The 72,089-nt window shown below is 39.3% G+C and overlaps 3 protein-coding genes across 5 annotated transcripts; 2 read left to right on the forward strand and 1 right to left on the reverse strand.

The window, feature by feature from the left end:
- The first annotated feature begins 12,479 nt into the window (after window positions 1-12,479).
- LOC114301555 (akuammiline synthase 1-like) lies at window positions 12,480-14,201 on the forward strand. Its single transcript, XM_082898438.1, has one exon. The coding sequence runs from the start codon at window positions 12,584-12,586 to the stop codon at window positions 13,898-13,900; it is 1,317 nt and encodes a 438-aa protein (XP_082754564.1). The 5' UTR covers window positions 12,480-12,583; the 3' UTR covers window positions 13,901-14,201.
- An 845-nt stretch (window positions 14,202-15,046) lies between these two features.
- On the forward strand, window positions 15,047-24,434 carry LOC114301559 (uncharacterized). Of its 3 annotated transcripts, none has more exons than XR_014346243.1 (11): window positions 15,047-15,351; window positions 16,496-16,573; window positions 17,181-19,005; window positions 20,086-20,990; window positions 21,079-21,213; window positions 21,660-22,708; window positions 23,087-23,177; window positions 23,269-23,376; window positions 23,555-23,771; window positions 23,877-23,989; window positions 24,074-24,434. XR_014346243.1 is itself a non-coding variant. In XM_082898439.1 (9 exons), exons 5-8 carry the CDS (start codon window positions 22,017-22,019, stop codon window positions 23,973-23,975), a joined length of 990 nt encoding a protein of 329 aa, XP_082754565.1. In that variant the 5' UTR covers window positions 15,047-15,351; window positions 17,181-19,005; window positions 20,086-20,990; window positions 21,079-21,213; window positions 21,660-22,016; the 3' UTR covers window positions 23,976-23,989; window positions 24,074-24,434. The 3 variants fall into 3 exon arrangements, 1 of the variants encoding a protein (XP_082754565.1); XR_003643075.2 differs by lacking the exon at window positions 16,496-16,573 and having other exon boundaries at window positions 17,181-17,358; window positions 18,863-19,005; XM_082898439.1 differs by lacking the exons at window positions 16,496-16,573; window positions 23,555-23,771.
- Window positions 24,435-39,067: 14,633 nt separating this feature from the next.
- LOC114283302 (uncharacterized) lies at window positions 39,068-45,722 on the reverse strand. The gene is made up of 8 exons (XM_028226125.2): window positions 45,587-45,722; window positions 41,164-41,466; window positions 41,061-41,080; window positions 40,365-40,946; window positions 39,954-40,034; window positions 39,700-39,908; window positions 39,429-39,648; window positions 39,068-39,346 (listed from the first exon to the last, which is right to left on the reverse strand). Exons 1-8 carry the CDS (start codon window positions 45,720-45,722, stop codon window positions 39,068-39,070), a joined length of 1,830 nt encoding a protein of 609 aa, XP_028081926.2.
- Between the last annotated feature and the right edge of the window lie 26,367 nt (window positions 45,723-72,089).

Below are 72,089 nucleotides of genomic sequence, written 5' to 3' on the forward strand. Positions count from 1 at the left end.
AGGGATTGGCAGGATGGAGGTCGACCAGAAGGGGTGATCGAGGGGGCGGCCGACCACGGTGGTTGGCCGAGCGGGAGGGCTGACCACGAGAAGGGGCGACCGCGGTGCTGGCTGACTGGGAGGGCCAACCGCGAGGAGGGCCGACTGCGGCGTTTGGCCGAGTGGGAGGGCGGACCACGAGGAGGGCCGACCGTAGTGTTGGCCGAGTGGGAGGGCCGACCGCGGTGTTTGACGAGTGGGAGGGCTGACCGCGGGGAGGGCCAACCGCAGTGTTTGACCGAGCGGGAGGGCGGACCACGAGAAGGGCCGACCGTGGTGTTGGCCGAGTGGGAGGGCTGACCACGAGGAGGGCTGACCGCGGTGTTTGACCAAGCAGAAGGGTCGACCACGAGGAGGGCCAACCGTGACGTTTGGCCGAGTGAGAGGGCGGACCACGAGGAGGGCCGACCGTGAATGGTGAGGTGGAGGGGCGTGGGGCTCGAGACGCGGCGAGTCACGTGGTGAGTTGAAGTGGAAAAGACAGGGTAAGGGAAGGGGACAGTGGATCGTGGACGTACACGTGGCAACATCCCGTAGGGGGGAGATTAGGCGTTGGATCAGAAATGAAACGGTAAGTCATTATGGGCTCGTTTGTTTTGAAGGATAACTCATGGGATTGGACTATTAATCCGGAGGGATTAATAGTCCGTTGTTTGGTATGGATTTTTTGGTCTGGATAAATAATCCCCCCGGACTATTAATCCGGGATTCATTGGCTTATTGTATCCGAGGGGGGGGCCTGGGATAGAATTTATGGGACAGTGTATCCCATGGGATTAGCTAGGTTTATTACATCTTTGACCCTATCTTTTTGTTTTAGCTTTTCCCATTTTTCTTTCAGAGCTTTTCCCATCTTTGACCATATTTTTTTACTTTCAGGTTATCATTTGATTTTTTATGATAATAAAATTGTGATTTTTTACAAATTAAATTAAAAAAAAAAAATCTATTATAAAAAAATTGAAAGTTCTAGTAAACAAATTAACTAGATGTTTGATAATAAAATTGTGATAATAAATCTCAATTAAAAATTGTGATAAACAAATTGTGATTTTTTATGATAATAAAATTGTGATTTTAATAAAGTAAAAAAAAATTAAAAATCTCAATTACAAATTAAAATAAATTAATGTAATATTTATTAATATTCTATTTATTTAATATTTTAAAAGTTCTAGTAAACAAATTAAATAAAATTTATAATTCAGATTTAATATTCTTATTATTTAGTAAATAATTCAGAAGGGCAAAATAGTCTTTTGAACATTTATCCTTCTCCATAATAGCCCAAACAAACATGGGATTCAATAGAATAGTCCAATTCAGACATCTAATCCCATGACTAAACAAACATAGGATACAAATCCAGTCCGACAAAATAATCCAGGGACAATGTAACCCAGGACTAACAGTCCGATGGATTACAATCCCCCCTTATCCAGTCCGTCCAAAAAAACGCACCCTATGGGTGTTGAGGAGACAGTTTTGGCGGATGATTTTGAAAAGTTTTCAAACTGGCGGAAATTAATTGGGATCCTTGGAATACGGGCAAACCGTGGGCTTTTGGCATTATTCGATTCACCTACCTGTTTACGAAAAATCAAAATATTCAAAGTGTGGATTCCTTTGTTGCTCACAATACACCTCTGCAACATTTTTTTGATTTCCTCGTTCCAGCCGCCGAAGCGATTCGCAAACAAACCACAGAAATGGCCCAAGAAGGGAATGCGATTGTCAGGGTAGACCTGTTTGGAGATGATGATGCTGTGGAGCTAGCGGTGCAGTATAGGACAGAGAGGGTGGGGGAGTCGGTGGTACGATCTCACGGTTCCACCATGATAACAGCTCCAAAGCCAATCAGCTAGGCGGAACCAGATCATTGGCACACGAAGGCTGACGAATCCATGATTACTGAGGCGGAGTTAGAGGCTATCCGCGAAAAATACCAGATCCTTGGGAAAGTGGAGTTATTGCTGCCGACATCAACGGAAAGGCCGTCTGACGCCAGGCCAGGAGAGTTTTCCCTTTATGAGGAAGCTCTGAAGGGTAGACTGAGGTTGCCACTGCAGCAAGTGGTGGTGGATGTGCTTAACCGTCTAGAGATAGCACCGGGGCAACTAATGCCCAACGCATGGAAGATCCTGCTGGCCTGTGCAAGTGCGTGGCCGAAGGCAAATGAAGGGGAGGCCATGACGGTAGACGAATTCTTTGCGTGTTATAAGGCTTCAAGACAGTAGGAGACGTGGATCACTCTGCAAGCAGCAGTGGGGAAGGGATTGGTGGCGGGTCTGCCGTCGTGGATCAAGGGGTGGCGGCCGCGATGGTTCTACGTGTCTGCCAATGGGGGGCTTGGAGCACGCACCATTTGGAAAGTACTCATTAGGTCTGTGGAGCTGAAACTGGGGGCAGCTGCGGAGGGGAGGGTGAAGAGGGTGAAGGAGTGGAGGGAGAGAGAAAAGGCCAAATGGAACGAGCTCGTTCAGCCGTCGGCATTGTTTGAGGCGGGGTTGGGGCCAAAGCCAAGTAGTGGAGACCTCGACCGAGCGGAGTTGGAGGCGAGGAGAAGGGTTCAGGAGGCGGAGGATCAGGCCATTCTTGCTAAAGCCCAACAATTCAAAGAGTCCCAAGCCGACCGACCACCAAAACCAGTTGCGAGGGAGAGGATTCGACATCGCCCCAAACACTTGGGAGAGAAAAACTTGGGCAATTTTGTGCCGCGGCGCCTCCAACAGACCCTTTGAAGGAGAGGTCCTTGAAGGAGATGGAGGCGTTGGGCGTGGGGAAGAAGAAGAAGAGAGTGAGTTGGAGTGAGGAAGTGCCTGCCCAGAAGAGGAGGATGGAGATGAGTGTGAAGGAAGCCAGTGCGGCCGCGAGGTCTGAAGGGGGAGAAGTGGAGGGGGTCCCAGGAAAGGTAGGTGGCCCAGAAGTGGTGGATGTTGCCTCAGAGGTCATGGAGGTGGTGCCAGTGGTGGTGGCGATCGCCGTCGGGCTCGTAAAGGCCGTCCCCGAAAGGCAAGTGGAGGACGAGGCTGCTGGCCCTGGGCCAAGGAGGGAGGAACAGCCCCAGGGGGGGCTTGCACCTCAAGAAGGAGGAATTGGTGCGACCACGACGATCTACCAGACTGTCTTGTAGGGATTGTAGAAGAGGCAGCCCTGCGCTCGGTCTTCAGATTTAACGAGGCTGAACTGCTAAGGGTGTTATACTCCATTCAAATGGAGGTAACCACCTTAGTAGGGGCCCTGCTGAGGAAGGCGGGGGCTGCCAAACTCAAGACAGATGAGGCCAAGGCTCAACTTGCAAAGTTAAAGAAGAAGAGTGCAAGTTGGGAGAGTGCCCACACTGAGCTGCCAGCAGTTAAAGCGGAGCTGGAGGACACACGCCGCCAGGTTGTGTCGCTCGAGTTCCAACTTGCTGGCGAGCAGAAGAAGTTGGATGAGGCCCAAAGAGCCAGCGCCGTCGCGGTCGAGCGACATGAAGAGGCTATAAGTAGTAATGAAGAGCCGGTGAGGCAAAAAGATGAGGCTGATGGCAAAGTGGGCGATCTCCAGAGGGAACTGGAGGGCGAGCGCGCCAAGGCAGTGGAGGAGAAAGGGAGGCTTCAGAGGGAGTTAGAAGCAGAGAGAGTGCAGGCGACGACGGAGAAGGAGAGCCTGAAGAAGGAACTGGAGGCGGAGAAGGCAAAGGCGGCGTCGGAAAGGGCAGCCCTACAGAAAGAGCTGAATGAAGAGAGGGCAAAGGCAGCCTCTGAAAGGGCGACTTATCCCGATTTGTGTGTCGCAGTAGTGGAGCAATTCAAAGGGTCTGCCGAATTTCAGACGGCGGTTGATGCCGCGGTCGCGAGTAGCCTGGCTGGGCAAGAATCTGGGGGGGGGGGCTTACCCATCGAGGACGACCGCTGGAGGTAGAACTGAAGCAGAAGTTATTGAGAGCTTCCAGCAGTCAGACTTTTATAAGCACGAAATGGCTGAGTACTGGGACAGTGGCTGGAAGATGTTCAAACGTAGAGCTGAAGAGCTGTTCCCAGACTTAGACCTTAGTAGTGTAATGATTGGCGAAGACGATGTGGCCCAAACCCCCCTAGATGAGGGCATTGAAAAAGAATACCTCCTCTCCAGTGAGGAGGAGTAACTGGGAAGGAAGGAGAAAAAGATACATTGTTTTTTTTTTTTTTTTGCTGTAATGAACTTTTGTACATGAATTGCTGTAATGAACTTTTGTATAAAGTTGTGAGCGAATAAAATTTCAGTTGTGTTTGTTATTTGATTATTTCTGTTTGTGGATCTTAGATAAATGAGGCGTGGGCGAAGTGTGTGTAGAACTCCTTGTTAATAAGAGTGAAATTGAAGCTTGTAATAAGGACTCAATGTAGAGTGAAGTTAAGAATTCCACAATGCAGAGTGAAATTTAAAATGTAATAAAATAATAGGCCTGAGAAAGTTAAATGTAATAAAATGATAGTGAAATTTAAGAACTTCACAATGCAGAGTAAAATTTGAAATGTAATAAAATGATAGGCCTGAGAAAGTTGAATGTAATAAAATGATAAGAACGTCTTTGGATTTTGACTAAGCAAAGAGTGGTGTGAAGACTTGAACCTGGAATTGTGACTAAGTGTGTTAGTTAATTCCACAAGTATGAAGTTTTGCATTGGTGGTTTTGACCGAGCCCTACATGTTAGGTCTGGACGAGTGCTTCACGCTCAGTCTGGATGGAGCTTTTAGCGCTCGGTCCGGTAGAGGGTGTTAACGGTCGGACTGCCCAAGGCGGCTCATGCTTAGTCTGGATGAGGCTTTAAGTGCTCAGTCTGGCTGAGGCTTTAAGTGCTCAGTCTGGCAAAGGCTTTAAGTGCTCAGTCTAGCAGAGGCTTTTAGTGCTCAGTCTGGCTGAGGCTTTTAGTGCTCAGTTTGGCTGAGGCTTTTAGTGCTCTGTCTGGCTGAGGCTTTAAGTGCTCTGTCTGGCAGAGGCTTTTAGTGCTTAGTCTGGCTGAGGCTTTTAGTGCTTTGTCTGGCAGAGGCTTTAAGTGCTCTGTCTGGCAGAGGCTTTTAGTGCTCAGTCGGGCTGAGGCTTTAAGTGCTCTGTCTGGCAGAGGCTTTTAGTGCTCAGTCTAACTGAGGCTTTTAGTGCTCAGTTTGGTGGAGGCTTTTAGTGCTGCAAATAAGAATGTTACTGAGACAACATATAGATAACTGAGATATATAATCAAGAAGTTACATTGCGTGGTGGAATATCAAGAATGTGTGAATTTCCCGAAAAGAAAATACAATAACTGAGCAATACAAAAATAAGTGCTTATTGAAAGTAACGTTTAAGGTGTTCGGCGTTCCATGGGTGGGGGAGGTCTCGACCTTCCATGTCCTGAAGTCGGTAAGTGCCTGGTCGGGGTCGGGCTTTCACAATGTAAGGTCCATCCCACTTGGCTGCCAATTTACCCTCTGTCGGATTTTTGGTAGCAAGAGTTGCTTCTCTCAAGACAAGATCCCCTACAGCGAACTCCCTCGGTTGGACCTTGCGGTTGTAGTGTGTTCTCATTTTCTGTTGATATGAGGCCAGTCGGACAGCGGTGGTCTCTCTAAGTTCTTCAATTAGGTCGAGGTCAGCCCGACGGAGTTCTTCGGTTAGTGCTAGATCCGGATGTGAAACCCTGGGAGTAAGCAAACCGACTTCTACGGGGATAACCGCCTCAGCGCCATATGTTAAGCGAAAAGGGGTTTCCCCAGTGGAAGTCCGAGCTGTAGTTCGATAAGCCCAGAGTACATTCGGTAGCTCCTCAGCCCAAAGTCCTTTAGCAGCTTCTAGCTTAGTTTTGATGATCTTCAGGAGAGAGCGGTTGGTGACCTCAACTTGGCCATTGGCTAGGGGATGGCTAGGGGATGAGAAACAAGGTTGAATCTGGAGGTCGGCACAGAACTTCTTGTACTTGGCGTTGTCAAATTGTTTATCGTTGTCGGAGATGATGGCCTGAGGAATGCCAAACCTGCAAATGATTGACTGTCAGATGAAATTGGTTGTGTTCCACTCGGTGATGGTGGCAAGGGGTTCTGCCTCTACCCACTTGGTGAAGTAATCAATGGCGACGATCGCGAACTTGGTCTGGCCTCGGCCAGTAGGGAGTGGACCGACCAAGTCGATCCCCCATTTGGCGAATGGATAAGGGCTGCAAAGTGTGATCAACTCTGTAGGGGGTGCATGGGGGATGTTGGCAAAACGTTGACACTTATCACATTTGAGCACGAAATCGGTCACATCGCGATTAAGAGTGGGCCAGAAATAACCAGTACGGAGTATCTTGTGGGCTAGAGACTTGCCGCCCGAGTGATTGCCGCAGATGCTCATGAATTTCTTGCATCACATAAGTTGCTTGAGTCGGATTGAGGCACCGCAGGTAGGGGCGTGAGAAACCACGTTTGTACAAGATGCCGTCGACAAGGATGTAATTAGACGATCATGCCCTGACTTTGGTGGCTTGCTGGTGGTCATCTGGAAGTTCCCCCGCTGTCAGAAATCGAAAGATGTCCGACGCCCAAGGGATGGGCTCATTTTGGAGGAATTGTACTTCATGCTGGTCGGGCGAAATGGCGGGGTGGGATCGGTATTCGAGGCGAACACCACTGCTGAGGGCGGACTGGTCTGCGGAAGCCAGCTGGGCCATCTCATCTGCCTTAAAGTTCTCCGCCCGAGGAACGTGCTTGATGTGGAAGGTGTTGAAGAGGCGAACTAGGGGAAGTGCAAGATCGCTTTAAGTTTGCATTGTGCCCTCCTTGGCTTCAAATTCGCCCGTGATCTGTCCGACTATGAGCTGAGAGTCGCTGAGCACTCGGATGTGGCTGACACCAATGTCTCTGGCTAGGCGAAGGCCTGCTATCAATGCCTCATATTCGGCCTCGTTGTTACTGGCCTCAAACAAGAAGCGGAGCGCACATTTGAAATAACCACCCTCAGGGCTGGTGAGAATAAGGCCAGCCCCACTACCTTGCCTGCGGGATGATCCGTCGACATTGAGAGTCCAAGAGTGAGGGTCTTCTGGCTTGATGGGAGCTGGAAGGGGTGGAGAGGCAGTGGTTGGGGTAGGATTAGTGAATTCCAAGATAAAGTCGGTGATAGCTTGTCCCTTAATTGCTGTTCGAGGCCCGTAAGAGATGTCAAACTGGCTAAGTTCCACAGACCAACGCATAAGTCTGCCGGAAAGTTCTGGTTGCTGCATGACCTTCTTCAAGGGTTGGTCGGTGAGGACCACTATGGAATGGGCTTAGAAGTAAAGACGAAGTCGTCTGGAGGCGGTGACCAAGGCCAAGGATAATTTTTCTAACAAGGGGTAATTTTGCTCAGCTCCCCTGAGAGCCCGACTGATATAGTAGACCGGCCGTTGGACAGAGTCGTCTTCCCTGATAAGAGCTGCACTGACGGCGGTGCTTGAGACGGCTAAATAGAGGAAGAGGGACTCGCCCGTAATCGCTTGTGAAAGGAGGGGTGGATTGGCCATGCACTGCTTTAACTGCTGAAAAGCCTCTTCAGATTCAGTTGTCCATTCAAAAGTTTGTCGAAGAACTTTGAAGAACGGTAGGTACTTATCTGTTGCGCGGGAAATGAAACGGTTGAGGGCTGCAACTCAGCCAGTGAGCCTTTGAACCTTCTTGACCGTCTTGAGTGACTGCATCTCGACCAAGGCCTTGATCTTTTCAGGGTTAGTTTCAATGCCCCGCTAACTGACCATAAAACCCAGGAACTTCCCGGATCCTATGCCGAAGGCGCACTTCTCTGGGTTGAGCTTCATTCGGTATTTGCGTAGGATAGCGAAGGTCTCTCGCAGGTCAGTCAGATGGTCAGTGGAGAGTTTGCTCTTGACTAGCATGTCGTCAATGTATACTTCCATATTCTGGCCTATTTGGTGATGGAAGACGGCATTGACCAACCGTTGGTAGGTGGCCCCAGCGTTCTTCAATCCGAATGGCATTACTCGGTAATGGTAGGTACCTCGGTCGGTGATGAAGGATGTATGTTCCTGATCGGACGGGTGCATCAGGATTTGGTTGTAGCCAAAGAAAGCATCCATGAAGCTAAGCATTTGATGACCGGCCGTGGCGTCGACCAGCAGATCTATGCGGGGCAGAGGATAGCTGTCTTTGGGGCAAGCTCGGTTTAGGTCAGAGTAATCGACACAGAGTCGCCATTTGCCATTGTTCTTGCGGACGAGGACCACGTTTGACAACCATTTAGGGTAGTCAACATTTTTGATGAATTGGCCCTCAAGGAGTTTGTCGACCTTTGCGGCTATAAGAGTATTGCGCTCCAGATGAAAGATGCACTGCTTCTGGCGGTAGGGTCGAAATGAGATTCAATGCTGAGGCGATGAGTTATGAAAGAAGGGTCGATGCCTGGCATATCTGAATGAGTCCAGGCGAATACATCATTGTGCTCGGTCAGAAGGGCAGTAAGGTCGGCCTTAGCTTGGGGGAATAGCTGGCTGCCGATCTTAGCAGTTTTCATTGGGTTAGTGGGATCGATGGGAATCTCAACGAGCTCCTCCACCGGTTTGCCTCTGACCAGCTCGTCCTCATCTCGGGCGTTAAGTCCTTCAATGATCATGGCCTCCTTCAGCTTGACTTTCTTGAGTGAGGCGACATAACATTCCCTGGCAATGGTCTGCTCTCCCCGTACTGTCCCGACCCCCTGGTCGGTGGGAAACTTTATGGCGAGGTGGTAGGTTGAAGTGATAGCTTGGAAAGCGTTGAGGGCGGTGCGACCGAGAATGATGTTGTAAGTAGAGGGACAGTCGACCACAAGGAAGGTGAGTAACTTAGAGAGAAGGGTAGAAATGACGAGGGGGTCATCATGAGGATAACGAATGCCTGTACAATCGCCGTCCGTGAAGGTGATGGGCTCTGTCCACTGCTTGGGCTGCTTGAAAGGTCGGTCTACCGTGTCCACTGCTTTGTCCGAGCCTTGCCTTATTTTCCTGAGCTCTGCCTTTTGAGCGGAGCGGGATGGTCCGCCACAAGCAAGGCCACCAGAGATGACTCGGATTTCACCAACTGGCGGAGGGGGATTACCTGGGGGCCGAGGCTGTTGTGGGAGGCGGTCATAGCCTTGGTTAGGTTGGGCTAGCTGCCAAGGTGGGGTACGTCGGCGGTTGTTCCTGAGGGGCTCGGTTATTTGTCTCTGTTATGGGCGGGTGTCCGTGAACCGGCTGAGACGCCCTTGACGAATGAAGGTCTCGACCTGATCCTTGAGGTTGATACAGTCATCAATGTTGTGGCCGTGGTCCTGGTGGAAGCGACAATATTTGGACTAGTCTTTCCGGTTGGAAAGGGTCCATGAAGGCAGGGGCCATTTGAGGGGGTAATCCTGTTGGATTTGGTGGAGGACTTGTTCCATTGGAGAATTGAGGAGCGTGTACCGCTCGAACTGACCGGGCGGTCGGGTCGGTGCCGACTGGTCAGTGTGAGGAGGTCGGTCGGGATATTGGGGCGTTTGGCTGTTATACTGGGTGTTTCTGGGTTCCAAGTCTTTTCTCTTTTCTCTAGGGGGTGGATTTTGGGATATTGGATCTTAGCGAGCGGCTAGTGAATCCTCGGCATTCATATATTTCTGGGCTTTGGATAATAGGGCTGCCATGGTGGTCGGGGGGTTTTTGAAAAGAGAGAAGAGGAAATCGGACGATCGCAGCCCGGCCATGAAAGCCGTAAGGATGACCTTATTGTCATTCTCCGCTACTTGTAGGGCTTCGGTGTTGAAGCGGGTAACGAAGCTACGTAGTGACTCCCCCTCGGTCTGACGGATGTTGAGGAGTTGGGTTGCAGGGCGGCGTTGGCGTTGGGCTCCAATGAAATGGCTGAGGAAGGAGTCGCTGAGATGCTGGAAAGTGGAGGCAGAGTCCGCTGGTAACTGACTAAACCACAGTCGGGCTGACCCCTTCAGTGTCACGCGGAAACCCGACACATGATCTCGTCAGGGAAGGCATGGGGGATCATGAGGGTACGGTAGGTCTCCAGATGGTCGACTGGGTCTGTCGTACTGTCAAAGGAGTCAATGGTGGGCATCTTGAACTTGGCGGGCAAAGGTTTGTCCCGGATGGAGGCAATAAATGGTGAATTTGCCGTAGTAGAGGGTTTATGCTGAATGTTCTGCATGACCCCTTGGAGTTGGAGCTTCATTGCTCGGAGCTCAGCGTCCCAGAGTGGAACGTGGTCCCCATGGTCAGTCAATAGAGGTTGGACGCTGCTGGCCTCCCCTTTAGGGGCTGGTGCTACGACCGACGGGTGTGGAGGTAGTGGTGGTGGATTTATGTGTGGGTGGGGAGGTTGCAAACCTTCCAGGTTGGGGTGGATGGAGTTGTGGAGCAGTATGGCTCGGGGTTCTTTCTTGGTTGGGGGGAATATCTGGAGGTGGTGGAGGAAGAATCGGAAGGTTCCTTTGGAGTAAAGCATTTATCAAGGCCTGGTTTTGCTTGGCCATGCGGTTGATGCTGTTGGTAAGCTCGATAAAGTACTGTGGTGGGTTGTTTGGATTGGGGGGGTCGACTTGATGGTCGGCAGCATTATTGTGAGAAGCCATGGATCTAGTCGTGACCATGCACTTTGACGGGTAGGAGAGAAAGGCTGTTGGAACGGGGCCTCCGGCGACAGTGAACACAACTGGCGCGGGGAGCAAAGCGTTCCCACAGACGGCGCCAACTGTTAATGTTGTTCGTCCCAGTGAATGGATCAAGCAGGTCCAAGCTCCTCCAGCCCGCGTCCAAATGATCAAGCCCACCAGATAACCTGCAGGCAAGTTCAACGGGGAACGGGGTATTCCCCCAGTGAACTCTCCAACGAGCAAGTTAGGAAGAGAAGTAGAGTATATGGGAGAAGATAAGAGATAGAAAACTTAACCTTTTTCTTGTCTACAACGTTCGCTTATATCCTTTGGTAATCATTTCGCTGTCCCTTCCGACCTGCTCTCATTGCCGAAAGCCTATGCTGTAGTTTACCTTACTCAGGGTAAGGGGGTCTTGTTCCGGCGGAGAGGTGTTGTCGTAATAAATGCTGTGATGGGCTGCATTAATGGTGATGTGCAGTGGCAATAACTTTGCAGATCTTTGTTTGCTGATGTGGTTCGTCATTCTCTTGCCGTGTGTCTGAATGTCATTGGCTCTTTATGCCATGTTGGACTCTAGCTGTCTTGGACCTCGTCAGTTGGGTTATGCACTGGGCTTCAAGTGATGGGCCATAGGTGATTCATGACCTTTATAGGCTTATACATGTCAAAATACATAAACAAGAAATTAAAGTCATGATTCACGTGCAATGTATCTACATGATAATGTGGGTGTTTGAGAAGTGAATTTTTTTGTAAGTTTTTTTAGTTATCGGATATTATTGGAGAAATTTTTTTTTGTGTTTGGAAAGATAGTTATGTTTTTTTGTTATTGGATGTGATATTTGTGAAAGAAAAAGTGAAATGATTATGAGATTTGATGTGATATTTTGTTTGAATTTATTTTTTTTTAATTTTGTAACCAATTTGTTTTTTAGTAAAAAAAAACAAAAAAAATAAAAAAAATTTGTTCCCAAACAGCACCAATGTATCTACCTAATCTACACGAGTAGAAGGGACCATCCCCATGAGCTAGTTTTAAGGCTGGTTTGGTATAGTTTACAAAAGACAAAACGTCAAAAAATTATTAAAAAAATAAAAAAATTATTACTATTTATAAATTAAAAATATAAAAAATATAAATTTATTGTCCGAAAAGTACAAGCCAACTTGCACAAGTGATGGTATTGAAGTGATGGTACAAATTACAGACATACACATAAGTGATGGCACAAATTACAAATTAGATATATGTTTATTAAGTTGGAGGGTACTGTTGGGCCCATGGAGACCCACCACGGGTCTCATTTTGCTACTCTGAACCATTGAATATGTAGAACTCGTCGGCTACTATATGTTTGTAAAAAATCACATTGATTGGATAAGGATATCTATGTGGTCAAATCAGATTTTTGTTAACCGTTTATTTTTCACTGTCTATTTTTTTCATACAAAACTGTTTCGATTGCAGAGCTATCAATATTCGATCAACGTAATTTTTTATAAATATATAATACTTGATGAGTCTTATATACTCAATGATCCGAATTATCGAAATAGTATTCGTAATGGCCCCACGGACCCAATAATTCCCGTGAAGCCTCATGCAATATATATATATATATATATATGTATATTCGGAAGTCATCACGATTACATTGCAATCTTTACTGTCCTTCACACATCAATGTCACTGCGCATAGACACAGGAGTAATAAGGTAATTTTATTATTTTATACAATAATTTATTACATATTTTTTTATATAAAAATTCAAAAATTAATTTCAAATAATCATATTTTTTTCTCTATTTTTTAATTCAAAAAATCAAAAAATATACTTATTTAAAACACCCCAATAATCCCTTCCTCTATATATTCTCCAATTCTTTTAGACAATCTTTGTAGAAACGAAACTTCAAAACCTAATTAAGAAGCAGAAAAGATTGGAGGAGTTGAGGTGACCAAAACCATGGAGATGGAGATTAAGGTTGAGGTCATTGCTAGAGAAACCATCAAGCCATCTTCTCCCACTCCTCATCACCTCAGAAACTACAAGCTCTCATTTAAAGATCAGGGCTGTACACTTCAATACATACCAGTGGCTTTCTACTACTCCACCCCCACTACTATTGGTGGTGGTGAATCTGAAGAGATGGTCGGTCTAAAATCGCAACGCTTGAAGGTCTCCCTCTCTGAAACCCTCACTCGCTTCTACCCACTTGCCGGAAGATTGAGAGACAATCTCTCAGTCGATTGCAACGATGATGGTGTTGATTTTGTTGAAGCTCGAGTCATCAACAACGTCCATCTTTCAAACTTTCTTGATCGACCCAAACTTAAAGTCATCGAACATTTGGCTCCACCCGAACCAACAGATTACTACAAATCCCCTTTTTTACTTGTTCAAGTTAACTTTTTTCCATGCAACGGAGTTGTCATTACTGTGAAAATGTCCCACAAAATTGCTGATGGATTCTCCTTTGGCACATTTATGAAGGGTTGGTCAGACATCGCTTTTGGATCTCCTGACGCCATAGTCCCAGATTTTAACGCTGCCTCCTCGCGCTTCCCTCCAAGAGACGATATCCCGATACTTTCTTTTACCTTCAAGGACAAAACCCAAAAGGTTGTTAAAAAGAGGTTTGTGGTCGATGCCTCGAAAATCGCTTCTCTCAAGGCCAAAACAGCCAGCGAGAGCGTGCAGCAACCCACGCGTGTCGAGGTTATTACAGCACTTGTTTGGAAATGCGCGGTGGCCGCATCCAGGGCAAGATTTGGGGGGTCTCCAAGGCCTTATGCATTGGTGGGAGGCATGAATATGCGGTCAAGGCTTGTGCCACCCTTGCCAAAATACTCATTTGGGAATATAGTGGGAATGTTGTGGGCAATGCTTGACAACGATGATCAAGACTACGAGAGTCAAGCAACAAACCTGGCCAACTTGGTGTGTCAGTTGAGGAAAGGGTCTCAAGAGTCAAACGATAATAATAAGGAAAACAAGATTGCATATTTCAGGCAGGTTAAGGGAGATGATATGGAGATGTATACGCATAGCAGTTGGTGTAGGTTTCCCATGTATGAAATTGATTTTGGATGGGGGAAGCCGACATGGGTGAGTCCAACTGATGATGGTGGCCCAGTTGGAATTGCACTAATAGATGCAAGAGGTGGTGAAGGAGTTGAGATTTGGGTGAATCTGATTGAAGAGGACATGGCATTGTTTGAAGCTGATCAAGAGTTGCTAGCTTATGCCACACCCAACCCAAGTGCTGTGTTAAACAACTAGTCTTTTTTTTTTTGAACTATAACAACTAGTCTCTTATATTGCTTTCTATAAATTTGCAAGTTTATATATAATGTTATATTAGTCGTCTGTATTATTTCATATGTTAGTATTATGTTAAAGCAAAATTAATGTGAAATGATGTGGCAGTGGGTCCCATCTACTGCCACAGCATGTGTTGTGTCTTTTTTTTTTTTTTTACTTTTCCACCTCATTAGTGGTGAGTTTAGAGCCACCAAATTAGTGGTCTCTAGCATGATTGTATATTAAAAACGAATATTAATAACAAGATCTATTATATTAAGGTGTTAGTTGTCATAACTTAAAAAAGTCACACTGTCACTATCCTATTTAAGGTCTTGTTTGACACATTAAAAAAGTCAAAAAGCTAAAAAGTCACTATCCTATTTAAGTCATATCATCGTATTTAAGTCACATCACCTCTCTACAACGTCAATTCAAACCCAACTCATATTTCATAAAAAGTTAAAAAGTGTACTTATTTAAAATATCCCAAACAACCCTTAAGTCACATAATCTTATTTAAGTCACATCACCTCTCTACCACATCACATCAAACCTAACACATACTCAACCCATATTTCATAAAAAATCAAAAAGTACACTTATTTAAATCATCTCAATCACCCCTAAATTACTAATAATATACTCATACATAACAGTAAGAATTAAAGTTTTAAAGTCTCTAGATTATGTTTATGTTGTTATTAGCCCATTATATTTCTTTCCATATAAATATTTTTAAGTTTATATTTTAAGATGAGCATAAAAATGTTGGAGTTCAGTACATTTTGTATGACAGTTCATCTATCTTCTTTTTATTTTACGAACACACAACTTTTATATATAATTATTTAAGAAAGATGGCCCCTACTTTTGCTTTTGTTATTGTCAAGTAGTATGTGCCTCGTCTATTCATTAGATGGCCCAAGTCTCTTGTTTCCAACCAACAAAATAAGTGTTGTATGGGTCCATGTATTAATTAGATGGCCCAAGTCTCTTTAGATGGCCAAGTCTCTTCTTTCCAACCAAAAAAAATAAGGGGGCCTTACCAGTTGGTCCCATGCAAACAAATTAATACCCACCAAGTCTTGCCTTATTTCAGTTTTCAATTTTACCCCTCAAAGTCACACCACACGCGTGAAGTAAAGAACATATCACGAGGTCTCCCCTATGCGCATGAAACACACGCTCTTTCTCAATTGTTCTGATTTGGAAAGTATTTTGAGGCGATTTGGAAACCATTTTGAGGCGATTTGCGATTTGGAAATCGAAACAAACGAAGAGATTTTCCTTGAATCTCCCATCATTTCCAAAGAAATCACATCTGTTTCGATCTATATTCTGATTCCGAACAGATCCCCAACAAATCCTTCACCGTTTCGATCTATATTCCCTGTTTAGTTCATCTTCAACAAACATGCGAATCAAACGTGAGTCGTATTCATTTTCCGTTCTTCTTTTATAACTATAATTAAGTGATATTCCATTTCATAATAATCACATATTCATGTTCATTTTCTATACAATAACAGATTTGCTTATTTTGCCCAATTCAGTGAGAAAATTTGCTATAAGAGTTTGCTTAATTTTCTTAATTGAGTGATAAAATTTGTTATAATGATAGATTTGCTTCCCTTCTTCTTTCATAACTATAATTGAGTTATAAAATTAAACTTGAAACTATTTTCAATGTGTATCATACAGTACTAATTTATGATTGATATTCAACTTCATAATCACATCTTCATGTTCATTTGCTATACAATTATGGATTTGCTTACTTTTGCTAATTCAGTGATAAAATTTGATATACAATAACAGATTTGCTTACTTTGTCCAATTTAGTGAGAAAAATTGCTATAAGAATGATAGGTTTGCTTAATTTTCCTAATTGAGTGATGAAATTTGTTATAATGATGGATTTGCTTCTCTTCTTATTTCATAACTATAGATTTGCTTCGCTTCTTCTTTCATAACTATAATTGAGTTATAAAATTCGACTTGAAGCTATTTTCAATGTGTATCATATAGTATTAATTTATGAGTGATATTTAACTTCATAATAATCACATCTTCATGTTCATTTGCTATACAATGATGGATTTGCTTACTTTTGCTAATTCAGTGATAAAATTTGATATACAATAATAGTGTAATAACCCGACCCTTGTTTATGATTCTGGTATACTTTCAGTCCCTGAATCTGTGCCTTTATATGCTTATTGTGAAACTCCATGTAGAATTAAGTGTAATTAAGTAAACTTTATGATTATAGATTTATATCTATTTAATAAGAAAACATATCTGTCACAATTAAAATGGTTGGATCAGGAATTGAAAGCCTTAGGAGATCAATAATTCGAAATTAATTTTATATTTGAGATCAGCATGATTTTTAAGCCATGATAAGCATTTTTGTGAAATTCCAATTCGGAGTGATTAAACTGAATCAGTTTTGTCCTATTCAATTGTTATATATATAATGAATTCTTTAGCCATTTGACATAATATATATGCATGCTTAAGTCATTTGACTTTGAACCTAAAAACTAAAATATCTCCTGAGAGGGTTAGGAGAGGAGAATGAGGGAGAAAGAAGAGAAGTCATCTAAGGAAGAGATTGAGAAGGTTTGAGGGATTTAAAAGCTCAAGGTATGTTGATTATACTTTAATTAACTCCTCTCTTGAATATGGGTAAGAATTTCTTGGGTATTTACATAAGTTGGGGTTTGAATAGGTGTTTTCATCATTTGATTAATGGTGTTAATTGAAACCATGTAAAGGAAATTGCATTCTATTCTTAGTTCTACATATTTGCATCCATTTATGTGTGTAATGGATCTATGTGTGTGTTTAGATGTTACAGAAAATGAATAATAGTGTAGTAGTGAAGATCAAGACCCAAGTTATGTTGAGATTGTCATGTGTTATGATGTCTATGTACATGATTTTTGAACCATACTTCATCAATTAAAGGACCTATTTGAGCCTTAAGAATACTCACCAAAAAATAGGATTTTGTCTGAATTTCGAATTGCATTCTGTCCAGATCGCCGCACGTGCGGGGCTCACTGCCGCACGTGCGGCCCAAGCTGAAAAAAATGTTCAGCTCTGTTTCACGTGCTCGACCCTCTGATATTTTTAAAATATTTTTCTGATGATCTTAAGATGGCGGTAAATTCATTCGAAACGTAATGAGTCAGGAAGTAATTTAACAAGGAAAGAGGGAAGTTAATTTGTGAACTTTGTATGTGTGTAGGACACGCTTCAGTGGGAAGTAGCGCTCCGCCTCAACACTGTGAGTAGTAGTACTGTAATTGTACGTTTACTTACCGTTAACCATTTTATTCTTAACGTTCTGTTTTACATAAGCAATTACGTTAACGTTTACGTTGTTTGAAGATCGGTGAGAACATTGAAAGATGATGTGTACCTCGGTATGACTCTGGAATTCCTCTGCATTTTGTTTATGGTTAATGGTTATTATTAATGTGCTATAGCCTGTAAATTACCTAAGACTCCGTACAAGAAGTATTAATACTATGCAAGTAGATAACGGGAAGAAATTATGACTATAAACTCCGCTTAATGGAGATATGATATTTGAACGTCCTATCAGGGACCCTTATAATCTTATTTGGTTCGACACATGTTTCATGACATAGACATTTGCTTAGAAAGGAACGAAATAAAAATCGGATAGAACCATGGGTTGCCTTAAATGTCAAGAATTGAGTAGCAATGATATTGATTCACCTTACGGTATGAATATGATAGCATACTATTTTGCTACTAAGAGACTTGAAGTCGTTTAGTATCTACGACATGAATGTAAAGGTTTATCATCATTATGTAAACCACGTTAGAAAGTATATTGCTCTGTCTCTGTTAAACGTACTGTGATGACAATGATAACGATATAACAAGAAATGCTTTATTTTTTTGATATGTATGTTTTGAACCAGCAAATGACTGTCCTTATATATATCAAAGTATTCAGGACATCTTTAGTACAAGGCCCTTGCCCGGGGGTAATAATCCCATGGTTCAGGTATTACTGGAAGTCCCTTTACGGAACTAAAAGGTATGCTCTATATTGATTTATTAGCGCTATTCAATGTACCATGTATAGTCAAACATGAATTCTGATTTCTGTTATGATTCAAGCATAATTAAGAACATGTATGACCTTGTTTCTGTTTATCCGTTCTGTTTATGTTATGCACTGACATAATATGAATTATTCGGTCTTCACGACCTAATTCGGATATGGAACAAAGTGCTGTGCGGAACTAAGTGCGGCAATGCGAGTCACCTCTAGAATCCGTGCGAGCCACCTCTTGAGTCCATACATACATGAACCAGGCTTAAAGCCAGTCTGGGCCAGAGGCCATTATGTATTTTTAATATGGAACAAAGTGCTGTACGAAACTAAGTGCTGCAAGGCGAGCCACCTCTAGAATTCGTATGAGCCACCTCTTGAATCCATACACATGTGAAAGTTATAAGGCCTATGGCCATTCTGTATAAGTTGTTATGATATGAAGCAAAGTGCTACGCGGAACTAAGTGCTACGTTGTGAGTCACCTCTAGAATCCGCGTGAGACACCTCTTGAATTCATACTAGTATGTTCAAGGGCTTAACGCCAAATTATCCAAGGGTTTGATGCCACAATGTTTAAGGGCTTCACGCCACAATGTTCAAGGGCTTTACGCCACTCTATTCAAGGGCTTACAGCCATTATGCTTCAAGATGTTATGTTTCAAGCCATTATGTTTAAAGTTTAAGCCTAAGACCATTCTGAAAATAATTACAATATTAAGTTAACTATGTGTTCTCTGCACTTATGTTTGTACATTATAATTCAAGTTAATCATTAAATTGTTTACGTATCACTATTCACTGAGCTTGACTCACCCTGTGTTTTGTTTATTCTGTAGGCACTCCATCTGGAGGCCAGTCAAAACCCGTGGCATCCGTTCCTCTTTTGTCAACCTCGGAGTGTCCAGGCACTTAAGTGAAGGCAACTATTTTATGGAGTTTTGCTAAGCTTTTGGTTTTGTACCCTGATTGTTTGTCTGAGGTTGTAGTGTATATAATCCTTTTTCTTCTTATTGTTTTTGTTACGCCCAATTATAAGGGCTAGGTCTGTATATGTATATGTCCATAGATAAATTCTCAGATGCATGCCACTGTATGTTTGTTTGCGTTATGTTCCGTTTTTTATCCTGGCATGATAGTGGTCGCTCAATGGATATAGTTCTTTTATTTATGTTAATTTATATTGTTAAATGCTTCCGTTCAAGCCCCATATGTTATGTATACCAGGTTAAGTGTCCATTTCTGCTTAAGTCATGCCCGAACTTTTAGGGGCGAGTTTGGGGCGTGACAAATAGATTGCTTACTTTGCCCAATTCAGTGGTAAAATTTGTTACAAGAATAATAGATTTGCTTAATTTTCCTAATTGAGTGATAAAATTTGTTATAATGATAGATTTGCCGCCCTTCTTCTCTCATAACTATAATTGAGTGATACAATTCAACTTGAAGTTATTTCCAATCTGTACCATACAATATTAATTTATGAGCGATATTCAACTTTATAATAATCACATCTTTATGTTCATTTCCTATACAATGATGGATTTGCTTACTTTTGCTAATCTAGTGATAAAATTTGCTATACAATACCAGATTTGCTTACTTTGCCCAAATCAGTGAGAAAATTTGCTATAAGAATGATAGATTTGCTTAATTTTGCTAATTGAGTGATAAAATTTGTTATAACGATGGATTTGATTCCCTTCTTCTTTCATCACTATAATTGAGTGATAAAATTTGACTTGAAGCTATTTTGAATCTGTACCATACAACATTAATTTATGAGTGATATTCAACGTCAGAATAATCATACATTTATGTTCATTTGCTATACAATGATGCATTTGCTTACTTTTGCTATTTCAGTGATAAAATTTGCTATACAATTATTTTCATCTTCATCATGATACTTCATGTTCTTTTGCAATTTAGAATCTAAACTTTGCTATACAGTTATATATTTACTTAATTTGCATAATAGAGTGATAAATTCTTCTTAGTTTGCCTAGTTCAGTGATAAAATTCTTCTTAATTTTCATTCATGCTCAATGTTTTTGTACAGATGTTCCCAGTCATCGTAAAAGATTATGTCGTCGAGAAACAAGTTTCTCAAAGAAGAAAAAGATTGAAAGTTGAGTTTGTTATAGAGCCAACAACACATGAAAGTGAAAATCAACTAGAAGTTAAACCTGAATCTAACATTGACAATGAGGAGCCCAAATAGGAACAACTGAAACAAGCTACAGAGCTCCACAAAGCAAGAGGGAAGAAAAAGATTGATGGAAGAAAAACTAGGACTGAACAAATACATGATAATGAAGCAAAGTATGTCTACCGTTCTAACATTCAATCTCTTATCAAATTTTTCAAGAGAACAAAACTCAGAGAGGAGCATTTGACACTATTGAGAAAGACACATTTTTCACTTCTGGTTGATACATTGAGTGAAAACAAGGTTAAAAGAAGAGATTCAATTAAATATGATGATGTGGTTGCAAAAATTTTGCAAACTTACCAAATAGATGGAACCACATTTGAAATTGCTGGAAAGAAGCTGAAGTTGAAAAGAAATGACTTCAAGTTAATTTTTGGGATTGCATGTGGACAAAAGAAGATGAATCTTGCATACGGAAGAAAAAATGAGGTAGCTATGGTGCAAAGAAGGAAATAACCGAGAGCAGAATGACAAGTGCTTCAATCCAAAAGTTGATAACGAAACTTTTGAGAAGCAACAACAATGAAGATGTAGAAGATGTCGTTAGGCTTGTGTGCCTTCTGGTTTGTTTGCTTTTGTTGTATTCGGGTACTAGGATAACAATTGGTTGGGGGTTCATGAAATACCTCGAGAATATTGATGAAATAAAGTCTTATGATTGGTGTGGCGCAGCAAAACAACATCTTACAAGATCAATAGCACGCAACATCAACCAAATTGATAGAGTGTGCGGATGTGTGATCATCTTATTAGTAAGTAAATACCTTACTTACAACTTATAAACTATAATATTTACATTTACTAAATACTAATTTATAACATTTTTTTTGTCCTCAACAGTATTGGATATGTGAGCATGCAAAGATCATCAAACCAAATGATAAGAACCCAATCCCAAGATTTGCAAAATGGAACATTACACATCTGGGAGAACAATTGGCAAAGTCATCCTTGCATGATCTGAAACATATTGAGGTATCCATTGATATCCTTTGTTTTGTTTAAACAAATATTAGATTTTGTTATGCAGTGATAAATTTTAGCAAGACTGATAAATTCTTCTTAATCTTCATGGTGTCACATTTGTGGTAGAATAATTATTTAGGCATTTCATCTGTGCTAGGAAATTATTCAATAAACAAGTTTTATCAGTGTATAACCTTTATTTCTTTAATTGAGTGATGAATTTTGCTATACATCGATAAATTTTGATATGGACTGATAACTTTTTGCTCGTAGTTATAAATTTTCTTAGTTAGCTTCATTGAGTGATAAATTTTGCTTAATGTTGCTAATTCACTAATAAAACTTGTTATCATGAACCAAATCACTAGTCTTATTATAAATTTGAATCACCAAATGATAAATTATTACTTAACTTTGCGTCATATCATTCTTTTTAATAATTTTCATTCATGTAGGAGAGCAATTTGAAAGACACAATTGAAGAATAGAACATATACAAACAATTGCAACCACAAACAGATGATGAGCATGAAGATGAATAATGTAACTTTGAGGAACAAGAGCATACTGAATTATCTGAAAAGGAAGAAGAACCAATTATCAGAAAGATATTCAGTCTCAATCCAGGAAGAAATTCACCGAATCCCAAGCATCAAACAGGTGCTCGAAAAAAGAGGAAATCAACAACATTGCAATCAAAAAAGAATGTAAGAAGGAAAGCCAACTTTCAGCATGAAACTAAAGAAGGTCCAGTTCATATGCAAAGAAATGAGCTTTCTTTTGACAACCTAGAAAATGATGAAGAATAAACAATGATCAAACAGAAAGTTAGTCCAACAACTTCACCAGGATTCAAGCATCAAACACCGGCTGAAAAGAGGAAAACAGAAAGGAAACTTGCCAATGAAACAAATATCTATCATGTCAAAATTAATGAACATACCTTTCAGAAACTAGAAGAGAATGTCCTGATAATCCAAAGGCTAGAAATGGAGAAGGCAAGAATCCAAGCAGAAAATGATGAGCTTAAGGACCAACTCATGAAGCTCAGTAAACAAATGGAAGAACAGAGCAAGAAAGCAAAGACACAAATGGAAGTGAAAGATGTGAAAATAGTGCTACTTAATAAGAGAATTACAATGTTGGTTGAATCGAATTTCTACCTGAACAGTCAAGAAGAACAAATCGCAGTTGAAGTTAAAGCCACCACTCCTAAAACATTGCCTCTTGTGAGCTCAATGATAAAAAGGGTGAAAAATAGAGAAACAAGAAAAAAACACAAAGATCCAGATTTTTGGTACATAACGAAAAGACAGCCAAAGCAGAACAAGATAGTTGATGAAATAGAACCAATGGTTGAAGAAAGTGCAAAGACCAAAAAAGAAGAGCAGACACAACATCAACATCCAACAAAACAAATTGACACTTCCTATCCAGTGTTTCACAAATTGCCAAAGAAATCAAGGATGAAACTCACTAGTCGTTGGGCAACAAAAACCAGCAGGTAAGAACATGATTTGGTCCTAAAATTTTCAAATTTGGAATCTAAATTTTAGTATATAGTCATGCATTTATCAATGTATAACCTTTGTTTACTTCATTCATTGATAAATTTTGATATACAGTGATAAAATTTGCTACATAGTGATAAATTTTACTTAATTTATTTGGTAGAGTGATATATTTTGCTAATCTTCATGGTGTCTCATCTATGGTATCAAATTATTTAGGCATTTGAGTTTATGTTCTGTACTTCATTTTATTGTTCGGATTTGATACATCAAGTAAAATTTGATGCTCAATTTGTTCCCCTAACCTTTGTTTCGTTAATTGAGCAATAAATTTTGGTATACAGTGATAAATTTTGTTTTCACATTTACAGTTATCCAATCTTACAAGGAAAGGAAGTAGGCAGCTATTTGTACTTGGATGATATTGACAAAATAGTCAAATACGAAAAACTTTCTGGAAATGTAAAATCAAATCCTTATTTGTGCATAAATCAATTGTAATACCAAATAATAATTCTCTTATTAACCTTGTTTGCTTTTGTTTTTAAAACAGGCAACAAATGCATACAAGGAAATCTTAATGGCAGAAGAGCAACCGAAACCAAAGTTCAGCCTTAGCTCGCAAGCAAGAACAACATATATATTTACTACATCATGCCGTGTAAGTAAATTACATATATATATATATATATATATATATATATATATTTCATTACGATATCATCCATTCCCCTTGTCTAAATCAAGTGTATAAGTTCCCATTCATCCAGCCTTATAGTGATAAAATTACCATTAACGAATTACATTGTAATCAAAACTAATATATTTGCAAAACACAGTATTTGTTCACCACAAAGGATGAGGCAGAAACAAATCAATTGTTGAAAAAAAATGATGTTAGAAGCTGTCAAGGAAATATATCTTCTTTTCTCAATTTTCAATGAAAAGCATTGGACGTTGTTGGTACTCGATACTGAAAATGGCTCATGGAAGTTTTACAATTCAATGAGACCAAGCACAGAAACAGATAACCACTTAAATGAGGCAAACAAAGTGGTAAAACACCAATTAATTATGATATCATCCATTCCCCTTGTCTATATCAAATTTTATTATGCATTTATTTGTCAAACACCAATTAATTATTAATATATTTTGCAGAGAAAGGTTATTGAAAAATACCTTCAACATCACAATCCCAAACTCATTGAAGGTAACAAGTTTCATGAAGAAATAGAAATTGTAATGAATTGTCCCTAACAAGTTGATCATTCGTAAGTTTCTGAAAACCAAAACACATTACATTGATAAAATTATCATTGACGACTACTAACTTTGTTTTTCCAATGTCATCGTAGACTTGATTGTGGCGTCATAGTTTGTTACCTCATGAGAGAATATGTCTGTAACAAAGACATCTTTTCCAACTTAACAAAGGAGCAGTGCCAGTAAATCAGAGCAGATATCATACATGCTTTGTTGACTAACCAACAGACAGACACCCAGCAAATCGTTGATGAGGCAATAGAAGCGGTGCTTGAAGACAAGGAGTTTTGGGACACAATAGACAATGACAACAATGCTTGAATAATTTGGGACAAAGATTATAATCATTTTGGTTCTTACTTTGCTTCAATGAATATTACAATGCTTGGTTGTTACAATGTCAAATTTGCTTCAATGAAACATTCAGTCTTTTTTAACCATATTGTTACCAGATCTGGCTTTTGATATAGGTATTGTTTCATGCAAATTTCATTCAAAAAATTGATTATGATCTGCTTATTTGTGTCAAATTTAAAGTTTAATAACAGGTTTGGAGTCACTATACTAATAAATTTATTTTCTTATAGTGTTTTGCTTACACTGATAAATTTATCACTGTGAACACCGATAAATTTTTTACTGTTCAAACAAAAAAAGCAGCACCTCTCTTTCTCTCCATTCTTTTTTCCAAACTCAATTAAACAAAGCACTATAAAAAAATAAAAAATTTACCTAAATTGAAAATTAAAAAACAAACACTATTACATTGTTTTGATCATTGTAAATTTTTTTAAAATAAGATATAAGTACAGTTAGAATAAATTTATAAAAAAAAAATTATTTGTAGTTACTTACACATGAGCTCAAGAATGTTGAAAAATCATATTATAATTTTACAATGCAAAATACTAATATTTAAGAATTATGTGTTATTAAAATGCTCAAGAATGCTCAAGAATATTCTCATGTATTATATTTCATCTGAACATGAGAACGCTGAAGCATTTCCTAAACTGAAATTTGAACAATTTAAACTGAAAATGAATTGCAAAACTCAAAACATCTTGCTATTGTAGCAAGTTATTTGCCACTGATAAAAAAAAAAAGAGTACTATTGTAAAATCTCTCTCTCTCTCTCTCTCTCTCTCTCATTCTTTTTTCCCAATTCAAGTAAACAAAACACTATAAAAAAAAATAAAAAATTTACCTAAATTAAAAATTAAAACACAAACAACATTACATTATTTTGATCATTTTGGTTCTTAATTTGCTTCAATGAAACATTCAATATTTTTTAGCCATTTGTTACCAGATTTGGCTTTTGATATCAGTCTTGTTTTATGCAAATTTCATTCAAAAAATTGATTATAATCTGATTATTTGCGTCAAATTTAAAGATTAATAAAAGGTTTAGAATACAGTCGTAAAAAAAAAATTTAAAAATTAAAAAAAATTATTGTACTTAATTACACATGAGATCAAGAATGTTCAAAGATCATACTATAATTTTACAATGCAAAATACTAATATTTAAGAATCAGGTTTTATTAATTTTAAGTTGATAGCTAATTTAATTTTTTTTAATAAGTTTTACAAATATTTTATTTCAATACCAAATATAATATGTTTATATTTCATCTGAATATGAATATGAGAAAGCTGAAGCATTTTCTAAACTAAAATGTTGAACAATTTAAATTGAAAATGAATTGCAAAACTCGAAATATCTTGCTATTGTACCAAGATATTTGCCATTGATAAATTTATCACCGATAAAAAAAAATAAAAAAGGGTACTATTCTAACACAATTTATTTGCCAGACAAGGGGAAACAAAAGCCTGAGTCACGCGATTGAAGCCTTGTTTTTCTCATTCTCCACCGTCGGCGAATCCCTTCCAATCTCAGGCGGAACAACAAACACAACTCAGGCAATTCGAACACCAAATCAACCGATTCGAACAAAAAAATTCGAGAAAACATGCCTATAAAACATAAGCAACTGAAACCCTTATTTCTCTCCCTAGTCAAACACATTTTCAAAAATCCTAGATATGGTTCAATTACAACTTGCAAATTTCAACAATATTAGGGCATTTTCGGAAAATAAAACTTGTGAATATGTAAAATGTTCGTTGATCAAGTGATAAGGGTGTTGGTTTTCAAGTTCAAAATTAGGTTCATTTTAAAATATATATTTTTTAATTTTTGATACAAAAAAAATAAGTTAACAAAAAAGGAGGGAGTCGGTTCAAGAAACTAAAGTAGGGAGTGGGTTCAAGATATTAAAATGAGTTGTTCACATATATAATAGTAATTAGAACGGTGCACACAGTACATGTGTGAAATTTTTTATAGATTAAATTTTGTGTGACTTTTGTTTAATATTTGATTGATAATAACTTGCATCATTCTTTTGATATATTTTATTTTATTTTTTATTTTGTTATTTCACTATGTCCAATTTCTCAAAAATTGTAATTTTTTTGCACCTTATGGATTAATTTTTTGTCTGATTTTTGTTTAGTATTTGATCGATTATAAACTACACATCTCTTTTGGTAACATTTTTATAATTGATATTTTTTTTTTGGATAGTGGTTGTTTGAGAAAATTTTCATACTAAAATTCCACTAAAAGAAATAGCTTAAACCATATACAGATGTACTAACAATTGAAAAAAATAACTGAATGATCTTTATCAAACTTAAATATACAAATCATGCTGTTGATGTAGTCGACAAATAGAAGCCTTGCAATACTTTTAGCTTATAGTGGAAGTGCACCAAATTAAGGCAGCTACCCTGATAAACCTTTTTTCTGTTGTCGGACTCAAACCAATTTATAGATTTGATAATTAAACCATACTACAGGGTGTAGTTCTGTAACTGTTTGTTCCCATAAGAGAGTAATTGACATCAAATAAAATTTGATTAGTTTTTTTTTTTTTTAAATTATGTAAATGCCACATGGCAAAAGCTTCAACAAACCAATATAGGGGCTCACATAATATAATAGTATAAATAGTATAGACAATATAGATAATAGTAACAATAGATACATAAATAAATATACAACTAATAAGTTTATCAAACCAACTTATAAGTTTGGTTCACATACCAAACCAACTGATAAGTTTATCACTTACACATCCATCTCTATTTCAATGTAGGGATACATTTGCAAAAATTTGATGTAGGCAGAAGATGATTGACACAATAGTCAATAGACTCACCAACTTAAACAAATTTGATCTCTTTTGGGGAAGAATTTGCCACATTCTATTTTTCTTCTTTTTCTTTTTTATTGCTGAATTTGCCTCAGTGATAAATTAGCTTAATTTTCATAATTCTTTTTATTCTTATTTGATTGTTTGAATTATTTTGTTTTCTAACTAACAAAATGAATCAAGAGGAATTATGAATATATTCAAGTTTTATCAACGTTTCTTTGCCTAATTAAATGATAATTTTGTCGTATATCCATAAATTTTGCATGGTTTGCCTAATTCATTGATATACCTCTTTCATCTAGATGTTTCGAGTTCTCGTAAGAGATTATCTAGGCCAAAAACAAGATCTTATATTGCAAAAAGACAAAAGCGAGAAAAGGAAGACAACAATGAGTCAAAAAAGCAACAAGATAACAAAGAGGAAACCGCAAGAACATAAACAACAAGCAAACAGCAAGAAAGAAACAAAACACAGAGACAGCAGAAGCATGAACCTGTAAATGAACCTGAAAAACAAGCAGAAGCAAAAGAAAGAATAAGGAAACAGCAACAATGCATTAAAGGTAAAAAACAATAGCAACTTATATAGATGTTACACGCGAATTGGTGCAATGAATTCCTTCCCAACTATTGCTACATGCATCTGACCCAACCCAATTGAGTGGTCTGTTTTGCTGATCATTATTAGAACTCTTCACTGTATAAGCTTTCTTTGCTTAATTACGTAATAAATTTTGTCATAGTTCTTCTTATTCTTCTTTGATTGTTTGAATTATTTTGTTTGCTAGCTAACAAAATCAATACATAGGAATTATGAATATATTCAAGTTTTATCAGTGTTTCTTTCCTTAATTAAATGATAAATTTTGTCGTATATCCATAAATTTTGCATGGTTTGCCTACTTCATTGATATCCTTCTTTTATATAGATGTTGTGAGCTCTCTTATATCATTATCTATGCCAGAAAGAAGATCTTTAACTGCAAAAACACAAAAGCAAGAAGAGAAAGACAACAAAGAGACAAAAAAGCAACAAGATAGCAAAAAGGAAATCGCAAGAACAGAAACAACAAGCAAACAACAAGAAAGGAACAAAAGACAGAGACAGCAGAAGCATGAACCTGCAACTGAAGCTTAAAAACAAACAGAAGCAAAAGGAAGAATAAGGAAACAGCAACAATGCATTAAAGGTAAAACACAATAGCAACTTATATAGATGTCACACGTGAATTGGGGCAATAAATTCCTTCCCAACTGTTGCCACATGCATCTGACCCAACCCCAATTGAGTGGTATGTTTTGCTGGTCATTATTAGAACTCTCCACTGTATAAGCTTTCTTTGCTTAATTACGTAATAAATTTTGTCATAATTCTTCTTATTCTTCTTTGATTGTTTGAATTATTTTGTTTGCTAGCTAACAAAATCAATACAGAGGAATTATGAATATATTCAAGTTTTATCAGTGTTTCTTTGCTTAATTAAATGATAAATTTTGTCGTATATCCATAAATTTTGCATGGTTTGCCTACTTCATTGATATCCTTCTTTTATATAAATGTTGTGAGCTCTCTCATGACATTATCTATACCAGAAAGAAGATCTTTAATTGCAAAAACCCAAATGTAACGGCCTCAAAATAATACACAAAACCCACCATTCCTGACATGCATTGATACAAGGGAAATAAACATCTTTCTATTCATCAGAGTAATTAAGTACAGAAGTATTACATGTTGACAACAAAAGTAAATGCCCCAGGGGCTTACAACTTTCCAAGCCAACACTTGGTTACAAAATAGAGTACTAACTCAATTACACTTTAAGCCCTCGGCTTGAATTTACATGTAATACAACAAAATATAGCACAAAAAAGTCTGTCAGCCTCTAGCCTCCCAAACTACGTCCTTGGAGGTAGCATACCATCTGTACCTGAAAATGATGTCCCATATAGGGTGAACCACAGCCCAGTAGAAATATACTAAACCAACTATAAGCAATGACTAAAAATATAGCATTTGATAGATGGTCAACACTTATAAACCAATTTATATCATATTACAGTTCCATGACAAACATGTCCATGTTACATTTCACTTTACTTTACTTATCAACTCATTTCATAAACGTGGCTCAGAACCTAGCCAGATAATTTAAATGAGATTACATCTCATATTAATAGTACATCCATTTCAATTGGAATAATAACTCATATTAAACCCTTCTTACTTCACAATAGATACACATAATTGCTGTATCAATCTCAAACAAAACACTTCCATACTTCGTATATGATATACAGATTTGATATATCAACACTTCAATAGATACACATATTTGTTGTATCAATGGAGTACATCTCCTATCTACTCACAAACAATGTCCGGTTTAGAAGTCCATCCCCTATCTTCCCCTAAATCGTGGAGTACATCCCCTATCTCTTCCCACACAACACAATGTATATAAACACATATCATATACAAGGTCATTCAATACATAAATTTGATGTATTATTCCAACCGCCTTATTTGATAACATATTCAATTGATTAGTTTTAGTTCGCCTAATCATCATGCATTGTCTACAACATTCAAGACTATCCTCCACCGATAGCCCAAAGCAGTTATTTCTAAACAGAAAATAAATGCATCAAATGGATATAATATCGACATTTTCATAGGTGAGTGATAAATTAATCCAACTACACCGTTCAATCCCATAATTTTCCAATTTCGACATTCTCAAATCAATTTCTCATTTTTTTCAAAATTAATTATACAAATTATTTTATCATAATAATTAGGGCATTCTCCCCCCTTTATCACATATCAAACCAAAGGCTCAAATTCAACAATTTGACAACAATAGTTCCATTTTCAAAACCTTACATTCACATGGAGTTTAATATCATAAAACCCTTCTTTTATAAACTACCAACCAAACCTTACTATCTCAAAATTTACCCAACATATCAAAATGTCCAAAATTTAAGACACAACTCATAAGATGGAGTAGGGTATCCCTACCTCAAAATGAAGAGCCCAAATGGAGAGGATGACCAAAAGCCAAAGTGCTCCAAATCTCCAAATTTTCATATAAAGAGGAAGCCCTCGCGACCCTCTATCTTTCTTACAAAGAGACTAGGCTAGAAACTCACTGGAAGTAGATCAATCCCTAGAGAGAAAGTGTGTAGAGAGAGAGAGAGCTCGGATCTAGGGTTTATACAAAAGAGGAGATGAAAAAGTGAAGTGTAATCCCACTGCTGTCTACTGATATAACACAGGCTCGCTCGAGCGAAGGATTGGTCGCTTGAGCGACCAGACAAAAAGAAACCTCGCTTGAGCGTAGAAAGCTTCGCTCGAGCCAACAATTCGAAGCTTCAGGTCTGCAACCCAGAAGCACGCTCAAGCGACAGAATGCTCGCTCGAGCGAAAAAACTCAAAACATACACCTCGCTCGCTCGAGCGAAGGAAAGCTCGCTCGAGCCAAGAAATGCAACTCTCAGGTCCAGAACCAGACACAGACGCAAGCTCGAGCGAAGGACTTCTCGCTCGAGCCACCAGACTCTCAACTCTCAACTCTCGCTCGAGCGAACAAACCCTGGCTCGAGCGAAGGATCTAAAACAAAGAGCTCACTCGAGCGACAAAGTGCTCGCTCGAGCGAAGACACCAAAATCTGGGCAGCAACCATTTGCTCCTAATCACACCCAACCTGTAGCAAACCTGCCCAACACATCCTATAACTCATAAGTAACGAATTAAAGGATGATAACAAGATATAAACAACAACAAGCTCCACGGATCCTAAGTTCGGATACAACAACCAATGGGGAAAGACCGGGATCGCAATACAAAAGCAAGAAGAGAAACAAAACAAAGAGACAAAAAAGCAACAAGACAACAAAAAGGAAACCGCAAGAACAGAAACAATAAGCAAACAACAAGAAAGGGAGAAAAGACAGAGATATCAGAAACATGAACCTGCAAATGAAGCTCAAAAACAAGCAGAAGCAAAAGAAAGAATAAGGAAACAACAACAATGCATTAAAGGTAAAACACAATACCAACTTATATAGATGTCACATGTGAATTGGTGCAATGAATTCCTTCACAACTGTTGCCACATGCATTTGACCCAACCCCAATTGTGTGGTTTGTTTTGCTGGTCATTATTAGAACTCTTCATTGTATAAGCTTTGTTTGCTTAATTACGTAATAAATTGTCATAATTCTTCTTATTCTTCTTTGATTGTTTGAATTATTTTGTTTGCTAGCTAACAAAATCAATACAGAGGAATTATGAATATATTCAAGTTTTATCAGTGTTTCTTTGCTTAATTAAATGATAAATTTTGTCGTATATCTATAAATTTTGCATGGTTTTGCCTACTTCATTGATATCCTTCTTTTATATAGATGTTGTGAGCTCTCTCATGACATTATCTATGCCAGAAAGAAGATCTTTAACTGCAAAAACACAAAAGCAAGAAGAGAAAGACAACAAAGAGACAAAAAAGCAACAAGACAAAAAAAAAAGGAAACAGCAACAAGAGAAACAACAAGCAAACAACAAGAAAGGAAGAAAAGACAGAGACAACAAAGGATGAACCTGCAAATGAAGCTCAAAAACAAAGAGAACAAAAAGAAAGAATAACTAAACACCAACAACAGAAACAAGAAGAAACAAGAACCAAGCCCCAACAAAACAAACAAGAACCAAAGCAGCACAAACCAAAAGGCAAGAAGAAAATAGAGGGATGAAAAACAAGAAGTGATCAAATTCGTGACCGTGAAGCAAAATATGTGTACCGCTCAAACATGATATCACTCATCAGATTCTTCAATGCCACGAAACTTGAAAATGAGCATTTCCAAATATTGAAAAAGACTCCCTTCTTCCTTCTAGTTGACATTTTGTCAAAGAAGAAGGTGCAAAAAGCAGATTCAATAAAATATGATGATGTGGTTGCAAAAATCTTGCAAACATACCAAATGGATAGAACCACATTTCAAATTGGAGGGAAGAAGTTGAAGTTGAAAAGAAATGATTTCAAGTTAATTTTTGGGATTGCATGTGGACAAAAGAAGATGAATCTTGTATATGGAAGAAAAGATGACATAGATTTGGTAAAAAGAAGGAAAATAAGAGAGAATAGAATGATAAGTGCTTCAATCCAAAAGTTGATAACCAAACTTTTGAGAAGCAAGAAGAAGGAAGACAGAGAAGATGTTCTGAGGCTTGTTGCCTATTGATTTGCTTGTTGTTGTTATATCTTGGTACTGGCACTGCAATTGGTTAGGGGTTCATAAAATATCTTGAGGATATTGACAAAATGAAGTCTTATGATTGGTGCGACGCAACAAAGCAACAGCTCACAAAATCAATAGAAAGAAACATCAACCAAATTGATAGTGTCCAGATGTGTGATGGTTGTATTGGTAAGTAAATACTTCACTTATAACTTATGAACTATAATATTTACGTTTACTAAATACTTGTTTAAAATAATTTTTTTGTCTTCAACAGTATTGGATATGCGAACACGTAAGCACCATCAAACCCAATGCCAAAAATGCAATCCCAAGATTTGCTAAATGGAACATCACATGTTTGGGACAACAATTGGCAAGTTTATCCTTGCAAGAGCTAAAAGATATTGTGGTATGCAATGCTAACCTTTGTTTTGTTTAAACAAATGATAGATTTTCTTATGCAGTGATAAATTTTTGTTCACACTGATAAATTTATTTAATTTTCCTAATTGAGTGACAAATTTCCCTTAGTATACCTAATTGAGTGATAAATTCTTTTATGCAGTGAATGTTTTTCTATTTGTCTACTGTGCATGAGTTTTGTTTCATATTTACTTTATTTGTGTTATTTTGGTACCGTTTGGTAATACTTACGTTTTCAGTTTTCTGTTTATATTTACAAAAATCTAAAAAACTCAAATAAAAACCTGTTTGGTAAATTTTTGATTTACAAATCAGTGGTCTTAGTTTATAAATTTGGCCAAAAAATATAAACTCAAAAAATGTGTTTCCATTTTGAGTTTTTAGTTTTTTTTTTTTTTTTACCACCCAACACTAGCCACCACCTGTCACTATTTTCCACCACCGTCTTTCACCACCACTACCACCACCCACCACCACCATTTACCACCACCACCCACCACCCACTACCCACCACCCACCTGCCACCTACTCACCACCACCACCCACCTCTCGCCACCACCACCACCCACCACCCGCCATTACCATCCACCGCCCGCCACCACCGCCTGCTACCTACCCGCCACCACCACTCACCACCCACTTGTCACCACCATTTACCACCCGCAACCACTAGCCACCCACCAGCCACCAGCCACCTGCTACCCATCCGCCACCACTACCTGCCACCTGCTACCACCACCACCACCACCACCCACCTGCCACCACCACTCACCACTACCATTACTACCACCACCACCACCAACTCGCTACCACCTACTACCTGTCACCGTCACCCACCCACCTACTATCACCTACCACCATCCACCACCCACCTGCCATCACCACCCGCCACCACCACCACCACCCACTCGCTACCACTCGCCACCGTCACCTACCCACCCACCCACCACCATCAGCCACCCACCAGCCACCAGCCACCCGCCACCCACCAGCCACCACCACCCACTACCCACTACCCACTCGCTACCACCCACCACCCGCCACCCACCCACTACCACCACCACCACCACCACCCGCCATCCGCTACCCACCTACCACCACTCGCCATCCGCTACCCACCAGCCACCACCCGCCGCCACCACCACCACCACCACCATCGACTCGCTACCACCTACCACCCACCACCATCACCACCACCACCACCACCGCCGTCGCCGCCACCACCCACCACGCACCACCACCCACTCGCTACCACCCACCACCCGCCACCGTCACCTACCCACCATTGCCACCCGCCACCTACCCGCCACCACCCACCACCACTCGCTATCCACCACTCACCTATCACCACTACCAACCAACCGCCACTACCACCACCACCACCCACTCGCTACCACCCACTACCCCCCATCGTCACCCACCCACTGACTACTACCACCCGCCACCACCCGTCATCCACCACCCACCTGCCACCACCACCCACCACCCGCCACATACTCGCTTCCATCCACCACCGGCCACCGTCACCCACCCACCCACCCACTACCCCCCGCTACCCACCACCCACCGTCACCACTTTCCACCACCGTCTTCCGCCGCCACTTGCCACCACTTGTCATTTCTCACTCTTTTTTATATTTTTAAATTTTTTTAAACATTTTGTCAATTACCAAACGCGTTTGTAGTTTATGTTTTTCTAAAAATAAACAAAAATTAGTTTATAAAATTTTTGTAAATATAAACTGAAAACGTAAACGTTACCAAACAGACTTATATTCGACTAGAATTGATTAGGTTTCTGTATTGATAAATTTATCCATAAAAATGAATTGAATTAGACATTTTGTCTTATATTTACTTTATTAGCTTACTTTTGCTAATTCAGTGGTAAAATTTGATATACAATGACAGGTTTGCTTTCTATGCCTAGTTCAGTGATAAAATTTGCTATAACAATCATAAATTTGTTTAATTTTCCTAATTGAGTGATAAAATTTGCTATGAGAAATTTATCTCTGAAATTTGTATCATATCATTCATTTTTTTTAATTTTCATTTATGTAGGAGAACAATTCGAAGCACACAGATGAAGAGAAAAAAATATACCGAATGCTGCTAGGAGAAATTCAGGATAAAGATGAAGATGCTGATTTTCAGCAACAAAATTAGGCTAAAATTTCTGAAAAAGAAGAACAAACATTGACTGTAGACAAATCCAAACATGAAACATGGGAACCAATTTCACACAAAATATGCCCTGAAAAGAAAAAGAAAACAGTACCCTTTGAATCACAAAAGAGTGAAGGAAACAAAGTTGACAAAGAGCCTGAAGTGGATCCAAATCTGGTAGAAGTACTTGTTTTTTAGATGATAGAAGATGACATGCTCAAAAATGGAAAGGTTACAAATGGAAAGGGACATCCTTCAAACTGCAAATGATAACCTGCAGCAGCAACTCAACAAGTTGAAAAAGGAAATGCAAGATCAGCACAAAACTACAAAAAATCAAATGCAAAGGAAAGATCAAGAAATCAAAATACTCCATGACAGAATTGCAACATTGGCTGAGGCAAACAACTACTCGGAAGAACAACACACACAACAGTAGCCTGCAATGAAGAAATTGAAAACTTCAAACGAAATTTTCAACATCCTACCAAAAAAATCAAGGCAAAATCTCATTGCACATTGGGCAAATACAAAAAAAAAAAAAGAAGTAACAATCTTCTCTCTTGACTCTTGTAGTTCACTTTTGCCGACTGTTTATCATTAACTCATATTAAATTTATAAGTATCAAATATTCCAAAAATATTAATAAATTTATTATTCCAACACTAAAAACCTTTTTTTCAAGGATCAGCTAGTGTGGCAAGGATCTCACCATGGAACCTATGTCTACTTAAATGACTTTGACAAAATATTAAAGGGTCAAGATTTGGCAGGCATTGTAAGTTGAATTTGTAACTCATTAAATAACATTTTAGTGTTTGGTTTATATTAATTCCTTGTTTTGTTTTTTGTTTTCAACACAGGTAATAGATGCATATTCAAAACACTTGCTTGCACAAAAACAAGGAACAACATCATTCGTATTCATTTCAAGTTGCCATGTAAGTAACTAGTTTGCTTAACTGAGGAACAACACTTGTTTTGTTTTTTAATCAGTGTATAACCTCTGTTTGCTTAACTGAGTAACTAGTTTCAAACATATGACACTACCTTCCCTCTTCAATTGGCCCTGTTTCCTAATTCAAAGCTTGACATGTGAAACAAAAAGTCAAGCAAATCAAACCAAAATTTCTGACTTAGATTTTGTAATCACTGTTATATATTTTGACCTTGTTATTGTGGCGCTACAATATGAGTAAATCCTAGACTTTGATTACAAATTCTGGGCACTTTTTTGGGTTTTCGAAACTACTGCATATGATATTGAGAACTTCAACAAATATTGAGATATGTTGAAATTGAAATAGCTTGATTATATGCTATGATATTGCAGGACATAGTTCACTTTCATTTTGTTAGTGGTGAAACCTCATAGAGCTCTTGTTTGATGTAATTTATTAACGGACAACTTTCATTACAACTATGGAATGGAGAGAATCATGATATATATATATATATATATTAGTAGATGTGAACACTCACATGAGTGTACTTGAAATAAGCAGTATGGATATATAGCCTGTTACAGATCATCTATGAATATTTACAGAATGAAAGAGAAGCATAGTATAGATATATTAGGGGATATAAAGATCCATTTCACATGGAGGAGAAAAAAAGGCTTCAAGACACCAATAGATGTGTTCCCTTTATATGTAGTATAGATGAATTTTGCAATGCATTGATAAATTTTGATATGGATTGATAAAATTTTGATCACAGTGACAAAAAGTTTCATACTCACCACCTATTTAATTTGAAAAAGTTTAAAGTTAAATTAACATTATTTTTTTTATTTATATTTGTTAGCACTTGTTAACTACAAAAGATGAGGAAGCAAGAAAGAGAATGCTGAACAAAATGATGCCTAAAGCCTTGAAAGCAAGATATCCTCTCTTCCCAATCCACCAAAATTTTCATTAGACAATACTTGCCCTTGACATTGAAGAAGGTTCATGGAAATTATACAATTCCATGAGACCAAGGGGAGCAATGGCTAAAGATCCACACTTTAATGCTGCAAATGAAGTGGTAAAAATGTTTTCACTATCAAACTTAACATTAATCCAATACATCAATCATGATCCATGCTCAATTATACATCAAAAATTTATACAGTAACATATTTATCATTCTTTAAATCCACGGTTTCTCATTAATTGTTTCAACTGACTTTCTAATAGAACAATTATACAAATGTATATGTTGCAGAGAGAGATTATTGACAAGTACATAAAGGATGAGAAGCCAACTGTCATCCACCCTGATAAATTTCAACAGGAGACAGAGAGCGTCATCAGCAGCCCACAACAAGAAGACACGTCGTAAGTTCATCAATAACAAAACATTGTTATTAAAAAAAAAAAACGACGAAACCAAATTATAATATTTTGTTTTCAAAATGTTTTTGCAGACTTGATTGTGGAATCATTGTTTGCTATATCATGAGGCAATATGTTTCCAAAAATAACATAATGCCTACTTTTTCCAAGGAAGAATGCAATCAATTGAGAGCTGATATGTTAACTATCTTCTTGACTGACCAACAAGTTGCTCAACAACAAATACCTGATGAAGACATTGATGACTTGCCTCTGCAATAATCAACAGATCTGGAATAGAAGAAAACAAAAGGAAACACTGATTCATTTGGTTGTTAGAATGTCAATACTTCATACATTTTGCTTGTTTGCTTGTTACAGTGTTACCTGTATTTTGATGATTTTGGTTCTTACTTTTCTCCAATGAATATTACAATGCTTCGTTGTTACAAAGTTATGGACAGTGCTTGGTTGTTACAATGTCAAAGTTATGGACAATGCTTGGTTGTTACAATCTCAAATTTGCTTCAATGAAACATTTAATCTTTTTTAGCCATATCGTTACCAGATCTGGCTTTTGATATCAGTCTTGTTATCCAAATTTCATTCAAAATATTGATTCTAATCTGATTATTTGTGTTGAATTTAAAGGTTAATAACAGGTTTAGAGTCACTATACTGATAAATTTATTTTTTATAGTGTTTTGTTTACCCTGATAAATTTATCACTATTTCAACAAACTTATCACCGTGAACACTGATAAATTTACCACTGTTCAAACAAAAAAACCAGCGACTCTCTCTCTCTCTCTCATTCTTTTTCCCCAATTCAAGTAAACAAAACACTATAAAAAAGAATAAAAAATTCACCTAATTGAAAATTAAAACACAAGCACTATTACATTATCCAAATTGGAAATTAAAATACTGTTACAATTTGTAGATATTCCCAACTTTGAGAATGAATGTAAGAACATGCCATCCTTGGTGATTTCTGAATAATCAAAACCATTTGATACTTCAGTTAAACAACTCAAACATGCAAAGCTAGCTTCTGAGTGACCACAAAACAGTATGCAAACTGAGAACTTGTTACTAAACCAGATAAACAAATTTTTTGCTTTTTGAAGCAGTTAACACAGCAGATATGCAATTATGTATTCTAGAGATTTGATTTACACCTTTGTATTGTGAAAATTTTTCCTGGGAAAACTAGATAACTCCAGCCAATGATAAATTTATCATTGTAGAAAAGAACATTTGCTTGGATATGATAGTGATAAACTTATCAACCACTGGCATAAATATAATAAACCATCAACTCTTCCCACACAATAAGTGATAGATTTATCATTCTTCAAAATAACAAAATTCAAGAACCACATTAATGGTAAATTTATCATTCTTACAAAAAAATAATCTATCAACTTGTCCAAACCAACCAGTGATAAATTTATCACTTTATAAAACACCAAAAATAACAACTACATTTAACCCAAATCAAATAACATAAATCTGTGAAACTTAATCCTGTAAAAATATCAGCAAAAAATATAATTTATGTTCAACAAATTCCTCAATCATTCAATGCGAGTACCAAAATGATATGTCTTTCAAAAAATACCCAATCATTCAATGTAAGTAACACCTCTCAACTCTCAACAAAGTAATTCAATTAAAATCAATACAACTAAAGCAAAGCTTCTTTACATGTCTTCCGATTATGAGTTCCCATCTTTCCACACCTACTGCACCTAATTCTCTTGATTTCACCCTTAGAAGGTATTCTCTCCGTTCTTGGACGTCCAGCTGGTCTCTTACAAAGAGGAGGTAAAACAACCTCATCATCAACAACTACATTTGGCTTCCACATACTAGGAACTGGATAAACAGAATGTGAATAAGAATCACAATAACTACTAATACGGTAGTAATCATCAAGAAAGCAATTTAGATCTTTCCCACTCCTCTTTATAGCACAAAAACCAAGTTTGCAAGGAAAAGAATCAATTTCCCACTCGACAAGAATAACAACGTTTTCCAATATCAACCATAACTGAATGATCCAATTGGATTTCATAAATGTCATCGCTACATTTCTTAACTATCCATGCTTTTGTATCATTAAAAGCTTCTTCTAACTTTTTCTCTGCAAAAGGAGAAACAATATGATTCCACTTATTCCCAACTTCTCTCCTTCTTGAAAATTGCTCCATTAGTTTCACCCATATAGCACCAACAAGACTAGTTGAAAACAAATGGCGTTCATCCCTAATTCATGAATTAAAAGATTCCGCAGCATTTGTGCACATTTCATCATACCTCTTGCCTTGAAAATAAGCGTTACACCAACACTCATTAGGCAAATTCTCAAGAAACTTCTCAACACTACAACCACAACGACCCTTAAATTTTTCAAATAGCTCATTAAACAACTCAATAGTAGGAGCATATGCACATCTACTAAAAAGAATAAGCAAATACTCTTTAGATTCACGACTCTTCACTAACAAATAAGTCTTCAAGTTTGTCTTCAAATGCATTAGACAAAAAGAATGAGAAGAAAACAAAAAGACCTCAGCTAAAGCTTTTCGCAAACCTCTATGTCGATCAGTAACAAATGCAATATCTCTCTCCGGAGTCAAAATACCTAATAACTTTGAAAAGAACCAATGCCAATTGTCATAATTTTCACTATCAACAATAACAAAACATAATGGATATAAACCAACAAACAAAATATATATACACGTTATCAATGACAAATAAAAAAATTACAAAAAGAAAATCAAAACACAAAGTATATAACATATAGCACTAGCCATAGATAAATTTATCACTGTATAAATATAAAAATTTAACAAAAGTATACAGCATAAATTTATCACTAATAGATTGACCATACCCAATAATCAGCTCTCTCCAGTAACAAAAATGATAGAATTATCACTGTTTCAATAATAATAACAAATAGACACAAAATATACCTTGTTACCATCTTTTGCCATAGTAGCCAATAAACAACCTTTGTGTCTTCCTTTCAAGAAAGTTCCATCAAGCATCAACACAGGCCTACAATACTTGAAACCATGAATACATGCCTCAAAAGCGAAAAATAAGCATTTGAAATGTCTTCCTTTACTATCAATATCAAATTCCATATCAAAAACACTCCTCGGATTGCAAGCATTAGCGGCATCAACATACCAACGAAGATCGTCAAATGATGATGAATAGTCACCAAAAACAAGACCCCTTGCTTTTTCAACACCCATCCAAGCTCGCCGATGAGAAACTTCTGTTCTATAATAGTCCTTGAAATCACAAACCACCTCACTAACCGATGTCAAAGCCTTATTATGAATATCACTTGAAATTAGCCCACCAATCATACTTGAAGTCATCCTAGCATGTTTAATTGTACGAAAAGAAGATCCACAAGTATGAACATCATCAAATTGTTTAATAACAAAAGCTTTACTATAATTTTCCACTCCAGCATGCACGCTCCATAAACATCCCAAATCAGCCCTTCTCTTATAATGAACAGTGACACGATCCTTATCATTCTTAACAAAATCAAAATTAAAACCGGAATGAATAGAATACTTTACAACGCATCTCGAAATTCAATAACTTCTTGAGCAAACCTTTGTCCCACTCCTTTCATACAATTAACCCACCCATCGGAGAGTAAAGGTTTCTGTTGATTTGAATAAAATAAAGGCAAAAAATTAGTTTCACAAACAACACTACTACTACTACTACTACTACTACTAGCTTTACCATCACAAGTCATATAACCTTCACCCAATGAACAGCACTTTACAAAAACATCAATACGATGAATATCACAAGAAAGTGTCAGTCTAACCATAACCTCCAAATCCTCTTCACTTTGTAGACCACAATAAGAATGCCCAGGCATTGAATACAATATATTCAAAGAACTACCAACTAACTCACTCCACTTTGCACACAATTTATATACTAAATCCTTGAAACTAAATCCATCATTATACTTGATAACCAATGTCACACCTCTAAACTTGCACATAAGAAACAAACAATTCTCCATCACTATAAATCCTGCAACAAACAACAATTATATTTCAGCAAACAACTCAAACACCCTAAAACAAAATCAAATACAGTGATAAAATTATCAATCAACTCAAACACATCAAAAAACCAACACTGATAACTTTAACAGTTAACACCACCAAAGACCAAGAACAGTGAATAAGGCTTACACTTATTAGACATGTTAACTCGATTTGAATCTTACCATTACATTATGCAACCTTTTCATCTTCTATTCCCATACTCACTCATAAATTTATCACTATTGAAAATTTTAATCCAACAACACCCCCAAAATACACAGTGATAAAATTATCATTGTATAAAATAACAAACCAACACCTGTGTTCAATCAACACAATTTCGTAACCAAAAAAAATAAAAATCTAAAATTCAATCAACATATACATATCTCAAAACTTTCAATATCATGATCAAAACACAAATTCAATCATAATAGAAACAACAGAGTAACAACAATATCACCACAAAATCAAAATCACCAACTCAAACTAAAAAGAACCAAAACATTGAAATTGAAATCAAAATCAAACATACCAGTCGACCTAACTCCACAACATCGCAAATCAGAAAAAGTAACGATATACCAAACGCGAAATCACAAATAGGAAGAATCACCAAGCACGTAATTGCAAATCACAAATCGCAAAGATACACCAAGCGCGAAATCAGAAATCACGAAGCTCCACAATAATACAGTAGCAAATCGTGAAGTTCCACAGAAATCCAAATCACAAACACAATATTTTGATGGAAAATCCAAACAGAAACACGCCAAAACAGGGGAGGGGTAAAACGGTACAAAAAAAAAGGCTCAGGACCTGTTGGTGGACAAGAGCAAAACTCAGGACTAAGAGGGGAATAAGTGTAAAAGGTAGGACCGGCCAGTAAAAAACCCAAAAAATAAATGCTGTATGGCCCCATCTATTCATTAGATGGCCCAAGTCTCTTTCTTCAAACCAAAAAAATTGTCAAGTGATATGGGCCCCATCTATTCATTAGATGGTCTAAGAGTATCTCTATCAATTCCCTTATAATAGCTTTTTGCTATTATAAGGGTTAATTCTTCACAAATTCTTTCCCAATACATCCCTTATACCATCTCTTAAATTTAGGATTGCTACAGTGACTCCCTATTTGTAGGAAGTCACTGTAGCTCCCTTATATCTGATAAATTCTTATTTTATTTCATTTTAGGCGTAAAGGAGAAGTCCTCTAGATGTCCCCTCGGATGTCCGTGAGTGTCCTGTAACTGAAGAAGAAAAATGCTCAAAAATGACTTAACTGGTCATTCACCCGAACGTTCGACCGGTCGACCTCCCGTACATTTGGCCCCTAGCTTCTACTTCTGTTGCTTTCTTCTGTAATCATCTCTATTAGCTTTGAGCCTCCATTTGCTCAAGCACTGCCTTTGGGACTTGGGACTGGGGCATCTCATTTGCTTAAGCTTTCACACCTCTCTCTCTCTCTCACACACGCACACACATTTGCTCAAGTATTGCCTTTGAGTCTCATTTTTTACTTTATTTTATATTGTTTAATTATTTTATTATTAAAAAAATATTAAATTTAAAAATAATTAAAAAGATTATTTTAATAAAATAGAGAAAGAATAAGGAGGTTTTTGGAGAAGGTAGATGAAAAAGTGATTCCTAAAATAGGGAATGAATTTTTTAATAATATTTTACGATAAAATTTAAGTAAGCTGATAGAGATGCTCTCAGTGTCTTTTTTCCAACCCCCCCCCCCCCAAAAAAAAAATTACTAAACATAGAATAAAATATAATTAAAAGTTCACTTTTTTTTTCTACTGCAACTTCAGAGCAATCATTTTTAGTCAAAGAAAATTGTTAAAATTAGACTTCGCAACAGATAGAAGTTGAATTTTTTATGGACTTTTTGCTTGTGTACATTGAAATAGAAATTGTTGAAAATTTTACCATGGAGTTAAGCATGAAGACTTTCAAGATATGAAAGAACGTCGAATTTCACTTTGATAGATGATTGAGTTGATTTGTATAAATAATTATTTAATACATGAATTTACTTTTATTCATATATTAAATTCACTAAATATATGATTGTTTTATTTTTTACGTACTAATTTAATATTAAATTTTAGTTTATTTTTTGAATTCAAAAAAATAATAGTTTATATCAATTCATGTAAAAAAATTATTCATGTCTTGACCTCCGCAAATGAATTTCTAGTTCAATCCCTGATCGTGGATCATGTGATCATGGATGTGTAAGTCTAGCAATTATACTAACAGTATATTTACACAATTATCATAATAATAATGATTATAAACAATAATCTATATAAACAAAAATGAGAGTATAAGAAAATATAATTGTGAGATTTTGGGAATCACATTGTTACTCTCTTAAATTTGCTTTACCTCCTTTCGTGAAGGTACAGCTAGAGTGGCAGTTCTAAGATTAAAATCATGGTGCTCACGATATCTCTTTCAACTATGTCACAAACCAAAATTACTCAAAATATCAATATAGAATATAGAGAACTCTCTTCAGAGCTTCACATTTTTTAAATCACATTTTCTATTACCACTTTTGTGTATTCTCAAAGCCTATCTTCCCTCATAAATATGGCAAAGTATATATATATATATATATAAGAATAGGTATAAATATAATTAACTATCAATTAAACTCATATTTAATATCATAATTATCTTAAAATAAATCCACATAATATGATTGTAATGACAATATAAATTTTGTAACTTTAACATAATTATAAATATTGTAACAATTAAATAATAAAATTGTTTAATCATAAAAACTAAAATTGTTTAAATAATAACTTTAACATAATTATAAATATTGTAACAATTAAATAATAAAATTAAAATTGTTTAAATAATAAAATTTTGTAACTTTAACATAATTATAAATAGTGTAAAGGAAAGAAATAAACCTTCTCGTATAATCCTGTTGATCAAGTCTGCGCTCCTCCGTACGACGTCGCTTTATTACCTGAAAACACAAACGTGAGCTAGCCGGCGGGTGTGTGCCAGAAACCTCTCCGATGCCTAAGTCAGTAAGCTTGACAAATAGACAAAAACTCTGTGTATCCAGAAAACAAAGTTGTGTTACCTCTCCAAAGGTAATGTTTGTGAGCTTTTATAGGTTTTGTGTGGCACAATCCTAGTAGGACTTCTACTCCTCCATGCAGAGTCCTCCTAGGATTCATACTCCTGAAAGATAATGCTTATCCTTCAACACCCCCCTCACTGCTTAAACTAAGTGAGATGGTTTCTACCATGGCCGAACTCCAATATGACCAAAGTAATTATGATCACGCCGAGCCACAGAGTAGACCGAACTATCGTTAGTTCGGTTCTACCTTCAGTGTTCCTACTCCAGTTCCTCCATTGTCAACAGTGTTAAGTCTGAACCGATCTAACTTCTAGCAAGGCTTTTAGACCGAACTAACCATACTGTGCCTTAACCGATATAAGTTCAGCGCATCCTTAAACCGGTCCAACTACAAAGCGTCCTTTAACAGGACTAATATCAAGAGTAACTCGGACCGGTCTACCTTCTGGTCTTGAGATTGGGCTAACTTTAAGCCTCTTCAAGACCGGAGTAACTTTATGGCCTCCTTACTTAGCCCTTCGTATTGAGGCCCATAAAGGCCCAGCTCGGCCCAATTTTGCATGTAAATTACCCTCTCAATTGCCCCTTAATTCCATCTGTGTAGCATGATAGGGATTACCTGTCTATAAACCGGGCTAAAGTTTTACCTTTTCAACCGAGCTAAAAAAACCCTTTAGCCTTTCCAGCTGAGCTAAAACTCTCTCAGCCGAGCTAAACCTAAGCCGAGTTGTGCTTGTCCGGTCACAACGTCCCTTCAATCACAGAAACTAAATCGATTATTATCCCTATGACACGTGGCATGCTGACATTGGCTTACTGCAGCTGTCGCGCCGCCCTCGTACTCCGCAAAATTTGAACAGTTCCCGCCTTTTGCCCCTTCTCTTTCCACAAAACAACCCTTTCATCCTTTGAATCACCCTCATCGATCATTTTTACTGTTTTCAAGCTTTTCTCTCTCTTTTTGCCTCCATTGCACTTTAACCTCTGAGCTCGTGTTCTCCATTGCTGCTGCTCTCATCTCTAGTTCTTGCTTCTTCATCTGGTAAGCACTGCACCTCTATCTTGCTTTCCTTATTTTCGTACTTTGTTTTGTGGTCTTTGCATTTGCTTTCTTTCATTCTTGGCACACTATTTCTGTTTTTGCAAAACATATATTCTTGCTCCACCTTGCGTTTTCTAGGAAAAACTTCATAAGAACCTCATGAACTTCATGAAGTAATCTATAAAACAGTGTTTGATCCACAATTACCATATAACCGAACTAAAAAGTAGTTTATAGTCAATGTTCTTCTATCAGAGACTTTAACCGAACTAGTACTCCATGTTGGTACCAGTAGTTTGAATAAGTCAAACCACTTCTTGATAGACCTTAGCCGAGGTAAACGAACCGAACTAAGTCCGAACGTAGCATAATGAAACCTTATCGTTCGACCGAGCTAGGTCTTTGGGGCTAAGCCAGCTTTCTAAGTTTTTAGACCGAACTCAGAAAGCTGCCCCTAGAGGCTTAACGAATCGCTTTGCCAAGACCGAGCTATCAAACCGCCTACTTAATCCAAGCTACTAAGCATCTTGTTGAAACCAAGACAGATCCTGTAACATCCCACACAGCCGAAGTAGGACTCATATTCTTGCTTTTATTTTGTAGCACGGTCCAATGACCTGTGCTTAACCCCTTTGTTTTCCACTTTGCAGACTTAGGTTGCCCAGGCACTCCACTGTGCGCCCAACTGAGCTACTGAGCACAATTTTGCGACCGAACTAATTTATCCATAACTTAAAAAATAAATGGGGAAGTATAGGTTTTTGGTAGAAACCCCTGGTGGTCTGGCCGAATTCCGAAGGGATTACAACATCCCTGACGACGTCCAGCTTATTATTGCCAAACAAGATACCCTTCCATAGGGAAAACAGGGCTATGTACCTTTCACCCTCCTATCAATAATAGAAACCAGACTAAGATTCCCCGTTCAACCCTTGATTTGTGAATTTCTAAGACAAACCAGAATATGCCCAACTCAGCTTTCCACCAATTCTTACCGTATAATAATGGGCATAGCCGAACTAAACCGCCGAGCCGGTCTTAACCTCGGTCTAGCCGAAATATTCCACCAATACTCCATTGGCTCCAAAGATGACGGTTGGGTCTACTACCTTAGGATACGCCGTCGTAGAGAAAAAATAATAAAAGATACGCCGGATAAGGACTTAAACGATGATGACTTTTTCTGGGTGTCTGGCAATTTTGAAGACCAGCAAGCCCAGATCCCTGGCCAAAGTATAAACTGGAATAAAGGAGAACCTGGTATAATTATTTCGATTTTTGGCATGCTTTGCTTTATTTCAGTTACCTGCTTCTGAACCGAACTAACAGTTTGTCTTCTTTATGCAGATTCAGCCCATTTTCAATCACTTTACAGCTACCCCAATCTAGGCACTCTCCGCGCCGCACTACGGTATCCAGAACGGAGTTGGGCCAAGCTGTTAAATTTTGAACCGACATACAGATACAGCGGCTGCCGAAAAGCGAGAGTGACCAACTTTCTGCTAGAGGAGGCCCCCGAACCAGACCTAACCTTGCCACAAATTAGACTAATCCCACTGACCACTGAAGAAGAAATGGCCAAGAGAAACAGAGTCAGGGCCCTCTTGACCGAGACAAACAGGACCGAGGTACCACCACCAAACCAAACTCAAGAGACCGTGGTGGCTCTTCCTTCTCAACAGCCTTCTTCCTCATGCCGAACTAAACGCGCCCGGACTACCCAGACCGAACAACGGTTAGTTGATGAAGACGAAACCATCCTCCCACTGAGCCAACCACCAAGTCTGCAACCAGAGCCATCTGACCGAGCTACCTCCAAGTGGGCACCGAAGCTCACATATCAGAACCGAAATATTAAGGAAACTGATTCGGTGGTTGCTGAGAAAGATCACATACTGGCCTTCAACCTTGCCAAAAGTGTGTGCCTTCCAAAGGACATGGAGCACCATAATCAGTTAAACACCGAGCTGAGGCCATCCGGTCTTCAACAAAATCCATAAGCCTGGTAGGTAGCACTCTCTTTTGCTTTTGTGCCTTTCTAATTCTTCCTACTTTAAGCTCGGCTAAAAAGGAAAGTTTCTATTCTATTGCAGGCCATTCAGAAGAACCACATTGCACACAAGCGGGTGTTGGAGCTCAAGAGAACATTAAGGGAGGCCATGGCAGAGGCCGAAGCCAAAACCGCCGAGCTCAAACAAGAACAAGCAAGGACGGCCGAGCTAGAGGCCGAGGTGACTCGTCTGACCGGCCTAGTTGCTTCGGCCGATGCTGACAGACAGAGAGCCCTAACCTAGATGAAAGATAAGTATTTGCGGGAACTGGTGAAGCTTGAGGGTGTTAAGGACGCCGAAATAAACGTCTTGAAGAAGAAAGCTGAAGATGCCAAGGTGAAGGGCTTCAAGGAAGGTGAAGCAGCATACATCCAGCAGTGTGAAGCTGCGAAGGACTTGCTCTTCAAGTGCGGCTGGAGGGGTGCCGTGGAGCAGCTCGATTGCGGTCCCGACACCGAGGTCTTCGATGCTCCTCAGTATTTTATTCTGGCCACACTGGCGGAGTATGCAGCCGATCTACAGAAGCAATTCCTTGAAGTGTCTAACGACGACGATGAAGAGAATGAGCCAACTGACACTCCGGTAGTCAATGAGCAAGGCAACGATCAACCAGCTCGGTTGGAGCCAACGTTTGAAGACCTAACTGTTGAGCCGTCGACTGACACCGTGCTTCCAGTTGCTACTGAGACTGATCTTCCATCTGCAACCGGTGTTCAGGTTGATATTGAAGCCGATCTTGAAAACCTTTTTAATTAATTTGTATTTTTTCCTTTTTCTTCTTTTTGCTTTGACTTGTAACCGGGCTATGCCCCCCCTTTGTAATTGCTTTGAACTTGATTAATGGAAATCATCTTTTCTGTTACAACACTTTTTCGGTTTGAACCGTATACTTATACTTGTAATGACTTTTCCATGATCTTTTCACTTCCAACTATTATCTTGGTTTAAATTCCTGTTTGAGCTTGCTTTCTAATAGTAGTGTGGCCGAGATACTTTATTCTGGTCTCAGCTGAGCAATCTGACTGAGCTTACTTGCCAACCACTCTTTAGCCGATGTCCTTACTTCGGCTAAAGAGTACTAAGAGTTGGTTTAATCCAGCCAACCATTCTTTTAGCCGATATCCTTACTTCGGCTAAAGAGTACTAAGAGTTGGTTTAATCCAGCCAACCACTCTTTCAGCTGATGTCCTTACTTCGGCTAAGAGTACTAAGAGTTGGTTTAATCCAGCCAACCACTCTTTAGCCAATGTCCTTACTTCGGCTAAAGAGTACTAAAAGTTGGTTTAATCGAGCCAACCTCTAAGTTAGTTTTTCCAGCCAACTTAGAATAGAATATTTGGTTAGTTCGACCAAACGTCCTGTAGCCTGGATCCTTTTCCTGGGCTTAGGAGGGGTGTTGGTTTAAACCAGCCAACCTCTAAGTTAGTTTTTCCAGCCAACTTAGAATAAAATGTTTAGTTATTCCGACCAAACGTCCTGCAGCCTGGATCCTTATCCTGGGCTTAGAAGGGGTGTTGGTTTAATCCAGCCAACCTTTAGATTGGTTTTTTCAGCCAACCTAAAGTAAAGTGTTTGGTTATTTCGACCAAATGTCCTGCAGCGTGGATCCTTATCCTGGGCTTAGGAAGGGTGTTGGTTTAATCCAGCTAACCTTTAGATTGGTTTTTCCAGCCAACCTAAAGTAAAATGTTTGGTTATTCCGATCAAACGTCCTGCAGCCTGGATCCTTATCCTGGACTTAGGAAGGGTGTTGGTTTAATCCAGCCAACCTCTAAGTTGGTTTTTCTAGCCAACTTAGAATAAAATGTTTGCAATGTTCCTAACTTCACTAAAACTAACTTTTACAGAGAACAACTATGCTGAAAAGAATCGATTTGTTTTATTGAGGAAAGAAAAAATTACACATGTTTGAAAAAGGAAAGCTAAAAATAAAATAACTTGAGATTGGCGGTGTTCCATGGCCTAGGGATTGCTTTGCCGTCCTTGTCTTCTAGGTGGTATGCCCCTTTGCCTGCTAACCCAACCACTTTGTAAGGACCTTCCCAATTAGGCCCTAGCTTGCCATCTCCTTGCACCAGGGTGTTTCCCATCACTTTGCGCAGCACCCAATCTCCGATCTTGAATTGCCTTGGATGTACTGTTTTGTTGTACTTCCTGGATAACTCTTGTTGATATGAGGCAATGTGAACTAGTGCTCTTTCTCTTTTTTCTTGTGCAAGGTTGAGTTCCAATGTTATGGCTTCTCCGTTTAAGTCTGGATCAAAATTTTCACTTCGAATTGTGGGGAGGCCAACTTCTAGTGGGATTACTGCTTCCATACCGTAGGCTAAGGAGAATGGTGTTTCTCTTGTTGACTGCCGAGGTGTGGTGCGGTAAGCCCATAAAACATGAGGAAATTCTTCCGCCCATTTGCCTTTGGCTTTCTCCAACCTTTTCTTCAACCCATCCAAGACTACCTTGTTTGAAGCTTCTGCCTGTCCATTTTCTTGGGGATATGCCGGTGTAGAATTATAGAACTCTATCTTGTACTCTTCAAAAAAGCCTCTGAAGATTCTGCCGTCGAACTGAGTGCCATTGTCTGAGATTAGGGCTTTTGGTATGCCAAACCGAGTGATGATATTCTACCAGATGAACTTCTTTACATCTCTTTCCTTGATTGATGCCAATGCTTCTGCTTCCACCCACTTTGTGAAGTAGTATGTTGCTGCGAGAAAGAACTTCCTGTTGCCGGGTGCTGTTGGAAGTGGTCCTACTATGTTCAAGCCCCACATTGCGAAAGGCCATGGGCTAGTCAATGGTAGGAGTTCTCTAGCTGGTTGATGTATTTGGTGTGCGAATTTTTGACATTTCTTGCACTTCTTCACTTATTTCTTTGAGTCTGCCTGCATGTATGGCCACCAGTATCCTTGCGAAATGGCCCTGTAAGCTAGCGATCTTCCTCCTTGATGGCTTCCGCACACCCCTTCGTGTATCTCGTATAAGAATGCTTCCACTTTGCTGGGGTGGACACACTTTAGATAGGGTCCTGAGAACGACTTTTTGTATAATGCCAGGGATGGGGAGAGCCAAAATCGCTGTGACTTTGCTCTAATTTTGTTGGCTTCTTTCTTTTCTTCTAGTAGGACGCCATCTTTCAAGAATAGTATGATGGGATCCATCCATGAGGGGCCTAGCTCGGCGCAACATACCTCTTCTGCTTCGGGGTCTTCAATGCTTGGTCTTGGTAAGTAGTCGATGAGCAACGGATGAGGGATGGAAGTATCTGCCATTGAAGCGAAGCCTGCTAGTTCGTCTGCTCTGCTGTTTTCCTCCCTGCCAATCTGTTCTATCCTTACTTCTTCAAATTTCTTGATCTCTATTCTGACCAATTCTTGGTACTTGGCCATCCTATTATCCTTTGCTTCATAGTCGCTAGAAATTTGGTTTACCACCAGCTGTGAGTCGCTGTAGACCATTAGTTCGGTGGCCTTCATGTAGAATGCTGTTTTGAGTCCTACAAGAAGTGTTTCATACTCCACTTCGTTGTTTGATGCTGGGAAGCCAAGGTTGATTGCTTGCTCCACAACCAGGCCGTCTGGTGAGATGAGGACTATACCAAGTCCTGCACCATGCCGGTTGGATGCTCCATCCACAAAGAGCTTCCATATCTCTCCAATGAACAATTTTCAGCAAGTGAAGGGATCAGATGATGTCGTGGGGTCAAGAATGTTGCTGGTGTTTTCTTCAAGGTCCACGCTCGCAGTCTGCCCTTCACTATCTGATTGTACCAAGTCTTTATTTGTTGGTGAGTCTTGGTTCGGTGTAGCTTGGTTTGCTTCTTCCTTGCTATCTTTAGTCTGGTCTGCCATGGGATCTGATTGAATATCCTGTACCAGGGGTTACACTATTCCGGCGTCGATTTCTATTCCTGGTTCGGTTGTATCAGTCAGGTCGATTGGGCAGTTATGATGACTTCCTGGGGTGAATTCTGCGACAAAGTCTGCCAAAGCTTAGGCCTTTATCGCGGTCCTGGGTTGGAACTTGATGTCAAATTGTCCCAACTCTACTGCCCACTTTAAGATTCACCCAGAAAAGTTTGCCCTCTCATATAAAGCTTTTAATGGGAAAGCTGTGAGGACGACTATAGTGTGGGCGTGAAAGTAGTGTGATAACTTTCTTCAGGCCATCATCAAGGCCAATGCCAGTTTTTCTAATGGCAAGTACCTTGTTTCGGCACCCAGCAATGTCTTGCTGACATAATAGATAGGCAGATGTTGAATTCCTTCCGCACGGACCAACACTGCGCTAATTGCGTGCTGAAAGACTGCCAGGTACAGGAAGAGTTCTTCTCCAGGTATTGGGGTGACCAGCAATGGTGGAGAAGACATGTATTCTTTCAAGCTTTCAGAGCTTGGTCGCATTCTTTGTCCCATTCGAACTTGGCTTTTAGTGCATGGAAGAATGGTTGTAGTCTGTCCGATGACCGGCTTATGAACCGATTGAGCGCAGCTGCCATGCCGGTGAGATGCTGCACTTCTTTTACTGAGTTTGGTCTCTCCAAATCCTGGATTGCTTTGATCTGAGAGGGGTCTGCTTCTATACCTTGGTTGGTCACAAGGAAGCCCAGGAATTTGCCAGATCCTACTCCGAATGCACACTTGGACGCATTGAGGCGCAACTTGTGCTTTTTCAGGATCTCAAACATCTCACCTAGGTCCTTGAGATGGTCATTCTCATCCTTGCTCTTGACCACCATGTCGTCGATGTAAGCCTCCATTATTCTGCCTAACAATGGTTCAAACATCTTGGTGACCATTCGTTGGAATGTTGCCCCTGCGTTCTTTAGGCCAAAGGGCATGACCTTGTAACAGTACAGTCCTCTTGGAGTTGTAAAGGATGTGACCTCCTGGTCTGGTTCATGCATGGTGATTTGGTGGTAGCCTCTGTATGCATCCAGAAAGCTAAGTCGGTTGTGCCCCGCCGTTAGGTCTACCAGTTGATCTATCCGTGGTAGAGGAAAGCTGTCTTTTGGGCACGCCTTGTTGACTGTTTTATAGTCGACGCAGACACGCCACTTGCCATTCTTCTTTGGCACTATGACTGTGTTGGAGATCCATCTTGGGTAGTGCACTTCTCTAATTGCTCCTACCTCCAGCAGGTTACCTACTTCTTCCGCCACTATCTCGGCATGGTGGAGTGCCGATCTGCGTGTGCGTTGGATGATAGGTCTGGCGGATGGGTGGACATTGAGTTGGTGACAGATGAAGTTGGGATCAATACCTGGCATGTCGTATGGCGTCCAGGCGAACACTTCGATGTTAGAGGTCAAAAATTCCAACACCTCTAATCTCTCAGTGCTGGACAACGACGAACCGAGCAAAAAGAACTTATCCGGGTTCTTTTCATCTATTCTTACCTCTACCAAGTCCTCCACCGCTTTCTGATCAGCCGTTTTTCCGACATCTGCGAATAGCTCATTGCTCTCAGGTTCTTCTACCGAATGAACGTATCCTTTGGTAGCGCGGCTGCCATTCGCCGTGACGAAGCATTGCTTCGACATGATTGGATCTCTATAGACTTCTTCAATTACCCCAGTATCGTTAGGGAACCGCATTACTTGGTGGTAGGATGACGCCACCGATCGCATGGCATGCAGCCATGTTCTGCCCAAGATGATGTTGTAAGTGGAGGGGACCTTCAATACCCAGAACTACACTTGTTTCATCACGCTTCCTGCTCTGACTGGAAGAATTATTTTACCGACGGGCCATTCTGGCATGGAGTTGAATCCAATTAGGGGAGATACGGCAGGCGCCAAGTCTTTGTCTTGTAGCTTTAGTTGTTTAAATGTTTCGTAGTACATGATTTCACATGAACTACCCTAGTCAATCAGAATCCGCTTGACGTCAAAATCCTTGACTCAGAGAGTGACGACCAGGGCATCATTGTGAGGGCAATATATCCGTTCCAAGTCTTTATCCGAAAAAGACATGACGTTTGTGGCCTCTGTCTTCCCCTTCTTGATGGCAAGTTGGGCACTTCACACCTCTCTAAAGTGTTCAGCCTTTTTGATTGATCCCCTGAGCTCGTATACATGCTCAGGTTCAAAGACTCCATGTATCACATTGATAATGCCTTGAGGTGGGGCGTCGACTGGCATCCCGTTGGGGTTATTATGGTCCTGGGGGGCTGGTTGCGTTCCTCCTTCAATGTATTTATCCAGGTGTCCTGCTGCCACCAACTCCTCTAGGTGCTGTCTCAATAGCGTGCAATTTTCAGTGCTGTGCCCCTTTTCTTTGTGGAAGGTGCACCGTGATCTTTCGTCATAGTCCTTCTGAGCTTCCCCAAGCTTAGTTGGCCATCTGACGAAAGGCTCATCTCGTATTTCACTTAGAATTCGGTAGATCGGTTTCTTGAAGACAGTGGTTATGGCAGTGCGGACTCTCAACCATCTTTTATCCTGGTCCTCTCCGTTGTCTCGCCTGCCTCGTCTGTTTCTGCTTGGACGATCTACCGCGTTGACTTTTGCTAAGGTCTTCTTTTCTGGCACTATGGTCGCGCCAGATTTTGCTTTGGCACATGTGTCATCCTCCTCCACCCTGATGTGCTGATGCACTCTTTCCATCAGGACTTCTATGGTGAGGGGCGGTGTCATGGTGATGGAGTCCCTTAGTCTATTCCCGACTGGTAGGCCTCTTTTGTATTGTGCAATGGCGAGATTGGTGGGGCAGTCCCCAATCTGGTTGAATGTCTCCCTGTATCGACTATTGTAGGATCTTAGCGTCTCTTTTTCACCCATGTTGATGGAGAGCAGTTGGTCAATCTCCACCGGGGTTTTGGTGTTCGTTCTGAACCTTGTGACGAATGCCTCCGCCAATTGTGCCCAGGAGGCTATGCTGCCTTCTAGAAGTTTTTCGAACCAAGTCAAGCCTAGGTCGCCAAGGCTTGATGGGAAGAGGATGCACATTAAACCTCGTTTCGCCGATATATCGCCATAACCTGGCGGAAGTGGCTTAGGTGAATGTAGGGATCCGTCTTCTCCTCGTACGTGGTGAATTTAGGCTGAAGGAAGCCTGAAGGCAGGGGCGCGTTTTCGATCGCCGGAACAAACGGCGAGGTCTGCAGCCTTACTAATGCTTTGTCCGTCGGTTCGTAGGCAGGGCGTGGTAATGACATTCCAACCTCGACGCTTCCATGCGATCGAGGAGCCAATCGTTGAAGGGCAAAAACTCTGCGAGGGTCGCGCGCCCTGGTGTCCTCCTTCCATCGTGCCTTTTCCTCCAGCATGATCCGCAAATCGGATGATCTGGGCAACTTCGTCTGTTTGGATGATGTTTGGTGCGAGTGTGAGGGTCGGTAGGTACTTCCCTTTGTGTAAGACCTCAATGATCTCGTTCTCTCAGACCTGGAGTAACGAGTTCTGGAGGTTCTAGACTGAGTATCGCCTGTCTTGAGGCTTCTACTCTCTGCTTGTGATGGTATGGAATACCTTCCACGGTCTTCTGAGTGACGAGGGGGTGTCTTGTTTTTGCGTCCCTCTCCTGCCGCCACTCCTTTTGCCCTTCATCTGGCACTTCAAGGCCTCCATGTCCGCCGCCATCTTCCTTATTAATTTGTCTTGCTCCTTCACGCGGTCCTCCAAAACAAGAGGATCAATCCTCCGCCTTTGCCTGTCAGGACTTTGTGAATGAGAGTGACGGGGGCTGTTAGTCCGCCTCCCCCTAGTATCCCTCTTGGAGTTATGTCGTTGGGGCTCCAAGTCCGCCATGAGAGGGATAGAAGGTAGTCCTTCACGCCTTGCACCCCCATCTGGTGTTTGCCCGTCGATGGCGGACTGTGGTAAATCTTCATTGTGCGCCATTGTTCCTAAAGAGGTAAAGCTTGATCAAGAGGTTTTGTCCTGTCTGTTTTTCCCACAGACGGCGCCAATTGCACGGGAAAGAAATAAACCTTCTCGTATAATCCTGTTGATCAAGTCTGCGCTCCTCCGTACGACGTCGCTTTATTACCTAAAAACACAAACGTGAGCTAGCCGGCGGGTGTGTGCCGGAAACCTCTCCGATGCCTAAGTCAGTAAGCTTGACAAATAGACAAAAGCTCTGTGTATCCAAAAAACAAAGTTGTGTTACCTCTCCAAAGGTGATGTTTGTGAGCTTTTATAGGTTTTGTGTGGCACAATCCTAGTAGGACTTCTACTCCTCCATGCAGAGTCCTCCTAGGATTCATACTCCTGAAAGATAATGCTTATCCTTAAACACTCCCCTCACTGCTTAAACCAAGTGAGATGGTTTTTACCATGGCCGAACTCCAATATGACCGAAGTAATTATGATCACGCCGAGCCACAGAGTAGACCGAACTATTGTTAGTTCGGTTCTACCTTCAGTGCTCCTACTCCAGTTCCTCCATTGTCAACAATGTTAAGTCTAAACCGATCTAACTTCTAGCAAGGCTTTTAGACCGAACTAACCATACTGTGCCTTAACCGATATAAGTTCAACGCATCCTTAAACCGGTCCAACTACAAAGCGTCCTTTAACCGGACTAATATCAAGAGTAACTCGGACCGGTCTACCTTTTGGTCTTGAGATCGGGCTAACTTTAAGCCTCTTCAAGACCGGAGTAACTTTATGGCCTCCTTACTCAGCCCTTCGTACTGAGGCCCATAAAGGCCCAGCTCGGCCCAATTTTGCATATAAATTACCCTCTCAATAAATATTGTAACAATTAAATAATAAAATTGTTTAATCATAAAAACTATTTTATTTTTGTTAAAATATCCCAACAGGATGTACATTAGCTTCCTTTTCCAAGTTTATATTTTAGGGTAAATTGCACTAACACCCTTTGAGATAGCTGTTTAATACAAATCTCTCCTCACATTTAAAAAATTACACTTACCTTCTATTAGATTAAAATGACATATTTCTCTTTTAGCCTTTATACATATAAAATAATAAAATAATACAGATATTTTGTTCATGCCATTTTAAGGAAAATAACAATAATCTTATTTGGCTTAATTTACACAAAAAATTAAAAAAAATTCGCCTTTTTTTTTTATTTTTACTGAATGTTTTTTATATTTTAAGCATTTATTTTTTATTTTTTAGATACACCTAATCTAGATATACTTCAGAAGTATAATATTTTGTGTTTTTTTTTAAAAAAAAAAATTCACCCAATACAAAACAAATACAAAAATTATTTTGTTGTATTCAATGGATTTTTAAAAAAAAAAAAATTATACAAATTTTACATTTTTTAAATATATCTAGATTATTTAATCTAGATATAATGGTGGAAATAAAAATGAAAAATTATATTCACATATAAAAATTTATACAAAAACAAAAATCATAAAAATGTTGTGATAGTGATATTGTTGTAAGTATAAATCATGTTTATGAGTGTTTTGTTTTAAAGTAAAAGGTCATCATTAAGCTATATTATTATGTTTGAAAATTCTATATAAAATTTATATTTGTATATGATTACTCAATAAGAATATGTTCAGATAGAATTTAATGATAGAAAGTTGTAAATTGTAGTTATGATGATAGGAAAAAGAAATGGTAGGAAAAAGGCAAAATAGTCATTTAGAAAATTTTGGGGTATGACATTAGTATTCTAGGGGGCAATTTGAAATAAGATTACAAATCTCAGGAAGGGGAATGTAATTTTTCAAATGTCAGTGGTGAATCTGTATTAAATAGAAATCTCTTGAGGTGTCAGTGTAATTTTTCCTATTTTTGAAAAGTATCGAGTGTGAGGATCATGGTGATGTGATGGGAAAGATTACGTGCCGGTTGTGTTCTATGTTACATTTAGGGTTGAATTTCTCATATTCACATTTTAATATGAAAGAATTTAAAGGGTTTATAAGACCCAAAATGGGCATCATTTTGATATTTTGAACCGTTATTACATAGAACCCTCAATGTATATCATCTATAAAAAAAAAAAAATGGTTTGATCTGATAATCATAACATTTTTATTTTATTGTACCTGTCTCCGAAAAAAAAACGACGAATAAATTTTTGAAAATAGACCATTCGTGTTTCTAGAGAGAAACATGATAAAATAAAAAAGTTATGATTATCAAATCAATCTAATTTTTTCATTAATAATATACATTGAAAGCCTTATAAAATGAATGATTTAAATTATCGAAACAATACTCATAATGGGCCCCACGGATCCCTCAAGTCAATGCCAACTCTAGGGCCCTGTTTGTTTTCAGAAGTAAAGTAGAGGAGATTAATAGTGAGGGGATTATTAGTGAGGGAATTGATAGTGAGGGGATTAGTAAAATTATATTTGTTTCGATGATAGTTGTTAGTGTGGAGATTGTTAAATTATTTTTATATAAAATAATGAAATAAACAAAATAATGATTTTTACTTAACAAAAAATATAAAATTATTAAACATTAATGTTCAAAAAAAATTCCCAACATGTAAAAATAAATAAATAAATAAAAATATTGCGTTGACCAGTTGATTGGCCAGACGTCTGGCTAAACGTCCCGGCGGACGACCGATCACTCAGTAAGCTGACGGACTATTTTCCTAATACCACCTCTTCGCCTAGACTAATAATTTGCTCGCCCAAGGCCCATCCTAAGCTAAACAAACTATCAATCCGAAGGACCACAAACAAAACAAACGTGAGCTAATAAGCTCACTGTTCATCCATCACAGTCTACTTCGGACTGTGATGGAGGAAAATAAATGGGGCCTAGGGGCAAGCAAGAAAAGCTACCGATTTGGACCCAGATTTGAGCAAAAAATAAGACACAATTTAGGAACTTTTTTTTGGGGGGGGGGGTGTTAGACCTCAATTACATAAAAGCCTCAATTATTTTAATTTTTAACATATCAAAATTCACCTAGAACCAAACTTAAGAACAAAACTATTTTATAAGTGGGGGATCTTAATTATTTTAATTTTAACGTACCCAAATCTAACTAAATCGAGCATTTAATAACAAACTCAAAAACAACAAAATTTTATTAGTGAAAGACTCAAAGTAATGGATTTCACTTTACCAAATTTTTCTCTAACCTAATTCATTATTAGGAGATGAAACTTTCTTAAATCTTTATATTCTCTCTAAATGCCTTTAAATTTTGTATCATTTCAAGTTTTACTTCAATTGTTTGTTGGCTTTACTTCAAAATTGAAAAAATTGACATGATTTTTACTTGTTGAATTATGGAATGAATTGTTTATTTAATCACGCTTTATAAAAAGTATAGAAGAATTAATTGAATCTCAATCAATCACTCTACTTCAACGTTGAATCTCAATAATTGAATTAATTGCAACTAAAAATGTAAGAACAGTAATATATAATAATTTGTTCAATTATTCTTTGATATTATAACTCTACATTTTTGTATATATATATATATATATATATATATATATATATATATATATATATTTCCTTATGTACATGGTTAAATTATAAAAACAATAATACTGGATTTTATCTTTTTAAAATTTTAAAATAATTTTTATTTGATTTTATCTTTTTGAGTGATACGTATAAACATAGAACCTCATATTATGAATTTTCTTTGGCCCTCTAAAGGTTTAGGGTTAGCCCTGTCTCAAGTTCTCCCATGTTGTGATGTAAACATGAGAGAAAACCAATCCTTATTTTTAGTAGTTAAACCTCTGGAATAAGTAGTTTTGTTAGAATTTGGGAGGACGACTTGACAAGTGTGAGATAATTAGTATAGAGTAATATTTTAAAACTTTCATATAATCACTCGATGGGATGGTCTATTATCCTCTTATCAACAAATTTTTGAAACTTATAATTGACAAATTTTTAGTCAGATATAAAACTTATTAAAAAAATTACCAGAATAATATGACAATGTTATTATAATAAATAAACTCATTTTTATAGATATATTTTTGGGGAATTGACTAGTAAATCCCATTTTGTGATCTTGTAGATCATATGGTCCTAATTGTTTTCTTTTGAACCGTATAGTCCTTATGGTTGGTTATTTACATTTTTCCCACTGATGAGTTAATTTGGGAATTGTGGGGGCGCGTTTGTTTATGGGAATTGGGATGTGTTTGACATTCACGTAATGGAAAAAGCACACTAGTAATGTTTTTAGTTGGTGTGTATTAGTGGCACGTGTTGTGAACGTGAATTGTGGAAAGTGTGAAACCCACGTAAAAGTTTGAAACACGTTCGTGGGCATACCCAACCCGCTGGTTGTATTTCCAAAATTCAAATCAAACATATCCATTTTGGACAGATAAAGCAACGGTGATTGACGAGAAGAACCTTACCATTTGTTAGTCATTGTAGATTTGAATTTCAAATTAGTGTGATTCCGAAACCCACGTTAATGATAAAGGGAATATTTGATAGAACTATTGTGTGAATTCGAATCTGTATGATCTGCGATTTTGTTGACGTCGTGTTTGTGAAAAACCCTAATTCATCCCTACAACTGTGGGATATTTTGTGTGAACACCCCGATCATAGTTGAGGTGCATTGACGGTGTCTGCAGAAATCATATTCATGTGTCTCATAAACATAAGTTGTTCATTGTTTGGATTATTTTTTTAGGACCACTGTGATGTGATTAGGGTTTAGTTAGTTTTAGGTTATGGTATCCCCTTTTTGATGTATGCTTTTTATATTAGTGAACTGGTTTTTGGCGTATTTACCAATGTGTGTAATGTGTTGTTTGGATGTGGGATGGTAGACGTGCATCTTGTAAGAACTTATTTTATTGAATGCAGAGCACTTTGTATATGTAGGACCAATGATTATGTGGATGTGCGTGTGTATGTGGTAATGTGGGGTTATGTGAATGTCAGCTCAGGGGTGTCTGTGTTGGTAACTGTTTTGTAATAGGGATATGTTGTATGAAGACTATTAAATGTCCTCTTATGGGGGGGGAGTTTAATGGCTGCAAACTACTTGTAATTTGGGGGTTTATTGTCACCTAGTTTCCTTAACTCGATATTTATATGTAATGGTTAATGATGTGTTAGTTGTACGTTAACTGGAATGTTGAATGTGTTTTTATACCGTTGAAGACTTAAAACATGATTTGTTGTGTGGATTTATGAATGATGGTAATGTTGGTTGGTTGTGTTCCATCGTTGTTGGACGTGGTAGTTTTTTTTTTGGTTTTTGTCCATGGTTCTTGTTTTGAATTAGTAAGTATTATTGGGGCGTACTGTATTTGGTTGTGTGTTGTTGTCACGTTGTTGTGGAACGATTGTAATAACTGTAGTCCAGTTGGGTGTGTTACTGTATAGGTAAAAACTTCAATATAATTGGTTGTGTGAATTTACGAATGACGGTAATGTTGGACGATTGTTTTTTGTCGTTGATAGACGTATTGGTGGTTTTGTCCTTTGTGTCCCTATTTTTATTTTGATGTGGAAAATGTTTTTGGGTCCCAGTGCATTTGATTTTTCTGTTATTGTCAGCTTGTTATCAAACAAATGAAATTACTATAGTCCCGTTGAATATTGTTTGATTAGTTAATGGGTTTGTTATTATAATTTGGAAGTGTTGCTTATGGTAGAATGTTAATTGCAGGTACGAAGATGGGTTCTAGTTCGTGGACAAGGTCGTGTGAACGTAAACGATGTGCCGCTGCTGGGTTGGCATCTACAAGTAAACTTAGGGTGAACATGCCAGGACGAGTACTGTTCAAGCAGCCTAACGTTGAGGCTCAGTTGGTTGGTGCTAGCAAATGGCCAAAATCGAGACTGAATTTCCGTTCTAACATTGCTGGAATCATTAAAATGGTTTATGCTACGGACTTGGGGGACATGTATCTGGCACATTTGAGGAAGATTCCTTTTTGGGTAATGATTGAAGCTTTATTAATTAATTAACTTGACCACACGGAGTTCAGGAAAGGGGACGACCTGATTATGTGAATTATAAGGTCGTACAACGTCAGGGAGGGGACGTTTGTTATTGGGGGACGAGGTGTTAATTTTACGAATCAGGACGTGAAGTTGTTGTTTGATTTACAAGGTGGGAATGCATTCCTTGATTTGACACCAAGGCCAAGACCTGCATCCGATTTTGTATAGCGTAGATGCCCCGGAACAAGCTGCATTATTGAAAAACTTGTCAGGGATTTGCTGACTGAGGCGGCTGCGGGTGATACGCCCCGTGACCATGAGGACACTACAAAATTCCTGTGTCTATATGTGTGTGGTAAGTTGTTTTTTGCAACATCCAGAGAGACAATAAATTGGACATTCATCCGATACATGGACAACATTGATGCGATGAAATTGTATGATTGGAGTGGAGCTATATGTAACGCGCTAATGTGTTTAATAAGGGATTTCCATCGGAAACTGGAAAGAGTGACCGGATGTGTAGCTGCTTTGACGGTAATTATTATGTAAATAGTTCGATTAGTATTTTTTTATTTTTTTTACCACTGTTATGGTTTTTGTTAGTAAATTGGTTGGTGGTTGATTGGGTTTGTTTTGTGTTTGATTGCACTCCAGTTTTGGCTATGTGAACACACGTCTAATGTGAAAGCCAAATATGCGCATAGATTTCCCAGGTTTCTGAAGTGGGACATTGGTGAGGTGGTATCATGTTTGCGCGGTTTGAAACTATCCGGCCCAAACAACGTTTAGGTACGTTTTTCTGGATTAGCATGTTCTTTTGAGCCGCTAGTTATTTTAGTATTGTAACTGTTATGTATCTTCATTACAATATGCGTGGTAGGTTAATTGTGTTACTGTTTACTGTAGGTGGTGACGGAACAGTTAGTCGCTGAGGAGCATGAGTTGATGATATTGGAAGTGGATTCTGTGCGAGTGGAAGGAGTTTTGGAGTGGGTACTGATGGGAGGGGTACGGTGTCGGGTGGTGTTTGTAATGTGACTGAACATGTGGAAGTATTAGGCGTTGAATTGGGTTATGAGTTTTGCAGGAAGAAGCAGACCGACCCGAGGACGCCAGTTTCAAATATGAACAATGAACGACATGGAGAATAAGCTAGTGAGGATTATACTGTGCTATGTACACAAGCTATACAACAGTGTAGTAGTGAAGTCGGACGGGACGGGAGTGTTCACATTGATCCGTCTAAAGCCGAAATGATGTTGGGGGATGGTGTTACAAGCCAAATTATAACGGAGCTAAAAAATGAAGTTGCTCGTTTGAAACAAAAGAATGAGATGCAAGCAGTTAACCTGGTGGGGGGTTTTGAGATAATTTTTAGGGTGAAAGACGAGGAATGCAATAAACTAGAAGCTAATAATGTAGAGTTACGAAGAACTGTTGCAGCCCTTGAGGAGCAACTCACCGAGTATATTGTACACAATGTTACGTAATGTTTTAATAGCGTTAACATAAGGAAAATAGATTGGGTTACAAGGGTGGGTGGCGATGTCAATGTCACATTAGGGTGCAGTAATAACAGCCCACCAGTCCATGATAGCATAGTGTTGGATGCATCTCCCGCCGCGTAAGTCCCTATAGTGGACAGTTATGCAACAGATGATTTCATGCAACCGAATGACAATGATGTGGTTGTTGTAAGACCTTTGCAGGCAGAAGGTGGTAGTAAAGCTGGTGGTGTGAACTCGTTTGTGTGTAATATCAAGGAGAAAGTGAGGAAAAATCTGAAGTTGCCAGGGTATGAGTACCCAAATATATGGGGTAGGAAGCGTATGGTGGAAAAGAAAGACAGCAGTTCAATGTCTGTTGGGGTTGGGTGTAATGTGGTAGGTTTGCAATGTGAGGATGTGATTGATGTCAAGACAGTAGCGGATGGGAAGAAGATATTCATAGGATTTGGAATCACAAATCGTAATGTAGTGTGGAAGATGATGTCGGAATGAGAGAAAGATGTGATCACTGCTGCCTATGACAGATATGGTGATAGGTGCGTACTGCTATTATGTTTTTGTATTTTACCAAGTACTGTCAAACGCGTTACGTTGTTCACATGTGTATATACTAATGTTGTTTGTTTTAACTTATGGGAAGGGCTGTTATGTGGGTGGGACGGAAAGATGGGAATGCCATATACTTCTCTGATGTTCGAGCAATGGTGAAACAGGGAGGCGTTAGGGAAAATGTAAGTGTTGCGTAATGTATTTTGTATTTGTAATTGTTTGAGTGAGTTTGGTTCTAATTAGTTTGTTTGGTGAGCATGTGTGTTTGTAGGTTATTGACACGTACGCGGAAGTGCTATCTGATGAGCAAAAAAGGTTACATGTGGGATAAGATTTCCCAAAAAATTCTTATTTCTTTAGCAGCATCTACTGGGTATGTATTTGTTTTTGTTCCCATTAGTCACATGTGTCGGTTGGTTTTGTGAGTATGCTGATTTTGGTTTTGGTACAGTCTGATGGTGGTTGTGTACAAGATGTGATGAAAGGTGAGAATGTGGACACAAGGTTCAAATATTTGAATACTAATTTACACGCTGGTAGGGGTGCGCGTTACATACATTTTCTCCTATGTCACCTAGGGCACTGGTCTTTAGTGGTGTACGACACCGAAGATGGAAGTTGGAAGCATTATAATTCCATGAGGAATAGGTCTGGGACCGGTGGGGTTCATTATACCGAGGCTGTCAAACTGGTGAGTTAATTTCACTTGTGGATTATTTGAGCGGGTTGTAATATTAATATAGTGTTAAGTAATGGTTTCTGTGTTGGTCGTATGACATTGTGCAGAAAAGCATTGTCACAGACGTGCAGCGGCAATCGATGGCAGCGCATGGGTTGGAACAAATGGTTAGAACGCAAGAGCTTGACATGACGGTGGAATCAATCACCGAGTGCCCCCAGCAATGTCCGGATAGGTAAGCGAATCAGATTCAATCTTAATGATGCTGAAGTTGTGTATTATGTGATACGTATGGTGTTGACATAACAGAAGTGTGTTTTTTGTTGTAGCATGGACTGTGCAATCATCGTTTGCGCTATAATGCGGCAATATATGCATCACGTGGAGGTGGGGCGCTATTTGGAAGGAGGTAACTACAGTGTTTTACGATCAAACATAGTGAGGGTTTTCGTAAGTGATCCTGTACGTGGCGTAGCGAGCAACATGGGCCGACTGGCAGGGTGACGGTATTTGGGTTAAAATAACATAACTATGGACAATGAATAATTGTAGCAGTAGTGTTAAGTTAGTATTTTTGAAGTAACATTGGTATGCCCGATTGAAGTTGACAGTTCCCTATTTTTGGATAGTTCATATGTTTTGGTTGTTTAGCAGTTTCAATTTGGCATTGGTTTATGTTAGGGATGGTTTTGTTAGACATAATCACATATTGATATTGACGTGTTGGTTTATATGTGTAGTTTACGTTACATTTTGTTTACGTTTTTAGATGACGTAAATGCGTTGTGGGGATTGAAGTTGTTATTTTTTTAACTTTGTGCTGATGTGCACGTGTTGCGAATTGTTTGTGAAATTTCACGAATGGATTGGGGTGTTTTTGTTCATGTTGTTGAGTTGTCACCAACCCACGATTCGTAGTAAGTGTTGAAATGATTTAATGATGAAACTATGTTGTGGGGATTGAAGTTGTTGATGTTTTAACTTTGTGGTGATGTGTATGTGTTGTGAATTGTGTGTGAAATGTCACGTATGGATTGGGGTGTCATTGACATGTTTTTGTTCGCATTGACGGGTTATCAACAACCCACGATTCGTAGTAAGCGTTGTGTGCAAGTGTTTGTTTGAAAGGGTAATGAATGTGTGTATGTGTTACGTGTGGGTTTTAAGTTTGAGTTTGACTGCTTGTAGGACAGGTTCACATTGTAACTTGTTGAGACTGTTGACACACAAAGCTCGTTCAGTAGTAGTTACTCGAACATTCCGGCCAGACCCCATGTGTGTTGCTTTATAGTCAACGTGGCAGTTTTTATGGTTAGCGTGGCAGTTTGCAATGGCCAGTCGATACGAAATACGTAATGTACAGAATTTAACAACTTAGTTTTGGAGTTGAAAAGTACCATTTTTAATGACCATTACATCGTAAAACTACCGAAGACCCGTGTAAACACCCCATTTTTGACCGCCCTTAAGACTTGGGCACCACTGATGTTTTGCTTGGCGGAGAAAGGTGTGCAGGGCAAATGTTTAGTTTCTTCGGCAAGGAGAGAGGCAAATCCTTCAAAACACTTTGTTTAGGGGTTTGGAGTTGATGAAGAGAGGAAAGGAAAGGAGAAAACTAGTTTGGGAGAAGTTCGGCATGGATCTGGGTAGAAGCGAGTTGAGCAGCCCTCGCTGAATCGGGCTCATCTGTCTGTACACTTGGAGTTAATCTATGAGGCCACCACCGTCGGAAAGCTTACTTCCGGGGCTTCATTTTGAACACCAACCGGCCGTTTTTTGACCTTACCGGCCATCCACCGGCACTATATTTATCCGACCGGCCAGTATAAATTGCAGGTCGGCAATATATTGTGCCGACCGGCCATTTATTTTGCCGATGACCTCCTTTCATGGCCGATATGCCCCTTTTTCATCCCTCAAGCATGGTGCATGCCAGCTGTGCCAGCTGGGATGCACAGACCCTACTCCACGTGCATATATGTGGCTATTTTGCACCCTTTGCACACCCTTTGGCCCCTTTTCTTGCACCTTTTGCTCAAGGCTTCTTGAGAAAGCCTTGACCCCTTATCTTGGCTTCCTCAAGAAGCCTACCAGCTGTCCAAGCTTCTCCAATAAGCCTTGACCTCCCCTTTAAACCCCTTTGACCCTTTGAAGCTTGTCTTAGAAGCTTAGGATTGCCTATATAAGGAAGCCATCCTCCTCCTTTGTTTTGGTTCAGCAAAAACTAGACCTAATACATACATATAACATATATATCACCCTCTCTCTCTCTATAACTCCCTCTCTCTCTACATTTGGGTGTGTTAGAGTGATCAAACACCCTTGTTCTTGGGCCATTTCTTCATCAACTCATAGCACAAGGCATCCAACGCCCATTCCAGCAGCTTGAGGCTGTCCTCCAGAGGTTAAAAGCTCCCAAACTCAGTCCAAAGGTTGCTAAAGATTGGTTCTACAAGGGTGAGTCCCACTTTCCCTCTTTTGTGCATTTTTTTGACCTATATCTTAGCTCCTTGTGGTTACATCTTTGGGCTCCGACCCAAACTTCAAATCATCATATTTTGAGGTCCTCTTCATGTTTGATTGAGGACCTCTTGCTGTTTGAGGACAGTAGCTTGCACTTGCTTCAATATCCTCCTTGAATGCCATAATCTTGCATAGAATTTTTGGCTTGCGTGTGATCTGTTTTAGAGCCTAATGTAAACTGAAAATAGGCTTATTTTGAGCCCCTCTTCAACATTGAAGAAGGGCTCAACACTGTTTGGGACCTCCATGCTATACTTGCCTTTATACTCTCTTTTGGTCCCCATTTTTGCATGCTTTGGCAGCCCATTGTGCTTCCGTTTTTGATCTTTTTACAGGCCTAGAAAAGGTCTTATTTTGACCTTCTTAACATTTTTTATTAAGGGTCTTTGGCTGTTTGTTGAATATTTTGCACACTTTGTGTTATAGCCTCTTTTTGAGCCTCATTTTGCATTGCATTTCTAGCATGTTTGTATACTGTTTTTGGGTTTTTACAGTTCTGTAAAGTGGCTTATTTTGGGCCCCTCTTCAATGTTGTTGAAGGGCCCTAACCTATTTGGGGTCAGCAGCTGTGAGTTGCTTCATAATCTCATGTTTAGGGCCGTTTTTTGTATGCCATTTTAGCCCTATCTTTGCTTGCTGTTTGGCCATGTCATAAACTGTAAAAATGCTTGTCTCAGAGCTGTCTTGCTTCTGTCTTCATGCTCCATGTCCATATTGTGCATGCTTTGTATAGCTGTAAGCCATTTCGGGTGCCAAAAGTCCATGTTTCGGGACTATTCCATGCATCGGGTGTGTTTTCGCCTCATTTCGGGGCTGTTTTCCCCACATTTCAGTGATGAAATCCCATTGGCATGTTTGCATATCATTTTCCATGCCATTGCATTGCATATGCCATTGCCTCGGTTTGCGTGCCCGTGTGCACGCATTTTGAGGCACTTCATTTTTATCCATCGGCCTCTCATGTGAGTGTGGCTGAGGCTCTCTCATGTTAGTATAAGTCCATGTTGCATTCTATATGCCATTTTAGCCATTGCATTGCATATGCCATTGCCTCGGTTTGCGTGCCCGCGTGCACGCATTTCGAGGCACTTCATTTTCATCTTATGGCCACTGATGTGGGTGCGGCTAAGGTCCACTCACATTGGTGTAAGTCCACCTTGCATTGTGTATGCCATGTTTCAAAGCGTTGCGCATGTTATGTTGTTAGCATTGTGTATGCCATGTAGTTGCATAGCATGCTTGCATTCTTGTTTGCATACCTAGGTTGCATTGCATTGGCATGCATGCCTTGCCTCTTGATCATGTGATAGAGGTTGGGCTTTAGTTTGTTTGATTGGTTTGCATTTCATTTGACATGAAGGTTGCATACTTGATTCCTTGGGCCATCATGCATGGAAATGCGCGATTGGTGGTCCGAGAATCGAGGCACATGCCCCTTTGAGTCATTACCATGATAAGGGACATGAATGGTGCATATATGCCTTGAATTGTGCTGCCATGCTTTGCTTTGCACTCTGTTGCTGTCAATTGCAGGTTCTGCAGACATTCCTTGCCGACCGGCAGTATATATTGCCGACCGGTAGTAAAAAAAGCAGCCGATGGATTCATCTTGTGCCGGTGACTACACCACACTGCCGGTGGCAATTTTACTCAGCCGGTGGCACTCCTCAGTGTCCAAGGAAGCAGTCCTGAGGTTTTGGTAGCCTTCAGAGGAGCAGAGGAAAGAAAACAGAGGCAGCCTATGCATGGCGGCGCATTTCCCGAGGCGGTTTACCTGTTTTCCTAGATTAGTTAATTTGTTAATTAATTAATTAATTTGTAATATTTAATTAGCTTGCGTAGTTAATTAATTTGTAATATTTATTTGGTCCCTCCAAGCGAGGGCATATTTGTAATAAGTGTGCGTGCGTGTGATGTATGCCTTCCAACCCCACTTCTTTCTTCCCTTTTATTTACCTGCTTATGATGGTAGATTATGGCACATTTATTTTAGCATTCCTTATGCTATGCATGCGTGCATTCATGCATTTGTTGACATGCATCAGGCTCGGAACATCATGCTAACTGCATTTGTACTTTAATTTCAAAATTGAATACGTGCATCAATTGATTGCATCTCACATGCCATGCTTAGGTTAGCCGAGCCTACTTCAATTGCATCCCGTATGTGTTGCATTAGTCAATCTAACATGAACTAGGACATGCATGTTTGCTAACTAGTTTATTATTTTGGCACGGAGTACTAGGTAAGCTTTTATGCTTTAGCACATCGCATGCGTGTGAGTGTTGCCATGACAGTATGATTACCATGAGGCTAGCTGCTTATGTGATATAACTGCTTGAATGCCTGTGGATGGAGGTTGAATTACCTAAATTGGAATAATGCATTAAAACTGTGAGTTTTAAGCCCACTAGATAGTGGCAAAATCATCTTTTCTAAAAGCCCACTTGAGGGTGGCAAAATCTGCATTTTAGCCTACTTGCGAGTAGCAAACCATTTTCAAAACAAACATGAAATGTTTTGTTCCAATTTGGGTGATTTGGTCTATACTTGTTTGCTGCGCGCATAACATAGTAATTCTAGGCTAATAATTGGTTTAAGAACATATAAAGTTTTCAAAAACGGATATCACGGTTAGTAGAGGCCGGTCTTCGGACCGGGCGAAAGGGGGTGCTCATAGCTGACCTTCCCCGATCGTACCCAAGCTCCCGAGCCGAGACAACTCCGGTGATGACGGACATGTGGCCTTCGGCACCGAGTCAGGGTTTCCTAAATTCTCCCATTTTAAAACATTTAGGTGGCGACTCTGTATCTGGCAAAGCAGTCCATGTTTGGCACTTCTTTCAAAAAAATCTATTTCTCAAAACGATTTGCCAGATTTGGACTCTTTGGTTCAGATTAAGAACTATGACACAAATCGAGTCCGAACTGTAGCATGAGGCCTCCGCGGCGCGTCTACAACCCGAAGTTGGCCCTGTAACCAACAAGTGTTGCAACTGTGATTTTTTGGTATTCTAACCTTCTACCCCTCCACAAACCACATATATACATTGAAACCTTCTTACACCACACATTTGCACGCAACCATAAATTTAGGTGTGGTTGCAACATTTTTAAAAAGCCAGCAAATGCATCAAGGAATGCGATGCATTTCTACTTATAAATGTGCGGGACAATACTACCACGTATGTTGTCGCGTTAAGACTTGCAAAATTACTTGACGGGAAAAAGATATTAATAACTGAGAGTACCAAATGATGTTAAATATTAGAAAAACAGAAAAATGGCCATGTGTCATCGCACACGATTACCCAAAAAGAGCCTGCAAATATAATTGTCCAGTCAACAATGCATATGCGAATGACTTTTATTTAGTGCTTGTTGAAAACATTTAAATAGCTAAGGTATTATTGTAGACGGGTCCGACTGTGACGTCGTCAATAAATTGGTTCATTGCACGTTTTCCTGTTGTGGTTCCCCATGCGTCCACATCGGCCGCATCTAATTTGCTACACTTGTTCTCCCTTCGACAGAAATCTCTTCTTTTTTGGCCTACCAGGTGGACGTTTCACGACGGGTGGGTAGATAACATAATCATGTTGGTTAAATGGCGGTTTCTCCACGGTAGGAATTGGAAATATGGTTGCGTCGTACGTTGAACGGCATTCACTGACATGGAAGTACGATTCAACCAAAGTGTTCAAATCCCGACTGCTCTTCTGTACGGCAACCATGGCATGAGAACATGGAAAACCATTAAGCTACCATTTGAAACATGGACGTTGAATGCTTTTTCAAGACGGGACTCCATTTTGGGACATATTGTGCCAGTCCATGTTTGGGCTACAAGTCTATGCTTCGCCATTTGTCATATTGATTTCGCTCTAATACTGTCAACCATTCTTGTGATTGGGAGGTTGCGTGCTTCCCGCACCCATGAGTTGAATGATTCAGTAGCATTTGAACACATCTCACCATAACAACGCCCCCTGTAAATGAGGTGCCATTTTTGGAAAATAAATATGACATGTATGTCAATATGTTTGGTACATGTGAATGCTGTGAGTAACAATTGTGACATACCTGAAAAATGCATTTGCCCAATGTTGTGGAGGTGTATTTGCTAAGAATTTGGATGCTACTGCACGACCTGATTTATGGAATTGTTCAACTTTGTGGTTGAAGGCGGTAACAGTTGGTGCGTAAGTGCAATGGCATAATTTGCTTACCAAACTTGCTCGATACATACTGTTTGTGTACCGCAGTCTATCCCTTAGATTCCTTTGCAAATGTTAGAGACAGAAAGCATGCTTTGCATTTGGGAATACGGTAAACATTGCTTCAAGTAGCCCGAGATTCCTATCTGATATGAATATGAGAGGCCTGTTCCCATGCACCACCTGGGCAAGATGTTGAAGAAACCAAGACCGGTTTACTGTGTTTTCAAAGTCAACAACCGCATAAGCTAAAGGGAATAGCCCTACACAACAGAAGTAATTATGGGGTTGATGTTATTAGGTGCAGAAGGTGTGTTATGAAAAATTTGGCAGTGTAGGTGAATGATAGCAATACAGATTGTGCATGTGATATGTTTGGGTGCATGTCAATGTTGCAATGTCATTGTGGAAGTTTGAATGAACTGACCTTGGTTCCCATCTTTCGCAGTGGCGGCAAGTAAAAACCCTTTGAATCGTCTTTCGAGGAACGTGGCATCGAGGAAAAGTAATGGCTGGCAATGGTTGAACCCATCAATACATGCTTTGAATGATATGAAGTACCGTATGAACCAATGTGTGTGGTCATCATATTCCATATTGATGTAGGTTCCGGGTTGTGTTCCATTACTACAATACTATACCAACGCAACTGATCGAACGAAATTGAGTATGCACCGAACAGTTCGCTTCTTGCTTTTTCGACCCCTAGCCACGCCACACAGTACGTGATGTCCAGCCCGTAATCTTGTTTCAGGTCCAATATAACTCCGGTGGAACGTGTTAGTGGCCTGTCCCACACACGTTCAGCTATGATGCCTGCTACAAGTTCAGAACCAACAAGAGGGTTTGTGGACGTACAGACAGCAATGCCGCAAATGTGTTCACTGTTCCATTTACAGAGATAGAAAAATATGTTGGCCTCCAATTTTCGTGCGTGGACAGCCCACGTGCAACCCTTCGAATCATTCATAGCACAAATGGCCGTCACCCAGACATAATCATTTTTGACGAACCTGAATTAAAAGCCACATTCACGGCGTATTTCCATAAGACATTGCGAAAT

This window comes from Camellia sinensis, chromosome 12 (assembly GCF_055761805.1).
Source record: "Camellia sinensis isolate YWXY chromosome 12, ASM5576180v1, whole genome shotgun sequence".
NCBI classification, from domain to species: Eukaryota; Viridiplantae; Streptophyta; class Magnoliopsida; order Ericales; family Theaceae; genus Camellia; species Camellia sinensis.

Excerpts from the sequence above, each read along its gene's own strand:
- LOC114283302 (XM_028226125.2), bottom strand. The coding sequence starts at position 45,722 with ATGAAAGAAAGCAAATGCAAAGACCACAAAACAAAGTACGAAAATAAG. Across the intron at positions 41,081-41,163 it reads AGGTTATATGACTTGTGATG|AAACCTTTACTCTCCGATGG; the intron begins GTAAAGCTAGTA and ends TCAAATCAACAG. Across the intron at positions 40,035-40,364 it reads TGGCAAAAGATGGTAACAAG|TTATTAGGTATTTTGACTCC; the intron begins GTATATTTTGTG and ends TTCTTTTCAAAG.
- LOC114301555 (XM_082898438.1), top strand. The coding sequence starts at position 12,584 with ATGGAGATGGAGATTAAGGTTGAGGTCATTGCTAGAGAAACCATCAAG.
- LOC114301559 (XM_082898439.1), top strand. The coding sequence starts at position 22,017 with ATGATCAAACAGAAAGTTAGTCCAACAACTTCACCAGGATTCAAGCAT. Across the intron at positions 22,709-23,086 it reads TGGGCAACAAAAACCAGCAG|TTATCCAATCTTACAAGGAA; the intron begins GTAAGAACATGA and ends TCACATTTACAG. Across the intron at positions 23,178-23,268 it reads ACGAAAAACTTTCTGGAAAT|GCAACAAATGCATACAAGGA; the intron begins GTAAAATCAAAT and ends TTTTTAAAACAG.